This window comes from Choristoneura fumiferana, chromosome 4, assembly GCF_025370935.1.
Source record: "Choristoneura fumiferana chromosome 4, NRCan_CFum_1, whole genome shotgun sequence".
In the NCBI taxonomy this organism is placed as follows: Eukaryota; Metazoa; Arthropoda; class Insecta; order Lepidoptera; family Tortricidae; genus Choristoneura; species Choristoneura fumiferana.
The window spans coordinates 2,621,464-2,674,946 of record NC_133475.1 but is presented as its reverse complement, the minus strand read 5'-3'; the positions used below and the strand labels follow the sequence as shown (position 1 = coordinate 2,674,946).

At 37.2% G+C, this 53,483-nt stretch overlaps 1 protein-coding gene across 1 annotated transcript; it reads left to right on the top strand.

Moving 5' to 3' along the window:
- Window positions 1-32,687: 32,687 nt before the first annotated feature.
- On the top strand, window positions 32,688-51,085 carry LOC141427275 (alkylglycerol monooxygenase-like). Its single transcript, XM_074086563.1, has 9 exons — window positions 32,688-32,946; window positions 34,100-34,227; window positions 35,078-35,229; window positions 36,992-37,095; window positions 43,368-43,530; window positions 44,051-44,202; window positions 44,361-44,492; window positions 46,766-46,885; window positions 50,061-51,085. Exons 1-9 carry the CDS (start codon window positions 32,806-32,808, stop codon window positions 50,313-50,315), a joined length of 1,347 nt encoding a protein of 448 aa, XP_073942664.1. The 5' UTR covers window positions 32,688-32,805; the 3' UTR covers window positions 50,316-51,085.
- Window positions 51,086-53,483: the final 2,398 nt, after the last annotated feature.

The window sequence follows — 53,483 nt, the reverse complement described above, 5'->3', positions numbered from 1 at the left end:
ACGGGACTGAGTGGCACTCCTGTAGCGGTTGCAGGGTCAGGTTAATTTAACCATTAGCTCGAAATTGCGAATTTTACCTACGCTAGTGATAGTGCTACGGTTTTGGGTAAAATACACATAATTTGCCTAGTTTTTCTTTACCTCAACTGGCGGAAAATTATCAGGGACTGAATCTTGCGGATGAACAGTTTTACCTCAGTCGGGAGGTTGACATTTTAATCGGTGCGATCTACTAGGGGATATTTTATTAGGCGGTGGATGTCTTAGATCAATAATCATCTTCCTCGAGCGATGAATACGGTGTTCGGTCATGTTTTAACAGGTCCTGTGACGTTTGCGGTATAAATCCATATCCTCAAGCCACTCATTTCTCCCAGACCTTTTTTTGTAAAACTACCACGGATACGGACAACTTTTTGGAACGATTCTGGGAAGCAGAAAACATACCAGACAAGGTCAAGGACCCCAAAGTAGAATGCGAGTTGGTCTTCCAACGTACTCATCAGCGCGATGAGACTGGAAGATATTCTGTGCGGTTGCCTTTTATCGGATGGGCCACAACTTGGAAATTCGATACCATTGGCTAAGAAGCGGTTCCTGGCAATGGAAAAACGGCTTCAATTAAATGAAAGTTTCGTAAAAAATACGTAGATTTCATGCGGGAATATTTAGATACAGGTCATATGTCTCTATGTGACGGTACACCAGAAGACTATGCCTTTGATAGGGGTTATATTATTCCACATCAGAATATTTAAAAAAGGATTCGATAAACTGAGGGTAGTATTTGATGCAAGTTGTGCTACCAGCAACGGGTTTCTCTAAATGACTGTTTTGCATGCGGGACCTAAACTGCAGCGATATTGCGGAGATCATCTGCAGATTTCGGTTACACGAATATGTTTTCACAACGGATATAAGAATGATGTTTAGACAGATTTTGATTGATGAAGCGGACCGGCGTTATCAGCTTATCTTCTGGAGAGAATCACCGGATTCACCTTTGCTTCTTACCGCTTAACACGGTGACATATGGTATGAATCTAGCCCATACCTGGCAATTCGGGCTTTGAGGCAGCTGGCAGAGGATGAGGAGTCGCGATATCCGACGGCGGCGCGGTTTCTTCGTTCCTCAGTCTACATGGATGACATTTTGGCCGGATCCGATTCCAGAGGAGGCAGGCCAGTTAAAGCAGGAGTTGACGGACTTATTGCGCTCAGGCGGTTTTGAGTTAAGCAAATGGACATCAAATTGCAAGGAACTTTTACATGATGTACCGGAAGAACATTTGGAGAACCTCGGTTTTTTGATTGTGCAGAGGGATTGGATTCTTTAAATTTTGGGCATTCAGTGGGACTCTAATTGCGATAGTTTCTCGTATCATACAAACTTGATGGCACAAATAGCTGTTTCAAAACGTTCAATTTGTCGACATTAGCTAGGATCTTTGACCCATTGGGATGGATTACTCCTGTGATATTTCGAGGCAAGGTTCTCATGCAGAAGTTATGGTTACTAAAATTGTCGTGGGACGATGTTCCGCCTGCTGATGTTAGCGAGGAATGGCTTGGTATAGTGGGAGACTTGTCTACAATGTCACAACTTCAGATAGAACGTTTTATTTTGAAAGATACTAAGGTTTGTTCTCTCCACGGCTTCTCAGATGCATCAGAACTCGGGTATAGTGCAGCGGTTTATCTGAGAACTGTGGGACTTAACGGGGAGGTAAAAGTTAGTTTGGTAATGGCTAAATCTCGGGTGGCTCCGGTCAAATCGAAATTAACCATTCCAAAACTTGAACTTAGCGGTGCGGCTTTACTAGTGCGGCTATTAAAGTATGTTGTGGAAGCTCTCAAAGACGAAGTAGTTGTTGAAGAAATTTTTGGGTGGTCTGACAGTACGATCGTCCTGTCATGGTTGCGGTTATCTCCTCATTTGTTACAGACATTCGAAGGTAACCGTGTGTCACAAATAGTTAATTGCGGATTAAATATAACTTGGCGACACCTGCCTTCGGAGATGAACCCAGCTGATGTTGCGAGTCGGGGTTGTCGCGCATCAGAGTTGCTGGATCATTCTTTGTGGTGGGGACCTACTTGGCTAGCGGGTGATACAGGAACCTGGCCTAAGAATATAATTGATAAAGCGGAAAACGTCTTACCTGGCTTACGGAAAATAAGCGTTAAAGTGTTAACGGGATTAACAGAGACGGACTCTGTATTCACTCGTTTTAGTAATTTAAATATGCTACTTGCGGTTGTGGCATATTGCTTTCGGTTTGTTCGTAATGCTAAAAATCCGAGCACCAAATTTGTAGGCGCACTGACGGTTTCAGAGCGACGCTTTGCTTTAGACCGACTAATAAAAATTATACAAAACGCGGAATTTGCTGAAGACATGAATTGCTTAAACCGGGGTAGACTATGTTCCAAGCGGTTGCGTCGGCTCGGGCCTTTTATAAGTGATGATGGTTTATTGCGCGTTGGAGGTCGCTTGGAGCATTCGAATCTGTCTTTCGGCAAAAGGCATCCTGTTATTTTACCAAAGCGTCACCCTTTAGTTAATTTGATTGTGGATCACTTTCATATACTATATTGCCACGCAGGTGCTACCGTTTTACTGGCTGTATTACAGAAACAATTTTGGATTCTTTCGGCGACACAAGTCATTCGTACACGCATTTTCAAATGCATAAAATGCTTTAGAACCAAAGCTCGACCTACAGAGCCGATGATGGCGGCATTGCCCAGTGATAGGGTAAACGCGACGGGAGTTTTTCATACCGTGCAAACGGATTTTGCCGGTCCTTTCATTATAAAACATTCGCGGGTACGGAACGCTAAAACACTGAAAGCGTATCTTTGTGTTTTCATTTGCTCCTCATCCAAATGCGTTCATTTAGAATGCGTCACGGACCTTTCAACTGAAGGATTTCTTGCGGCTTTGACACGATTCACATCTCGACGCGGTCTTCCGAGTGTGATCCGTTCAGATTGCGGGACCAACTATGTTGGCACGAACAGGCATTTGGACGAGGTGCAAAAATACTTGGCTTCTCGGGAAGCCCAACAGGGGATCACTAGTGGAGCAGCTAAACAAAATATATCGTGGCGTTTCAACGTTCCTGCAGCACCACATTTTGGAGGTTTATTTGAAGCTACGGTTAAATCAGCAAAGACCTTATTACGGCGGGTCATAGGTGATCAGGTGTTAACGCACGATGAATTGGTAACAGTATTCACTAGAATCGAAGCGGTTTTGAATTGTCGTCCATTGTGTCCCTTGTCCCAAGATCCCAATGATTTTGAGGTTCTGACACCTGCGCACTTTCTTATAGGTAGACCATTACTTTCGATTCCCGAGTATAATCTTGAAGATATACCCAATTCGCGGCTAAATCGTTTTAACTTAATTAAAGCTATGTGCCAACGTATTTGGAGAAAATGGAGTGATCAATATTTGCATTCACTTCAAATGCGAAGGAAATGGACATGTCCAACAGATTCACCTAAACTGGGTGATCTGGTTTTGATTAAAGAGGAGAATTTGCCTCCTCTTAAATGGAGATTGGGTAGAATTGAAACTCTACTACCGGGGAGTGATGGGGTTGTTCGAGGTAGTAAAACTTAAAACCTCAACAGGCACGATGATGCGTCCAGTGGTTAAGATTTGTAGGCTTCCTTTTGATGACTAAGTTGCTAAACTGTTTATTCTATTAGTTAAGTTTTGTTATTTTTCGGTTATAAGTGCTGCGTTAAAGCGGTTTATTACCTGCACTAAGCGGTTTCTTATATTATTCGGTTTGATAAAGGCTTTAGCCTTTCTCGGGCGGGGGTATGTTTCATTTTTAATATCAATAGTAGTAATATAGTTGGACGCGGCATTATACATACACACACATAACACAACACATTTGATTATATTTTATATATGTCTTGCTCCTGGGATTGAGTAACGCATCGGACCTCAAAGGAAGACACGTCGCGATAATGACGTACTGGCAACGCGCGCTGTCTATTTGAAAAAAGGAAGAAAAAGAAGAGTTCGGTCTTGAGATTTTTTGACGGTGATGGCGGCCGCCGTGTGATATATATTAATTTGTTTTTAAAATAATAAGAACTATTGGTGAAGAAGTGAGTTTTTGCGGACACTGCGGACTATTTTTGGGGTAAGCTTAGGGAATTATTTTATATATATTGTTTTCGTTTTTACACTTTTTTTTTGTTGGTTTAATTTTCACACGGGAAACTAAAGAAAGCGAAAGGTAAATAGCCTTTGAACCAGTGCACCAAAGGCCATAGATGTTTAACTAACAGCCTTGATGCAGTTCTAAGGTAAAAAAAAAGGACGAGAAAAGTTTGAAACACGAATCTGGTGACGCTATAGCTTTGTTTCCGTAACCTGATAAAGTTAAACCAACTTGGTGTGGAAAGTCACGTACAGCTCCAAACTCTAATATTTACATTGGAAACGACGAGACAGAGAAAACAGAATATCGAATTAGAAATGAAACAGTATTCACGTTTGAGGGCGCTGACAAAGATATTGTATCTGTTATATTAAAAACAAAGGGCATTCTTGAGTCATGCTTGGCGAAACTGAAGCGCAAAATATTAAGAATTTTATAAAAGTGATAGCTATGGAAATGAAACGGAAAAGAAAAGTTGCAGAAGTAATAAACAAGCACTAAGAAATGCTGTCTCGGAGTTGACTTTTATTGTTCATAAAGAGAACGAGGAAGTTCTAGTTGAACATTTAGATGTCAATAAAAAAGGCCTTAAGAGTGCCAAGTAAGAACACTAAATTAACAGTCTTGAAATTCAACAGATTTGGCATAAGGACGCAATTACAACACGTAATGCTAATTTTCGCGTCGATGAACAATTACAACAATCTCTACTAGTACACAGTAATTAATTGAAGTGAATAAAGTATGCCAAATTAAATAAGTATCAAAATTTCAAGAAACCAAAAAAGCTTTGTCTAGCAGTGAAAAAAAAATACGGGAAGAGCTATAAAATAAGTCTAATTACACAAAGTGCAAAGCATTATAAATACATTTATACTGAACTCTTTCTTTTTCGCTTACATTTTTAAGGAAAATTATTAAATAAGGCAGACATTATACCATAAAAAAATTCAAATATTAACAATCAATAACAAGCAAGCCAAAGAATATTTTTCTAGATACTTACGCGTGGAAACTTGACGGTGTAATAACCCGTAACTTTGTTGCCGGCTTAATTAAGGTACGCCGCCGGGAGTCAATTTTGTATTATTAAACTTTAAGTCTGTGTCTGGATAGAATGTCTAAGTCTGTATCTACGTAATAACTTAGGTATACAGCTCGGGCACTAACAACGAATAATAAAGCAAATACATGCGTAGAGACTCATGATTACCTTGTCATCTTTCTCATATTCATAATCATTTCTGCTGGGGCGTATAAACGTCCCACGTGTTTTTATGGAAAGAGAATCATTTAAAATCCCTTTATTCACATTAAAAATGACTCTGAGGCTAAATATAAAAAAAAAAGATTCCATGAAACCGCACCATAAAAAACACTCCGGGAAAGCAGTACACTATGTATTCCCAAGACATTAATGAATAAAGGGCAGGAAAAACAGACATGTCGCAGGGAAAGTAGGTTAAGTAAAAAATTAAAATAGCAAGCTGAAGAATATATTGTGAGAAGACTTTTAGCTAAAAAAGAATTCGTAATAACTTCATTGTTTTAAGTCGGCTACAAAATTAAATTTTAAGTCTCTTAAAAAGTAACTATGCGCTCTGAATTCAAAGTATAATTTCTAAGCGGTCCATGAAATATAGGGTCCACTGGCGATATGTTTAGAACAAACTATTTTCTGCAGTGGTTGCAGAGTGGTGCAGAACTAAATCACGCGCCTACCGCTATATATTGTTTTACGCCCCATCGCACGCGTTTTGTTCGCAAGTTGTTCCTACAAGTACTTCTTGTACTCAATACTCAATATTTTATTGCTTTTCCACAATGTATTTCGATTCCTTGCGTTTAAAATAGGAACACTTTTCTTTTATATAAGTGGATGGCGGGAAATAAGTAGGAGGACATAAATATTGGAGAATGAAAAGACCACAATTAAAACAATAGATTACTGTATTTTTTTTTGCTGTTTCAAGATTCAGATTAAGAGGTTGCTGCCAGACCTTATTTTTAATATTAAAAGTAACAAAGCAGCCTGAAAGTATTCAATGTTTATTTTTTTATTTATTATTTAATGTTTATGCAAATTAACTCTTTAATTCTCTTCAAAGTGGCTGACAACGTCTTTGCTTAGTATGGTTTAGTACAGTATATTTTACAGTATTTACTTATTTTCCATCCGGTTTTGGAATCCCCGTAGTCAATTACAGCTTCTAACTGCGTTAACATGAAAATTATGTTTTGTTCCTAGAACAAAAATTCATAAGAAAAGGTTACAGCGTCTTTCGACTGTCTTCTTTTCTAAGTTTAAGTTTTTCTCCTATAACTAAAAATTGCATTATTTTTAAACTATAAAAAGATAAGGTTTATTTTCCCATAAAACTGACCCGGGATCAAACCCTATTTCACCTGATTAAGAGTGCAGGAGAGGCAAGGGAGTATCTCACTGATTTAGTAACAGCTTATTCACTCTTGTCTTGAAAAACTTTAGGCTTAGGCCTTCTTAAAGTCAAAAATCACGTGAAGTGTACTTGACGTAAACAAATCATTAAATTTTAATGACTTTTACGTTATTTGATCTTCCTATTTTGGAGCACCCTCTCAGCGCGGAACCGTCGGCTGCCATCACATGAATAGTAAATGAGGCTGTGTATTTAGATTAAACTGTCATACCCTCGTTAGATATTAAGCCGGATTACTAAATCATTTTGTGATCTATCAACCGTAAATCAAGAAGCAGCATTATCAATATATTATAATATTATTTTTTTCTTTAACTTGTCTGACCCGGATGAAATTAATATGGAACCTACCTGGACCTAACTTTTCATAAAGAAATAAAACTACGACTATTTGACCCCAATTTCATTGACTAATGAAGAATTTAAACGCAAATTGTTCTAAAGAACACATAAATAAATGCTAAAAATTGTGATGCTGTTGTCAAAATTTACCAACCAACCTATTTTCAGGATAAACAATAATATAAATATGTGAATATGTGAATGTGAATTTCACTACCAGATTATTGTATCATCACAATCATTATCATTCTCACCTTACATAAAGTACCTATGTACGAGAAATGCCAAATACAGAGTTCTCCAGCTTATTATCCAGGGGAAGATTGCCGGAAAGAAGAGCGTGGGCAGGAGAAGACACTCGTGGCTGAAGACGAGACGGGTTCAACGGCCTCCAAAATCAGCATCGCCATAATGTTGTCCAACCTCCGATAGGAGAGGAATGGGAAGAAGAAGAAAGTATGCCACATTTTAGCTCAATTGCATGTTACAAATTAAAATGAAAGCTTGTGATCAAAAATGTACTCTATTTCTAATAGTATAGCACATATTATACCTTTTAAGTGAGCAAGCTTCATTTTAAACCACATCTTTTGCCATCAGGGGTAACTTTAATCAAACGAAAGCCTACTACGTAGGTATAAAAATAAATTTTTGATAAAATATTCATTTTTAATACTTACAAGCTTTTTTCGCTGACTGTTCATCACCCAAACTACATTTGACTACCAAATTTTAAGTTGATGCCATTAACCGTTGAAGAGTTCTGTCCTGCGGAGACGATCCTGGCTGGACTACCAAGATGTCACTACCAGATTATTGTATTGTCACGCTATTTACATACGTATGTATTTGGTGTGCTTACACCAAATTTCAAGTCAATCCAACTACCGGAAGTTGGTCGAATTTAACTTGCAAGATTTGACTACAGACAGACACAGATAGACAGACAGACAGATAGACAAACAGACAGACAACGGGACAGGTGAAACTAAATAAGCTTGTAAAATCCGTGATGTTACACAGTGATTCTAACTATTGCCGCAACTCTTGTTTCTTCACGTACAGTCACCAGCATTAATGTCTGCCACAGCGGAGCGTGCAAAAATATCTGACACGTCCTTCCGGCCCTAGAAATAGAGTCGTATCAGATATTTTTGCACGCTTGTTGTGTCAGATATTGGTGCTGGTGACTGTACACAAGAATATGCCCCGCACATATATCTCAAACTCGTTTGTTCTACAGAGTGGCATTAAAATGTCTGTTGTACACTCGAGGTGCGTGACCCTTTTTCTGATTACGAAACATCCATTTATATTGCATGAAATTTGATGTCGTAAAACTGTACTGTTTTACCTTATGTTTTCTGTTAATGTTCCTAACAGTCAGGGTAAATAATGCAAACTGTTTTGAAAATAATTCGGAATATTTGAGCAGATGTTTGGGTTACTTTTACTGAACACCTTTGTAAGAAGTTTCAAAATATTTTGTCGATCACAGAAAAAGCTTTAAAGGTGTGTTCAGTCCAAACTTATGAAACAACCTGCGGAAATATATCAATATTTCAGAATAATGTAAAAACACCTTCAGCTATTTGAAATAAAAATAGTACACACTTAATATATCCGAAGCCGTTAAAAGAAAATAGAAGAAAAGGTTTTTGCTGCTTATTTATTGCAGGAAAAACTATTACGCGCGAAAACGAAATATGTTTCCATATTTAATTCGTACTTACATTATAACCTTTCGTCTGATGCTACTTAATGAAAGTTCCTTGGGTTATTTTAGCAACCCAATTTTAGCAATGCAAATTTTAGTTGGTTCAACGGACAATATTACGACGGATAATATTCATAAATTTGTGCAGTTTAATAACACTCTAGTAATAAAATGTGAAGGATCTTCTTCAGCTTGTTTTCATGAGGGAATTCATTGCTATTCACAAGCTATGAATAATTAAAAATATCAGACTTCAAACGTGTGCCAACGGAAAGCTCTTATGATCGATATCTTATGTTTTTGGGAACCGAAACGTTATGAAACTTGGAAGTAGAAAGTTCCTTGAGGAATAATACAAACTAGTTCTTATTCGAGAAAAAGGAAATTTCCTGTGAGACTTCATCATCTGCCAGAAGACTACTATTGAACAAAGGCTACCCTTAGAATGCCACAATGAATGAAAATAAGCCACTTACCTCCACCAGTTGCCTGCAACTCTTGCAATATCGTCGGTCCACCACTATAGTTCACCATAATGAGAGGATTGCCAACGCCGCTAGACAGCGATGAACGAATCCTAGTCAGATGAAGTCGCAGGTAACAGCTAGTATGAAAATAAAGTACTATTTGACGTTTAAATAAAGTACTATTCGCGTCATAAAGACTGTTCAAGAGTAAGTAACAAAAGAAAGACGATCAATATTATAAATATTGTAACGCTCGAAAAATGATTTACCTTTTTTAAGATCTGTTATTGCCGTACCTAACCTTGGATCTGTAAACTCTCTTAATAATTTTATAGGTCAATTTAATGCCCTTACTTAACGGTCTTAAAGTCAGCATTTATCGACTCACCCCCATAGATTATTGGATGAATGCCAGTGAAAACTGGCACGAAAATAATTCCAACTTTTCACAACTGAAAACCTCACTCCTTGCCTTCACATACTTATTACATTGATTTTGTTTTAAACTAAACTAACCTTAAAATTTTCATTTTTAATACAAGATTTTTTTGCTGACTGTTCTTTTTATTGACTGTACTTGCATTGTCACCCAAACTACATTTGCATACCAAATTTCAAGTTGATGCTTAACCGTTGAAGAGTTCCGTCTTGCGGAGACGATCCTGGCTGGACTACCAGGATGTCACTACTAGATTATCAAATTGTCACGTGATTTACATAAGTATGCCAGATTTCAAGTCAATCCGACTACAGAAAGTTGGTCGAATTTAACTTGCAAGATTTGACTACTGATACAACGGGACAGGTGAAACTAAATAAAAGCTTGTAAAAAGACACGAATTGCGTACAGAACCTAGTTTAAACACAATATTATTAGGCATAATAATATTAAAGTCTAAGAGCAAAAAAAAACATCCGATTATAACCAACTGAATAAATAACTTAATAAAATTAAATTTTTAAGTCTGACTTAAAAAGTTACCACTTATAACATGTTTTTTTACACCACTTCAGCTTGAATTCATCAACTGTATATTAAAATATTTCTTGAATCTGGCGTCTCTTTGTTGTGCAAAATTTATCTAAATATTCGTAAGTCTCGTAATATTGTTACTTTATTCTCGCCTTCTTACGGTGAATATTGGGAACCTGGTGTGAAATTTATAAAAGAAGTCTTCTTTTACCGGAGTACAAATAAAGGGGAATTTATAAGAATTAGGGGTTGAGATTAACTTTTCGTACGATGCTATTACACTATCATTGTAGATTTTTTTTTTGGTTGGATGTGCTTTAATATTATACCTAATTATATCCTTTCAGCATTGTTTGCTCTTTGACGAATACTCGCAAGTACACCCAGTTTAATGTGCTTAAAAGCAAACTTGTCGTCATTGTGTTCAAAGATACGTCGTAGTCAAAATGTTTACTGAATACTTAGAAAGCTGTTAAGCCAAATTTCTAGTTGAATAAATAGTTGCTAGCATTTAGCATCTTAAAGTGCTGAACTAGAATAGAACATGTCAGTAAATTTTTTATTTTATTTATTCCTCTTAATGGCGGCCATAAGGCTTGGGCCAATGTCAGTTAAATTAAAGTTAAATATATTCATTTTATTCACGTGATTGTAGTTTTTGCAACTTGATAGCAAAATTCCAGAAACCACGCGGAGACAACTTGCGCATTAAAAAATGTCTGACACGAGAGCAATATAGAATTTTGTGATCACTGTTAAGGTTAATCGCCGCATAAAACACTATCAAAATTATACTTCAACTAGCCAAAGAAATACCAAAATGAGATATCGTCTACATCCGCCATGTTCGAATACTACAAATCGAAAGCCGACAGTAAACATGTGACTGAGTGTTTTAGTAGTAATCAAATAAATCCCAGTATAGTATCATTAAATGACCGTGTGCTCTGTTAACAAGATTTTATTGAACACTTTATCTTGGCTATAAAAATAAAACAAATCTTACAAGTGCACCTGATTATTTAAAACTACGGCAACGTTTCTATGATAAAATGATGGCATTAAAAAAAACTTGTATGAAAACGAAAGACAATTTTCCCTGAAGAATTTTAACACAAATGACTATCCATGCGCGACAAAATTATAATAGCCTCATCAGTGTGCGGGAGATCTGACATAATGCCCCAATCATCGTTTAGGCGGAATTCATCCGGAACATGTCTGTGTAGATTGGAGGCTTGTGCGGCACACAAAGAATAAGCCTATATTATTCAGCTTTCGCGTTTGGTGTCAGTGCTTTTTTGCAGTATAGAATATTTTATACAGCGTGGTTTCGTCAACGTGGTCAATGGATTCTGAATTGAGATAACATTCAAGAAATTTGTAATTAAAGCTAAAACGTCATATCGAAAATACAGACTGAGACATGGATGCACAGAAAAACCAGAAAAAGAGACCAGCACTGGGAATCAAACCCAGGTCCTCAGCATTCCGACCATAACCATCATAATTTGATTGCTTAGTAGCAACATCTCTTGTCTGGGTGAGCGGTTGGTTCCGAAAGAGTGTGACGTTTGTCGACGCCATATAGATGTCGCTAGTGCTGCTGCTTAAGTAGCAAAGTAGAAATAAGCAACCTGAGATATGTATGCATAGGAAAAATTCGTGTCTAGATTCCTGTCCAGCAGTGGTGTAGGGGTTATAGCACGCAGCACGGAATGCTGAGGACCTGGGTTCGATTCCCAGTGCTGGTATCTTTTCTGGTTTTTCTGTGCATCCATGTCTCAGTTTGTATTTTTGATATGGTTTCACGGGATACCCGTAAAAGTAACAAATTAATTTGGAGTTGAAATAAAAAATATAAATAGACTCCAAAAAAAACCATCTAAAACGTCATATTATGTTAAAAATTCTAAAGTGATTCGTTATATCTCTAGTTAATTGCATTTCGTAAAAAGCCAGTCAGGACTTTCAATTAGCCTATTAAAAAGTGTTTTTTTGTATTGTGTCATTTTTGTTTTCTACAAGTAGGATAATTTGAACTCACAACACTTTATAGTAGTTTCTACTAGTATTCTAGCTCTGTAACTACTTGTGCAAAGAGTGGCTGTTTTAAAAGACTTCAAGGGGGGTTAAGTCTAAGCAATGTCACTAATTATCGTTTTCCATGGAGGACATGCGAAGGTTAATGCTTATGAAACGACATTACCTGCTTTAATCACACCAGTTTCTTAGTAAAGACTGGCACGAAAACCAAGGACCCACTTCAACTTAGGAACAAATAAAATTAAAAAGCTGTCTAAATACGATTTGACCTGAAAACGAAGACTTCAGTAACACGGTTTAATTGGCATTTCATTAGGATTTTCATTCTGAAAAACTCGTTTTCTTTATGGGTTATATAGTATAGACCACACAATATAAAGAAAATTTTAAGAATTCACTTTATTATTAATGATGAATCTAAATATTAGACAAATATGTTTGTTTCTTTTTCGTGTACAATGAAGGTTTTATACTCGTTTGCGTACATGTATTCAGACCCTATTTTTTTAATAAAACAGCCCTATACTCCACACAGACACCTCACATACAGCGGGGCATAACAAAATTTTGGCACCTTTTTGGCACCAAACTGTAAAAATAGCAAAAAGGATAATTTTACTTCACTTATTTCTGATTTTCTCACTATATTTAATCTATATATAATAATCATTATGAATAACAGTGCAATTTCCCAAGATAAACACTATCATAATAAAATGTCTTTTCGACATTGAATGTACCTATACTCGTATCCAAACTAACTTTCATCGAGATTATACATTAAGCGTGAAAATGTAACAAACAGACAAATATTCTTAATATTATTTATGATATTTATTAACATTTGAAATATTAGTTAGGATACTATTAATATTAAGTATCGATAGTATTAAAATACACTGAGCGGCAAAAAATCTGGCCCTCAAATGTATGCAAAATCAGTAATTTTGTATGAAGGGTGGGCCAAATGTGCCGCTGAGTGTATTAATTATCGACAAACAATAAATGCTTAAATTAAAGAATATTCATGATGACTAATTTTCAATTCAAAACATTAAAGTGGAATACACAAACGAAGACGTTTGACGCGACTATAATACAATACTCCCATAGATCTTATATCAAATACAGCTCTGGTATATAACAATATTTTGGCAGTTTTATATTTGACTTGAACAATCCCGCTCAAAGCACTCCCAGTAGCAAATAGTAACCCAATCCAAATCACGATTGTTTCAGGAAAACAAACAACAGTAGTGTATCCAACCACTCACTATACTATGGGTGTGTTCGAGCTAATGTTTTAAGCGCGGCACGGAAATAAACGTTAGTCGTGCCAGTGCGATTCTTTTTTTAAGTTTGGCGCACTGCTGTTTCGTGATGGAATTTATTTGAACTTACGAAATATGAGAAATATTAAATTGCACTTAAATATTAGCAATTCCATTCATTGTGTACTGACGTCACAAATAAATGTCATAGCAAAATTATTACTGGCTGAAAAAATGCTATAGATGTTTATGAATGGTGCGACCACTTTACATATCTTAATACTTAATTATATAATGAGTATGCTTGTTCTTGTTTGTTCTTGAGTGGAGACCACGGATCGGCAAACGTAGCGTGGGACGTCCTCAGACTCGGTGGAGCGATGATCTTCGCAGGGCGGCTGGCAAGAGCTGGATGAGTGGCCGAGGATCGTGCTCAGTGGCGTGCCATGGGAGAGGCCTATGTCCAGCAGTGGACGAACATAGGCTGATGATGATGATGCTTGTTTGTTTCTTATAATTTCATGCTTGAATCACTCAAATTTGTATGAAGATACTTTGAAACCCCGAGAATAAAATAGGTATTGAGCAGGAAATGAATAGTTCCCGCGGACGCGGGATAAACGAATTCGCAGACAAAGTCACCGGCAATAGCTAGCTTTAAGTTGAAAACTAAGGTTTTAATTTAGTTTGGTTAAAAACTGTTCATTGACTTTTATACCAGCTGTTTGCTAAGAGCGCTTATGTACGTATCACGAAAGTAATGGCTGAAATATAAATCTCAGAGTTGTTAGTCACGTAGCATTAAATTTTCATGACCAAAACAGACGGTCCAATTTGAAATCTTTATTAAAACGTTCCTTGTTTGCACATTTTATTCATAAACATCTGAAGCAAGGACGAAAACATAGATTTTTTCCTTATAATAAAAAAACCGGCCAAGAGCGTGTCGGACATGCCCAAAATAGGGTTCCGTAGCCATTCCGAAAAAATTAAGTAATATTTTTCTAAGGATTTCGTATTTTGTACGGAATCTTTGTCAATCAATGACAAGTGTCCCATGATATATTATTATTAAAATCTTTCAAGTTTAGGTATATTTCATACCTTAGGCCGCTATTTACTCTTAAACTACTAATAATTCTCAAGCAAACTTAGCCGTTATAGTATTCCTTGTAAGTTTGATATACTTACTACCATCTTGAATTTTTTCAAATTTTTCCATCCACCGGTTTAGATTTTAAACGGGGGGTGCGGGACGCTCGATTTTATGAAAATTTGCACTTTAAAGTTGAATATTTCGCAAACAAATCACTGAATCGAACAGTTCATATAATTTATAAAGAAGAAGAATGAAAGCAAAAACTCACCGTCGTTAAAAAGATCCGAACACCAAGAAGGATCCTTTTATGTTGGTACGTCGGCAACTCAATGAGATATCGTACAGGCAAAGAAATTGAATCGCATATCTGGTAGGTATCAGGTACGTTTTGTCTATGAAATTAAATGATGAAATTATGAAACATGATAAGTGCTTGAGCTAAAAAAAATCCACCCTAATACACTTTTTAATTTCTTGAACTGTACGGTCAAAAACACGACCGTGAATTAGAAGCTTTAAAACTACAATGGATTCAAATTCATTTGCTTACTGAGATGCATAAATAGAATGACAAAGGATATTCAATCAACAGACGTTTCCTGGAGTGGTTTGATAACAGCTTATGCACGCCCACGTCATGTTATGTTAAATCATTATTAACGTGCATCACAATCACAGTAGGTACCTACATACTGTGCTAATCAGTACCATTGCACCACTTTTCACCCAAAACCGCAGTACAGGAAACGTAGCACGTTGGAAAAACTAAAAATAAGTACGTAGTTTACAGCAGTTAATAAAAAATAAATTAAAATTCATTTATTTCAAGTACAGACTCATATGCGATACAAAAAAAAACACAAAATAAAATAAAATAATAATAATAACACACACTAACTAACATAAAATCACAGTCGACACAGTATAGTACAGTAATGACATCAAGGTATAAAATTTGTGAACGCAGGACTAAAATTAATGGTAATGATAGTACTTAATAAATTGTTTTTAGTTTTTCCAGACGGATTTAGGTGTACAGACGATCGACAAAACCGTAAAAATAGGTCAGATTTACGCCAGACTGTCTGGATTTGTCTATGCCGCATATTTGTCAAGAATTTCGACTAGTTACAAATACTAAATGTACCTTTCTGTATTACTGCGTCATTTTGTAACTTATTTTTGCCTTTATGTAAAGTACTTACCTACATGCTATTCTTAGAATACGTGGTGTAAAATACAATCGTGCTTGAAGCTCATTCTTTATACCCTAGAGAAACAAAGGAGCAAAAAGAGCGTGTAATGTTTTTAGATTCGTAACTGCGTCGCGCGTCATTTCAAAACTTAGTTTTAAAACTTCGAAGTTGAATTTAAAACCTTAAATACAGTAGAAGCGTGTAGTAACGGAACCATTTAACCATCCAGTAGCAGCAACAAAGCTAATATTAAACTCACCGAATCATTCCGAAGCACAAAGAGGTTCTAAACACCGAACTAACCAGGCTTATGCCACGCGGTATCGAACCTTATGCCCTTTTGCCACATGTGTTAAAATCTCCACAGCTTTGACACTAGATAATTTGCACTTAGCACTTTTTGATTGTGGGTCGCATTTTTTTATAGTTTCTGTTTGGCGGTGGGCACGGGCGCGGCCTGGTAGCTATGCCCGCGGACTAGGGTTGCTGAAAAATAGGGATGGGATTATACGGCACGAGGAGTGTGGAAAACTGTTGTCGATAAAACGTAATAAGAAAGCACGGTCGAACAAACTGATTCATGTACCAGAAGCTTTGACATTTGGAATCACTATCGTTTTCACCACTTCTTTCTGACATACGGTGTATGATGAGAGCAAAAAGAGATGATGCATACAAACGCAAGAGCTAGGGCGTTAGATTACAACTACAGGGTGGAACTTTTCCATAATAATTTTTGCTATGATTTTTGCATTGCCTGAGAAGAAAAATCACTATGATAATACTCTAAAAAAAAGAATTAAGCAAATCGGACTACTCTGTAAAAAGTTATGCGTGGTCATACATTAAAAAAAGCGTCGACTTGAGAACCTCCTCCGTTTTCTTCGTCGGTTAAAAACGTTCTACGTCGAATCAAAATTCAAAGTGTTCGATGCTTTGCTACTAAGTGAAAATATTGTTTGTTTGTGTTTGTTAAAATTGGTTTTTATTTATAAAGCAGTGGTCCAATATATCGATGTTATTTTAGAACAACTACCAATTAAAGTAAATGTCGCAGTCATGAAAACAAAGAGATGGAATAAACGTTGATACCGTTACATAATCAAGTGGTGATTTATATTAAAATAATCAATGCTTAACGTTGTACATTTTAGTAATAATATCTTTCAGTAGGATATAAAAAATATTTTAATAATAATAATGATAAAAATACTAAACACTAACAGAAAATAATTTCTTTAATTTAAACAATTTCAGTTCATTTTTTATTTATCGCCGTTTTCTGTATCGCTTACTATTCATGGTGTACAATAAAAGTAATTATTGTATTGTATTGTATTTTGTATTTAATTCTAAATATACTATTTTGATAATGCCACATAAAATTTAAATAAATGATCAGTCTAACCTACACGCGATTAGTCTTATTTTAAGAATAATCCACTTGATTAAAGAAGCAACTAATATCTCTATAGAGATTTGTTAGTGTTTTTTTGAAAAGTAAATGTTTTATCGATAAAATATCTGTAAGCATGTCACTTCCCTATAACTGTACTGCACATGCGCAGTAGCTGTCAGTTAGAATACACGGCGCTCCCCACGTTTTCTTGTAAATAATACATTTCAAATAAAATGTGGGGTTTTCGTGTCTCGAAATTTGATATATTTCTGTAATTTCCTACTCAATATTTTTAGATCTAAATTCCAAACGTACGAAAGGAACGGTTTCGTGCAAGTTAAATTAAAAAGAGAATTAAAAAGACACGTAAGTGAAAACTCTTTAATACATACTGTCCAAATAGTGGATATATTACGAATCTGAATTCCGATTGCGTGAAGTAGTTTATTTTGACCATAATATTATTAAAATGTAAAAATAACCGGACAAATGCGAGTCGGACTCGCGCACCGAGGGTTCCGTAAACATTTTTTTTATTTGAGTTGAATTAAAGGTAAATTGCGGTTTACGATTTATGACGTATTAAAAAAAACTACTTACTAAATCTCGTTCAAACCAATTTTCGGTGGAAGTTTGCATGGTAATGTAAGTACATATATTTTATAGTTTTATCATTACTATTTAGAAGAAACAGGGAGGGGACACACATTTTACAATTATTTTACATTTTGGTTAGTAACTATCTAAAGTGACGCAGCACTGCGTACATTTTGCAGGGGCTCTGTTCACCCGGGAAAATTCGTAGAAACCTGCAAATTTGTGCAGAACACTCGGCGCGCAGTACAACTCGCACTTGACCAGTATTTTAAGTCACATCTTGATGACAAAAGAGCGGATAAACATAATTATATAAATCATAAGATGCTTTAGTTTGACCGAATATAAATGAAGACCACGACGCAATTCTTGAAATTCCCATAGGAAATTAACTAAAATCTTCGAATCCAGTACAACAAGGTTAGTCTTCAAATAATTTGTAACCCAAATACGCAATAGCATCTTTTTTTTTGTAGCTTATTATGTCCCACTGCTGGGCAAACTCTTCCCTGTCCTGGCATGCATGACGAGCTGAAAAGCACTCAGGTGTCCCGCCATTCCTCTTGGGTCTGCTCTGCTCCTATGCCATCCCTCGGATCCCATTCGGTTGCGATCCGTGCCCATCGGTCCGACATGCGGCAACATGTCGGCCCAGTCCCACTTCACTTGGCGGTCTTGACACCACATACGGTTTTAGAGCGCATGTGTTCTGATTCGATACTTCGAACACCCAGAATAATGAAACCTCAATAACATCTACTCAATAGCAAATCTGCGCAATAGCATCTACAGACGCAAAATACGGTAGATGAACGCGGAAATCATTTGCTCCTGTTTGGGACTTTGTATGAAACAATAATACATTTTCGTCTTAAAGTACGAAATACCGACTGAAATGGCAGGAAAACAATTAACCTAGTGGTAGTCAGGTTTATCAATTTCCCGGTTCAAAAACTTGGCGTTTCAATTCCATTAAGCTGGAGGGAGCTTCCGAAAAAGCTATTACAAAGGGAGATTGAAGGACAGTATGTAATAGAATAGAGGATAAGATGGAAAGGACAATTTTGCACAAAGTTTAATGATATTGATGATAGCAAATAAAATTAAAACTTTTTAAATGATAATAACTTTTAACTGTGCAGTTATCATTTCATTCACCCACTTGCTCGTTTGCCATCCAGTCGAATAAAAAAAACATTTGATTATTAATGCATTTGAAAACGGGATCACTTAATTCAATTATTATTTTATAATAAATAAGTATAATATGTGTACGCCGAAAAGCAAAACATGACGGACTTTATTGTAAGCATTATAAACATTAAGTAAACCTAATCATATTTCACAAATAAAAAAATATCTTTTACCTTATCTCTTAAAAATAAAAACCAAATGTTTTGTTTGGAGATAAAAAATTGTTGTGTCTCAACTTCGACAACACAGCTTTTGTTTTTCGAATTAAATAAATTTCGTAGGAAATTAAGAGTTGAGAAAGAAAACAGTTTGGAAAGTCGCACATTTGGGAATAACATTTCTGCGAAAAGGCAGGATATCCAAGCACAAGTGATTTTTAAAAGCCTCGTTTACTAAGTGCGCCCTTTTCAAAGCATAGTACGGTGTTTATCCAGTACGTGTAGTACCTATGTTTCCCTATATTCGCATCCTATTGTATGCTGTCATCGTTTCCCTTTTCCTTTACTTCCTTTCTCGTCTCTCCCCATTCCCTGGCTGAAAGGAGGGACAAATAATTCTTTGAATACCTTAGAATTTAGCTTTCTTCTGTGTCTGTTCCCAATGTTTGTCGATAATGTACAAAACGTTTGTACAAGAATATTAAGGATTCAAGCTTTTCCACGGCGCGAATACCGGCAACTTAGGTACACAAAACGCTACAAAGTTATATTAGAAAAGTTTGTTGTCGTTAAGTTTTCTTAATTTTTCTAATTTTACTGCGTAACTTTCTTTTTTTTCGTAATAACCTTCTACAAAGTATTAAAAAAAAATTGAAGTTTGTTCTCAAGATAGAGCATAACCAAGCCACCAGTTATAAGTTTAAACAACGGTATAGTACAGTCACCAGCATCAATATAATACAACAAAGCGTGCATAAAAATATCTGACATGACTATTTCTAGGGCGCGTCAAATATTTTTGCACGCTCCGTAGTTATCATCATCATGCCAGCCTATATACGTCCCACTGCTGGGCACAGGCCTCCTCTCAGAACAAGAGGGCTTGGGCCATAGTTCCCACGCGGGCCCAGTGCGGATTGGGAACTTCACACACACCATTGAATTGCTTCGCAGGTTTGTACAGGTTTCCTCACGATGTTTTCCTTCACCGCAAAGCTCGTGGTAAATTTCAAATGTAATTCCGCACATGAATTTCGAAAAACTCAGAGGTGCGAGCCGGGGTTTGAACCCACGACCCTCTGCTTGAGAGGCGATAGGTCAAACCACTAGGCCACCACGGATCCGTAGTGACAGATATTAATGCAGGTGTACTTATTGATATATTATTGCCAGACTTGTGTAAAATAGTCACCGCTAGTTTGTTATTGTATTTAGTTTATAATTAACCTTCTAGAAAGGATTCGCGACCAAAACAGCCTTCAAAGGCCAATGCTTAGACCCAACGCAAAGCTGCGGTATACCATATAAAGGCAGCTTTTGAGGCTTTGGGTGTGGTTATTACGCGAAAATATTGAGGTATGAAAATTATTTTCCCGACCTTTTCGTATGAAGATTTTACCGAGCGGCAAAAATCTGGCCCTCAAATGTACGCAGTAACAGGTAATTTTGTTTGTAGATAAAAATACTTTCGTGGCGTTTCTCGGATGTCCGGCTGTTATGAATCTTATTACAATGTCATTAATGTCTAATTTTGACAAAATCACGCGTCTTCGTAGATGGCACTAGGTATATCCTCTAAAAGTCGCATTTCTCAGCCAATTCTCGTGATATATTCTGATCATTCTGACTTTTTGTATCAGGTTTTAAAAAAAAATCATATTGTAGGCCGTGAGAGCTGAAATTTAAAATAGTTATTTGTGTTACAAGGGAGCAAAACGGTGTATTTACGGCGAGGGCGTACATTGAATCCAGAATGAATTGCAAATTTTTGAATGTAGCAAAGGATTCTAAAGTAGAATCCTGAGCGTAATGAGGGATTCAATTGATAACGCCCAAGATGAAAATAATTTTGCTTCCGAGTGGCTCATACAACTTTTCACACCAATCATTATGAAACTTGAAGAAAAATTCTATATAAATATAATTAAAGAGCAACCAGCATTTAAAAAATGGGTTGTTTTACAATTATCAACTTCCAAAAACTGCATGTGTAATAAAACACTTAGAAAAGCCTAGAACAGAAAAGTTGCACTTTGCTCCTTCTCGTCAGTTAAGTTTATGCAAAATAAAATATGCGTGTTCATCATGCAGCTCCTCCACCTCCACACTGTAAGAACACACACAAATCACAGAAACCCATCTATCACCACCACCACGCTACACTGACGCGTTTCGAACTCAACCAGAACTCATCTTCAGAGCAAAACAACTTTTGGTTCATCGAAAGTAAATTTATTTATAAACAAACAAATAATATATACAATAATTAACAGAAATAAATAAAAAAAGAACTAAAACTAACTTACTCTAATCTTAAAAATCTATATTTACAAATATCACCCAAGTCTGCTATTGGGCAGGGTGCCCATAAGGCTGGCTGCGTTTCCTCGTTCTATGGCAGTGCCAATACGTTGACCGAGGAAAGAGCCAGCCCTATGGTCACCAGAGGAACGGGCAAGCTTCTTTTTTCATAGTAAAAAATAGGTACGAGTATACATCTCACAAAAATACTAGTATAAGTTGAATCACTTACCAGGAATATGATTAAAACGTGATTCATTAGTGAAAAGTCGAGCCTACTGCACACACGTAAACAAAGTAAAACAAGCACAGATCGGTTCTATCAACAGCAAATTTATTCGTAATTGAAAAACTTGAGTCAACTTGAACACGTCAGTAATTTTCACACACCCCGAAGTTGTAATAAAACGAAGAATTCTCCGAACATAATACTGACGACTGAGTTTCAGGGGTTCAAAGTCAAGTCAAAGTTAAAGTATTTATTCAATTTAGTCAATAGGTAGGACTTATGAATGTCGAAAAAAAACTAGCTCTGGTTCAGAAAAACCTCTGTTCAGAAGAACTTGGTAAGAAACTCAACGGGGTATATACTCGTATATTTTTTATTTCGAATGTAATAGCGTGGGTTTGATTGACTATTAGGCCACCATGGCATGGTTTTCCGATTCTAGAACTTTGTATCATGCCATCCCGCTTACGCTAATGATATTTAACAGCAAAGGAAGTCATGGTAGCCTAGCGTGGCTTGACCTATGGCCTCCAAAACAGAAAGTCACGGGTTAACCTTAAACTTGGCAGCGTATCTATAAGATACATTATTTATGATCATCTTTTTGTATTTTTATAAAGTTATTTTTGTTAGCTCTACAATACAAGAAACCAACGAGGCTTGAATTGAGTAAACTTGTCTTGCCTTGCCAAGTTTAGGGTTAAAAGCCGATCCGGGGTCGCATCACTGAGTTTATCGAAATTTTTGAGCGAAATTTTTGAAATTTTCCGTGAACTTTATAGTAAACGATACACACTGGGCCCCGCGGGAGCTACGGCTCAAGAAATCTCATTCTTAGAGGAGACCTGTGATCTACAGTGAGACATACACGGACTTTGAATTTTGAATTTCAAAATAGCCTCTCTATATTGAAAATACAAACTGAAATATAGATGCACAGAAAAACCAGAAAAATAAGACCAACACTGGGAATCGAACCCAGGTCCTCGGTATTCCGTACCGCGTGCTATACCGCTACACCACTGTTGGTCAACGACACAGACACGAATTTCTCCTATGCACCACATATCTCAGCTTGTTTTTATCCTATTTAGCCACTTAAGCAGCAGCTTAAGATTCCAAAAAACCAATCTTAATTTGATTGCTTAATAACGACATCTCTTGTCCGGGTGAGCGGTTAGTTCCAATGAATGCCGAAAGTTTCTCGATGAGGGCAGCGGCATAGATGTCGCTAGGGTCACTGCTTAAGTGGCTAAATAAGAAACAAAAAAACAAGCTGAGATATGTGGTGCATAGGAGAAATTCGTGTCTGTGCCGTTTACCAACAGTGGTGTAGCGGTATAGCACGCGGTACGGAATACCGAGGACCTGGGTTCGATTCCCACTGTTGGTCTTATTTTTCTGGTTTTAATAGCTATGAATAAACGAGATAAGTTAAAATTGTATACGTAGTACCTTTTCTAGTAGTGAGTGCTCCTTGCTACGCACTTTACTGATTTCGGCAAGCGGCCAACTGGCACCTCCTTACTTTAAAATCCTCGAATCCTCGATAGAAAAGGAAGTGATGCTGTAAGTTTAATGCGTATGTGTATTCTCGCAAAAGGTTAGGAAAGCTAGCAAAATCGCAAATATCTTAAACACGCATACACATTTTGTGAATAAATAAATATTTCATTTTATTTGATATTTAATCAAAATTTTCTCAGAACATCTTGAGATATGGACTTCGAAATTGTGCTCGAGTCAGTGTCTATGTTTGTTAATATGAGACTAGCTTTTGCCCGCGGCTTCGTTCGCGCAGATTTAGTATGTAGCTTAAACCTTTTTTGATCCCACAGGAACCATACATTATTTCGGGATAAAAAGTAGCCTATATGTTAATCCAGGGTATATATATTACCTGTATGCCAAATTTCATGCAAACCTGTTCAGTAGTATTATTTCATGTCATGTTTGAGAAAAATATTTCGGACGCGCCGGATGAAATTGGTCGTGATGGCGGTACCGTTACACTTCAATCAACTCGTGACCACGGTTGCTGCAAATGCTGCAAGGCGTGGTCCAAACATTGAGCTAATTTTACCTAACAATAAATTGAGTATCGTGAGTCGTAGAGTAAGTGAGTCCAGAAACATATAGTAATAACGCTTATAAGCTCTCCGGGCCACCTTAAGAAAATGGTTTCTCCACAGCTAAGTACTATCGAACCATTTGATTCCTGACCCACCGTAGAACGCTCTCACAGTAAGTGTCATAATGAATTCACTTATCAAGCAATACGATGTCACTATGACTTTTTCTACGAAAAGGTTCCTCAGTGGATTACGATTCAGTTGGTTCGATAGCACCTAATTACTAAGCCCTAGTGTGTTTTTCATGGGTTTTTCCAACTCAATGCGACATAATGCAAGTGCAGGCGACTGAATTCCGCGAGGAAATCGACGGTAATTTTATAATGAAAGCAATTTTACTGAGTACGATGACCTCTCTACGGTCGATAATAATTTAATACAACTGTATCTTTAGCCAACTGCTATTCATAAAGTTGTTTAAGAAATAAAATAAATGATAAATAAATATCATGGGACACTTGACACCAATTGACATAGTCCCAAAGTAAGCAAAGCTTGTGTTATTATGGTCATGCAAACGGGGAAACACACTTAAATAGATAGATGCTTACTTAAATACATATTAAACAAGGTTCACCCTCACTAGACCGAATATCATAAAAACTAAGTTCACTAGGCATACCAACGTTAGATATAATTTTCATTAGCCCTAATATCATGACAGCTAAACTTGTATGTCCGAATTGATTACTAGACCTAAAGTTTTACATCCTAATGGTTACTTGTACTAAACATTAAATGCTCTAATATTACTAAAACTAATCATGATTATTCTTAATGATTAATAGACCTAAAGTTATGAATCCTAATGTTTACTTATACTAAATATTTAATGCTCTAATATTACTTAAACTAATAATGATTATCCCTAAAGATTAATAGACCTAAAGTTATGAACCCTAATGTTTACTTATACTAAAGATAAAATAAAATGCGTGCGAGCGAGCGAAGCGAGCGAGCAAGACGGTTTGGAGAACAAGCGACTTAGATAGGTTAGGTTCAGAAGGCTAAGGCGGGAGCGAAGCGGAGCGTAGCTCCCGCCTTAGCCTTCGATGTTAGGTTTTTTTTATAGCAGCCAAGATAACTCCCACTAGGAAAGTAGGTTGGATGGATGACATTCAATATGTTGCCAAATTAAGGTGTTCCAATCAATACATTTGACGAAAATAATGTTTTAGCTTTTTGATGTTAGGGCTAGTGAAATTAGGTACAACGTTAATTCGGAATGCTTAAATTAGGGCTAATGAATAGTTAGGAAAATCAAAAATTCGGCTTTTTGATTTTAGGGCCAGTGAAATTAGGTACCACGTAAATTCGGAATGCTAAAATTAGAGCTAATGAATATTTAGGAAAATAAAAAATTCGGCTTTTTGATTTAAGGGCTAGTGAAATTAAATATAACGTAAATTCGGAATGCTAAAATTAGGGCTAATGAATAGTTAGGAAAATTAAAAATTCGGCTTTTTCATTTTAGGGCTAGTGAAATTAGTGGTAGTGAAAATAGGATTAAATTTTTTCGGGCTACCATAGGAGACCCATTAAACAAGCATTCGTACTTTTCAATACGAATATTTGCACCGAATGGGGATCGAACCCGGAACTTCAAGCTTTCAGATTCTTTGACCGCTGCGCTGTCCCGTCGTCTAAACTTTTTGTCTAAGCTTTACGGTGAAAGAGAACATCGTGAGGAAATCTACACAAAATTGCGAAGTAATTCAATGGTGCATGTGCTGTTCCCAATCCGCACTACTACTGCGTGGAACTATATCCTAAGCCCTTTCATTCTGACAGGAGGCTTACCAGTCAGATGAGTATAGGCAGAAGGTTCGATCATCCGTATACGTTTACTTGTATGACATATAAGTAAGTGTGTGAAAACAGATCTTCGTAGGTACGTACATTTTCTATACACCAGTCTGGAAAGCCACTAGTCGCTTGTAACTGAATATTGTTTCTAAACCAATAGTAACATAAGCCAATGGTAAGGAAATACTGCTTTTCACCACAACAGCAACATAGCTCTATAAAGGTTATATAAGGTGAACAGTTGACTAAAAAGATAGTGCATAAGGAGAGAGTGAGTTGGACGCTAGGCAAGTCCGAAAGTGATTGGAAAATAGCAGTGGTTTTGTTCTATCTGCCGAGACTTGGTTAGTGCTATACTGTAATATAATTAGTTTTTATTGAAATTCCAGGATTTAAATAAAATCACGGGGGTATTCCTAAAGATTATATCGTGATCTTCATTTAGGTTGTATAAAGGACAACCTTGAAAATTTTCATATTTTTTAGACTCAGTTAAGATTCGTGTTTTTCTATGAGTAAGCAGTAAGCCTAGTCTGGTAAATAAAATTTTTAGTCTTAAACCTTTAAAACTATATATGTATTGACCCTTTACGTTTGATACAAATACGTCTGCGTCGAGGGTCCAAAACTTTGGTTCAAAATCGAAACAAAAATAATTTTATGTGTTTTGTTCGGGTTATAAATTCAGATGCTATAAATTTTGTCCAACGTCATTGAGCTGTGTTATAAATTCAGATGTTGAAAGTCAAAGTCAAAATATCTTTATTCAACTTAGGCTATAACAAGCTCTTCTAAATGTAAAAAAATCTACCACCAGTTCGGAAAAACCTGTGACTTTGACTTTGATGTTGTGTCTAACTTTGTTGAGCAGTTTTAGCTTGAAAAAATAACAAACATACCCTTGCACATTCACAAATTTTTACATTTGCAACGTTTGATAGAATGAGGATTGGTCAATTGACATCATTGCACCAAAACGTCCTTAAAGCTGTGGTTATGTTATGACAATATGCCATTTAAATTTATCGTGGGTTAACATGGGCTCACATCTGACTTTTGTGTAATTTACGTGAGAAATTACATCCTGAACTTTTTGTGACGGACAAAATTGTGGAAAAATCTTCAGTTTAAGAATTTAGAACTGAACTGAAACTGAAGTTTTTTTCACGATTTTGTCCGTCATAAAAAGTTCAGGATATAATTTCTCACTTTAGAAGCAGTGCAAATTATAACACAAGCTCCCTGTGCCAACTTTGGGACGTTGGGACGTATGTAACGCGAAGACGATTATTTGCCTATACTTTTTATTTATTTTTCAACCCAACCATTCCGTGTCGTCTAACCAGCACCAAGTGACATTAACTACTCTATAAAAGTAACTCTACAACTCTTACGACAAGGTTCCATTTGAAATAATCTAACTCAGAAATATAGTACCTTGTCATAGTGTACTAGTATTCCCCCGGTTATCTCAGCTGAGCAATCACGTGTTCAATGCTGCTCCAGTTAGCCGCTAATTATAATAGTGTTAATACGATGCAGTAATGTAGCTACTTAGTTCAGTCAAGTGAAAACGTCGAGTATGTATCATTACGACTCATTAGCATAACATAGCTAACGCTTATTATGGGTGCAAATTTGAAAGAAAAACAGCTGAAAAAATAAATAAAATTGTAAATCAAAGTGCAAAGGCTTTGAGCTGTTTTCCCCTAAAACAAAAACCCACGCGAAGCCGTGATTTGTTGTTCAAATTCAAATATTTTTATTTGCATAAACAAGGGTATAAATTGGTCTTACATAAAGTCATAGGTTTGTAAAGTATTGTAAAGTATAATAGTACATTATGTTTTAAGGGCGGTAAACAAGGAATTACGAACGAGAGTCTATTAGAAGCCCTTAGTCAATGAGTCGATGTTCGTAATTCTAGTACCGCCCGTGCGACATATAATGTTTTTCATGACATTTGTGAGTAAAATTGTATATTTGTAAAAGAAAAACTATTATTTTTTCAAAAATTGCCGATACCGCTGACTACGCTCTTGACAGCGCCAGCCTCCGCGCCGCCTTCCTCCTCCACAGCATGTGCCCGACATGCGCGCGCCGCGCTCTTGCACGCCATGCAGTATCACAGTATCACAATGACTCATTTACCGACCACGGGTTTCATGACAAGCACATTAAGGTCGAGGGTTTTATTTGAGGGGTTGCAACCAAGGTAGCCTGCATGTTACGACACTGTTTACGAGCAAGTGTGATGAAAAATAAGATAAGGTCACTTTTCGCGGTTTGTATGTAAGTATGTGCGCTTAGATCTTTTAAACTACGCAAATAATTTAATGTCGTTTTCATGTAAACTTAACCCTACTTATACTAAATTTAATTGAATGTGCTTTTACTTCTAATCAAGAATTAAGAAAGTACCTAATTTTCCTCGCATGAAGCATGGTACGAAACTAAAAGCGCCATCTGTGTTAAGACCCTGAAAACATTAAGCGAAGGTACTAAGATTATTATAAATTTAGGTAATGGCATTTGCAACCTCAACGCGTCTAGTTGAGGACAAAGTGCCACGTCTAGAGCATAGATGGCGTTAGTGGTTCTACAGGGGTTGTTTTTATCAAAACAACCCTATCGGAAAATAAACTCCCATAGGAATTCCCAAAAATTAAATCGCCATCGTGATGAAGTACGCTTAATGAAAAACCTCTGTACAAAATTTAATGTTTTTAGGTTTGTAGTTCCTCTAAATTCGAGATTTTTCGGTCGGCATCCTAATCCCGTGGGAATGTCGGAACATAAAGTAGCCTACAGTACTTTCATTGTAGCATGGTGCGGGTGACAGCTGTCAATATCACAAGACTAGAGAGTCAAACTGTCTGTCGAAGTGTTGAGTCGATAAAACTAATAATTTTACAATCCTAATCATAATTAATGGTGTTACAGGGCTCCTCTAAGAACGAGAGGGCTTGGGCCGTAGTTCCCACGCGGGCTTAGTGCGGATTGGGAACTTCACACGCACCATTGAATTCCTTTGCAGGTTTTTGCAGGTATCCTCACGACATTTTACTTCACCGTAAAGCTCGTGGTAAATTTCAAATATAATTCCGCACATGAATTTGGAAAAACTCAGAGGTGCCAGCCGGGGTTTGAACCCACGACCCCTGCTTGAGAGGCGATAGGTCCAACCACTAGGTTACCACGGTTTCAATCAGCGTTGCCAGATTTATTTTTAGGGAGTCGGGATTTGACTAAATGGAATAAAGATATTTTGACCTTGACTTTGACTTTGACTTTGCAACTTTTTGAGTGAAATAAGCGGGATTGTTTCGTCTAAAACGGGACATTCGTACGTAATCGTGCGTTTTGCGATATATACATTTATAAACCGGACGACCAGATGGCCTAGTGGTTAGAGAACCTGACTACGAAGCTTGAAGTCCTTAGTTCGATTCCCGTGTCGGGGCAGATATTTGTATGAAAAATACGAATGTTTGTTCTCGGGTCGTATGTATCTATCTATATAAATATTTATCCGTTGCTTAGTACCCATAACACAAACTTTGCTAAGCTTACTTTGGGACTAGGTCAATGAGGGCTATCGCGTATGAGTTCGCCACTAGAGGCGCTAGTGTAGCGTGAGGTGTCCGAAATGTCAAATCTCATAGTTTTTGGGTGAGCTACGCTGGTTTATTTATAATTAGAATAATTTTGTGAATATTTTGTAATATCTGAAATTAATTATGGCAAATATGCGTTCCGGGGCAATGAATCTCTGTGTTTTGAGACTGTTCTGTCTTTCGGAAACCTTTGTCCTCCCTTTTTTCCGAATAAAACGGGGACTATGCAACACTGTGGCATGCTCGATATTTTTATGGTACGGTTTTAAGGTGTATTAAATATGATTTTAATCTAAACTTTGTTTTCACACCCGTAAAAACAGACTTTGAAAGCCATACTTAAAAACCTCACGCAACAGTGCGCCATCTAGTGAGACAAAAAACGATAGCCCCCATTGGTGTGAATTGTCCCGTGATGTTTATTTATTATTTTATTTTTATAAACAAACGGGAATGAGAAAAGAGTTAGTGCCACCCGGACGCGCTTCAGTAGGTACGCTGCATGCACAGTCAACCGAGTTATCCCGGGGCGAGTCATTAAAACGGGACTGAGTCTGTCCCGCGCGGGACATTTAATTTTCATTTAAAAATCGGGACGTCTGGCAACGCTGGTTTCAATATACGCCTCCATCAGTATATACGTCTTAAAGTTTTCGAGTAAAATGCTTGTGACACACAGACGGGCGGATGGACAGGACGTAATTAGAAGGATTCCACTTTGTCTATTTGACTACGGAACGCTAAAACGATTACAAAGATGAAGCGCCTAAGTTCGCGAATGCGGCCCGTGCGTGACGTCACACCGTGCTAAAAAGTGTCGAAAAGCGTGATTTCATGCGGAATTTTAACTGTTTTTTCTCAAACATGACATGAAATATTGACGTTGTGTTACAAATAATAGGCTGAGAAGTATCGCGCTGCGACACGCGGACACAACAGGGCGACCAGACTAGCGTCCCGCCAGCTTCACTTCTTGTTTTTTTTTTTATTTTATTTCATGTTATGTTTGAGAAAAGCACTATACAGGCCTCGGCCGGAACCCAGGGCAACCCCCTACTTCCCTCTACAGTAATTAAGATTGGTTTTTTTGTAATCCTTTTTTGTATTTTTTAAAGATTCCAAATTTTTACTTTTATGTTCATCCCGTAAAACCTAAATTGAAAATACAAACTGAAATATAGATGCACAGTAAAACCAGAAAATAAGACCAGCACTGGGAATCGAACCCAGGTCCTCGGCATTCCGTGCCGTGGTCCAGCAGTGGTGTAGCGGTATAGCACACGGCACGGAATGCCGAGGACCTGGGTTCGATTCCTAGTGCTGGTCTTATTTTCTGATTTTTCTGTGCATCTATATTTCAGTTTGTATTTTCACTCTACAGTAATGTACTAATAAGTACCTTCATCATTTTAACCCCCGACGCAAAAAGAGGGGTGTTATAAGCTTGACCGCTATGAGTGTCTGTCTGTTTGTGTGTATGTCTGTGGTACCGTAACTCTTAAACGGGTGGACCGATTTGAAGGCGGTTTTTTATTTGAAAGCAGATTTTCTAGCGATGGTTCTTAGACATGTTTTATCGAAATCGGTTTAGCCGTTTTTGAGGTATTGAGCTTGGAAGCGACAAAGTCGGGGGTTTGCCAGCTTTTTGTTGGTTAGGTTATTTTATAGGGTACATTAAAAACCTGTATAACACCTGTTTTTCTTCAGATAGGGTTACTACAATTGATTTTAATTACCTACAAAGAAACATTAATAATAATATTAAAGACCGTCGTCAAATTCAGGCTAACGATTAATTAAACTACACTAACGTCATTTTAATGTCAATTAATAACGACAATTTAAATTGGTTTATAACAATTAGGATAACTTTTATTGTCATTTGCTCCAATTTTAAATGTTATTAGAATAACCGCCCAAGAGCGGTTCGGACACGCCTGAAATAGGGTTCCGTAGCCATTACGAAAATATTAAGTAACATTTTTCCAAGGATTTCGTATTTTGTACGGAATATTCCAAGTTTAGGTTAGGTACAGACAGACATGGTGAAACTATAAGGGTTCCGTTTTTGCCATTTTGGCTACGGAGCCCTAAGAAGGGTTCATCATCATCATCATAATCCCTATTATACGTCCCACTGCCGGGCATAGAAGGGTTGCTAAAACGATTTTTCGATTACCTAAGTGATTTGTTTGCAAAATATTCAAGTTTAAAGTGAAAATTTTCATTAAAATCGAGCGTCCCCCCCACTAAAATCTAAACAGGTGGGTGGAAAAATAACAGCCTAAGGTATAAAATATACCTTAACTTGGAAGATTCTGTATAAAATACGAAATCCTTAGAAAAATATTACTTATTTTTTTCGTAATGGCTACGGAACCCTATTTTGGGCGTGTCCGACACGCTCTTGGCCGGTTTTTTCTAATAACATTAAAAATCGGAGCAAATGACAATAAAGATTTTCCTAATTGTTATTTAAACCAATTTAAAACTGTTATTAATGGCCAGTGAAATGGTGCTAGTACAGTTAACGTCATAAATAACTGATCACTTTTGTACCTTGTCTCTTTAACGTCATGTTTGAAAAGCCATACGAAATTGTGTAACGACTGAAAGCGACAAGGTACAGAAATGATCACTTATTTGTGACGTTGACTGTACCATTTAAATAATTGTTAGTCTGAATTTGATGACGGTCATTAATATTATAATTAATGTTTCTTTGTAGGTAATTAGGCATATTAACCAATTGTAAAAACTCTATTCAAAAAGCAATAAAACAGGTGTTTTTTTATAACATTTAAAAAAAAACATCAAAATCATCCGCTGCTGGGCACAAGCCTACTCCTTAGAATAAAAGTCTTAGGTCTTAGTTCCCACGCGAGCTCAATGCGGATTACAAACTACACACATACCATACCAATTGGCTAGTGTTCGGTGACCACTGCTGGGCATAGGCCTCATTCAGAATTAGAGGGCTTGGGCCGTAGTTCCCACGCAGGCTCAGTGCGGATTGGGAACTACACACACACACACCATTGAATTACTTCGCAGGTTTGTGTAGATTTCCTTTAAGATATTTCCTCTATAAGTTGTTTTCCTTCACAGTAAAGCTCGTGGTAAACTTCGATTATAATTTCGCACAGAAATTTCGAAAAACTCAGAGGTCTAGCCCGGGTTAGAACCCAAGATGCTCTGTTTGTGAAGCCATTAGATCAAACACCACAGCTTTCAAAAAAATACCTCATGTGTTGGTCATTTCATCAACTGTCTGACTCTCCAGACGGTCAGGCTCTCCAAGCAGACTATCTTACAATTAAGATCCAATTTCATGAAAACATTTCAAAAAAATTGCGTAATAAATCAGAATAGTTACACAATACTATTCTTTCTAAAAATGTTAATCGTAATACCAATTATGTGTGAACTCAATTTGAATTTGGATCGTATATAAATCGCTTTATTCACGTCACATTTATCATTTGTCTCCAGAGATCTCCAATAAAGACAACTGAATGGAGTCATTCTTCGTTCTATCGACTGCCAGCTAGAAAAAAAAAGAAAAACACTGGCAATCAATAAATAAGTTGCTAGAAAAAAGTCAGAGTAACTATGGAGGTTGGTTACTATGGAAACGAGACTCTTCTTGCGCCTAAGCAGTTCGTGGAAGGCTTAGGGCGCATGTTCTACATTATCAATCCGAAAAACAGTGCTATAGAAGACGTGGAGGACGTGCCAAATTTTTATGTACAGGTTGGTATTTTTAATTTCATTAATACGCTTATCTACCATAGAAATATTGCAAGACTTTGAAAATGTCGTGAATACATACATACCGTAAACTGCTTTAACTTTGCCCTCTGGCCCCAACATTGCCTGATTCGATTTAGAGTCGATAACTTAGCACCCTTTAGGTTTTAAAACTGATGTCCCCCCGTAAAAATAATTCCCGTGTAGATAAAAGTTTAAAATCTATAAGAGAGCTAAGTTATCGACTCTAAATCAACTCAGGCAATGTTGGGGCCAGAGGGCAAAGTTGAAGCAGTTTACGGTACATACATAAAATCACGCCTCTTTCCCAATGGGGTAGGCAGAGACTTCATCCTTCCACTTGCTACGATCCTGGCATAAAACTCTCGCTTCCTCTATATTCATCAACATTATGTCGTGAATTATTTTTGAAAAAGATGTCAAGTCACTGTCACTAATATAATATCTTACCCTGAGTCCGTATTGTCTAAAGCCCGGGTGGTCGCAATTACATTTACTACCTTTTTAGGGTTCCGGAGCCAAAATGGCAAAAACGGAACCCTTATAGTTCGCCATGTCTGTCTGTCTGTCTGTCTGTCCGTCCGCGGCTTTGCTCAGAGACTATCAATGCTAGAAAGCTATAATTTTGCACGGATATATAAGTAAACTATGCCGACAAAATGGTATAGTTAAAAATTCAAAAAAAAATTTTTTTTAGCGTACCTACCTCCCATAGACGTGGGAGGGTGGAAAAATTTGAAAAAATTCAGGATGGTAGTAAATATATCAAAATTTCAAGGAAAACTATAACGGCTAAGTTTGCTTGAGAATTATTAGTAGTTTATGAGTAAATAGCAGCCTAAGGTATAAAATATACCTAAACTTTGAAGATTTCATATAAAATACGAAATCCTTAGAAAAATATTACTTAATTTTTTCGTAATGTCTACGGAACCCTATTTTGGGCGTGTCCAACACGCTCTTGGCCGGTTTTTCACCCTCAATCCGTGGGCAGAAAAAAATGGTGTAAACTATTGCGATTCCGAATGGGTTATATACTCGTATTAATGCATCTGATCCTTAATCATAGTGTCGCATCCTAAACTAAACAAATGAACACTGAAGTTAAGTTATCAATAATGCTCTTTTTTTACAGTCATGGCCGTATTTCTTCATGTTCATGGTGCTTGAACATATAATTCTAAAGCTGGAAGGAAAGAAAGGGATTCGATTGAACGATGGCATTACAAGCTTATCGAATGGAATGTTCCTCGAAGGTGGCAGGTAATGATATTACATATGATAAAACTCTGTTACAAATGGACAGGTATCAGGCCTTTGTTGTAGTTTAAATTCGAAATATAACAATAAAACTAAATGATAGTTATAATTTTTAATTGCAGCCTGAAATCATATTTTTGTCGTTATACTTTTTGTCATATGTACCAATTCATTTGACCTCCATGTTTATTATCCATTGACTATCTGCTTTAATATTTTTTGATAAAAGACCAAACGCCTAAACGCGTAATATTGTTGCGCAGTGAAAATTCGACCAAATGAAAACGTGCGTACAATCCGTGAGCTCTTAGAAACCTTCGGGTTTCGGAGGAAATCGGAAGGATTCGTGCTGTGGAAAATGACAATTGTCTTTTTCACTTAGTAGTAATCCATCACGCGGAGAGCTCACTCGTTGGGTTCTCACTCTATTTAAATTAACGCTTAAAGAATTCAAAAATGCTGATTTTGTTTTATTTGTATCATGACAAAAAGTCATATTGTATTAAAGTTAGAAAAAGATAAATAAGCGTAATACTATTACAGTAATGTTTATTTTGCACTGACGGTTATTCTTTACATAACTTTTTACGGTAACTTCGAAAAGTTTTGCAAGTTGATAACAGAACAGAACCGCATATCACGATCGCGTGTCATCGTCAATACCCGAAGAATGCTTCTAAAATCCGAAGGTTTTTTTAAGAGCTCACGGAGTGTACACTAATATTATTCCAAAGGTTGATAAAACACTGGCTGATTAAATATTACCGCTCGCTCGGTGTGCCCGCGCTCACATGCTCTAAACTGACTGATGACTCTAAACATGTCATTTACTTACTATACCTTACAATGACAGGTTAATATGGCGCGGTGCTGAAGCGTACCTCTACACCTGGGTGTTTTCCAACTACCGCCTAATGGATCTACCTTGGGACAGCGTGTGGACTTGGCTTATTGCTGCCTTGGGCGTCGACTTTGGATACTATTGGATGCATAGAGCTTGCCACGGTAAGTTATTGAAATGGATCCACAAATATAATACATGCGAGTTCACAAGAACAGAAGTCATCGACATAGCTCGAAGAATATGTAAGTTGATTTGGCAAGGAACGGGCCACATCGCTCAAATAACATATAACCGTTGGGAGAGAAATATATATACGTATATGCATATAAAAACAATATGCATGTAAACAAATTGCCGAATTTCTCAAATCATATTATTCAATTAGCATAATTGTCTTATGCATATTAAAGTACTGTATAATAAGTCATGCCGCATAATTAATCAAAGTTCATAATACACAATTTTTATACAAACATCGAGGATAATGATCGAAAAGTATAAAACACCTGGCATAAATCCAACAGCAAAGATCATTTGTGAAGCAATTTTACCCGGGCTGCTATAAAAAAAAACCTAACATCGAAGGCTAAGCTTAGCCTTCAGAACCTAATCTATCCGAGTCGCTTCTGCTCCGAACCGTCTTGCTCGCTCGCTTCGCTCGCTCGCACAAATCAAATATTTTTTGCATTTGGCACGCATGATGTTATACCGTCTAATCTTTATTCTAAATGTTGTTATAGATTTAAATAATTATATTATGATTAACCAAATATTCAAAATGCAAATTTGTTGTTATGACTAATGAATGTTATATTATTTAAAGCTTATCCTCGTTAATAATATGAAATCCGTTTTTATGCTAAATTAATATTATGATTCTTGAACGTAGTAAAATGAAATTATGCTAAAAGTTTGTATGGCGAATTAGCGTTGATTGTGGCACTCTTAGGAGGCCTTTATTCAACAGTGGACTCATCCGGCTGATTATTATGAAGATTCTCAAAAAATTGTTACACTTAAAAGTTCTTGTTTTTCTCTCTCTTGGTCTTCTTCTTTTTACTTTTTAAAGTGTTTCGATTTCACTATCCTGCCCCATTCAAACTGTTCGTCCTTGATAACTATTCATAACCAAGATTAAGTCTCTGACTTGCGTCAATGTCACTTCAACTCCATAATTTATTCTCAAAAGATTTCAGCTGTAAACAAACTTACATAATTCAGGTAGAAAGCTTAACAATAATATTTTAAGCATCTGGATTAAATCAACGTTGGCTTTTTTTAAATGAAATTGTACCACAAAAGCTGTGAGCTGAAAACTTTCCAGACGCAAACTCCATACTAATTAGATTGCGTTCAGTCCTAATTAGACCTCATTAAGGCAATACGTTCATTTGTTTATTTAGAGCTGATCTAAAAACAAAGCCTGCTCAAAAGTTGGAATTTTTAGGTGCCATTTAACTTCTTTCACTATCTTTTACTTTTCAAGTTCTATACCGTTGAAACAAACGGTAACACCCGCGTAATTTATCTTACTAAGTTCCTGTTTCCCCACTCATTGATGAATATCATATGCCACACATGTTAATTTACACAATGTGTTATGTAAGTACAGGTCAAATAAAGTAATGTAAAGGGATAATCAAGAATTAAGATTAAATGCGCAGTAAAACGATGTCAAAAGTTCTTAATTTATCTTTTTTTTTTCATAGTCTGGTAGGTACTAAAGTGTTTTTAATTCAGTCACGTTTAGCAAGCTGGGTTAAGAAAGTGAGTTTTTTTTAAGTACATTCATGCGTATTTGTCTGCATGAATAATATGTACTTTAATATGAATATTGCAAGTTAAACAAAAGGTTGCACCTAAAAAATACTGATTTCTACTATATTTCATACGTTAATAATAATATTTCTGTTTTGTTTCCAGAGGTCCACGTTCTCTGGGCCCAGCACCAGGTCCACCACACGTCTGAAGACTTCAACATGGGAGTAGGCATCAGGCAGTCTATTCTGCAAGGATGGTGTGGATTTGTGAGTACCCGATTCTATGTAAGGCTCTAACATTGACAATAGACGAGAAGCAAGTAGGCAAAATTACGCAGGTTACTATAAACTATCTTGATAAGTTTGTAGAACCCAGTTGCAGTTAGCATTGCCGCATTTGTCAAAAATACCCATGATAACGTTAGCAAAGGCTCCCTGTGACAGGGTTCTAGTGAGCGTATTAAGTCGTTAATGTGAACAATCAGTGATCAGATCAACTACTAATATGAATGTTGTTTTTGTGACATTGGAAGTGGAAATAATTATATTTTAGAGCAAGAAAATGAGCAATTTTCGAACCGAGACAGAAGTTGTCCATTGCTGAATAAAGTTAAGTAATAACAACACAGAATTAGGTTCCCAACTACAACCCCCCCCCCTTGTGTGTGTTGCTTGCTAGTAATTTATTATTAAAAGGATTTATTATCTGCCTGGATTGATGTCCCGCTGCTGGGCAAAGGCCTCCCTCGCATGTCCTTTCCTGTGGCCACCGTAAACTGCTTCAACTTGTGCTTTGACTAGATTCGTTTAGTCGATAACTTAGCCCTCTTATAGGTTTTAAACTTTTATCTACACGGGATTATTTTTACGGGGGGATAAAAGTTTAAAAACCTAGAAGGGTGCTAGTCATCGACTCTAAATCGAATCGGGCAATGTTGGGGCCAGAGGGCAAAGTTGAAGCAGTGTACGGCACCACTCAGTGGCATTTTTAGCCCATCGCAGTGGTTGCATTCAGCTGACGTGGCCGGCCCAATCCCACTTTAACCTGGCAGTCTTTGTACCGACATCAACAATGCGTGTTTTAGAACGCAGCACCGTGTTCCAGATTTGGTCAATCCTTCCCACTCCGAGCATGCTCTTTGAGTGCGTTAGGAATTATAATAAAATGTTTTTTTACTCAAAGCATTCGTTTGCAATTGAATTATTCTTTGGGAAGTCTTCTTTCTTTCTTTATGGTTGTCGTTATCGAATGAGGACCATTGTAGTAAACCTTCACGACGACTTTTTTAGGTAAATAGTGTGGTTACCCCCTTGTCTTCCAACCCGCAGTGCTGGAGTCCAGAGTTCGTAATTAGCAATAGAGAGCGCTACTCGCCACTCCGACATTAGCTCCCATAGTCACCTTTTACGACACCTATTCGAGGATATGGACCCGTCTCATTCTACAGCCAAGCAAGATACGGACTTATCCTCATCATCATGATCATATCAGTCATAGGACCGACTTTAACCAGGTCACCCGTCTATCTCGTTGGTGGACGTCCTACGCTGCGCTTGCCGATCCGCAGTCTTCACTCAAAAACATTTCGGCCTCAGCGACCATCCGTCTAAATACGAACTAACTAATACGAATGTTTAAATGTGAATATTTAAATTAAGGTAAATTGCAATGTTTACGAAATTTATAATTAAAGGACACAGACTAAGAATATATTTATATTTTCTCTCACAAATGTGCTTGAAAAACCCCGAAATTATTAAAGGAAGGAAGATAATCACGTGGCAGAGTTGCCAAGCCTGTCTGAAAATTAATTACCTGGCAAATATTATTATAAGAAAAGTCAGGGACACTCGTTTCTGTTATAATTAAATCTAACTATGTAGATATGCAGAAAACTGAAAAATTTTAGGGTACTTGATGCAAAACGAAACACGTTACCGGCATAACTGTAAAGGTCTAGTTTGGTGAAAATGATAAGATTATTTTGCAAATGAATCGGAGAAATAAATATGAGGAAAATATATGTTGGTTCCAGTAGAACAGAAAGACTAACTAACAGAAACAATTAAAATTTCAAAAAATACCTTTTAACATGTCTCTTGAATTTAACTCTCTAATAGTATATTATTAAATATCAACTCTCTAACTCCAGTGATTTATTCGTAGTCGTTGACGACCGGATGGCCAAGGGGTTAGAGAACCTGACTACGGAGCTTGAGGTCCCGGGTTCGATTCCCGGCCGTGGCAGATATTTGTATGAATAATACCAATGTTTGTTCTCGGGTCTTGGATGTTTAATATGTATTTAAGTATGTATTTATCTATATAAGTATGTTTATCCGTTGCCTAGTATCCATAGTACAAGCTTTGCTTACACTTCATTTTTTTAGCATTAAAAAGAAGGTAAGCGATCTTGACGTGTTTTTTACTGAAAAGCACTTTTGAAAAATAACCCTCCGGTCTTACGTCAAAGTCGTAAAATGTCCGGTGTCGAAATTGCGTCCACATCGTAAGAGGTCCATGTCTTACAGCGTCTAAGTCGTGCCACGTCCAAGTCTCGGGTGGTCCAAATCGCGAAATGTCAAAGTAGTAAAATGTCAATCTTTACTAATGTCTATGCAAATATGCAACAATTAGCAAGGACATACGATCATTTACATACTTTTGGTGTCATGAGTATTAGTTACTGTTTTTATAAAAACGTTTTTCAATAAAAAGACTCGTCAAGATTGTTTACCTTATTTGTAATCCTAAAAAAAACGAAGTATAGTTTGGGTCTAGGTCAAATGGTGTCAAGTGTTCCATGACATTTATATTTATTATTTTTTGCTGTCAGTCAACGCCAATCATGGAACTATTTTACAATAAAAGTAGGAATGATTACAGCTCCTAATATTGAGATATTATACCTTTTAGAATGAAACCCTAAGTAAACTAATTATTCTTTTCATTTTGAAGTCTGTAAAAACATCAACGGCGTCTAAATTTTCGTAAACACAAAACTTCGTCCAAGGCACAGTTAAATTAAAAAAAAAACTAATTTTTGTTCTTTTACAAGTGCTGTGATAGTAACTTTTGCGGCTTCGTTTACCTCCGCTGGCACGTTTTCTTCCCTAATTGCAAACGTTTTGCTCCTAGTACAAGGTATACGAACCTCGTTATTTATGCTTAAACTCCCGAGGGTGGAAAATCGATTGTTTTGTTCACTATTTTTATCTTTCCTACCTACTTTTGTGCTACTCCAGTTTTATTCAATGTTTATCGGCCGCGTTTTCTTCGATGTCTGTATGTTTAAAAAGAAAGTAACTACTATGTTTGCAAATATGTCGCAAACAAAATATAAATAAACATAACTAATGATTTATACATTTCGTAAAAATGTTTTCCTCCACAGTTTTTCCAGAACAATCCTTTTACAGCCAAACTAGCAATTACCCACAAATTTGACTGTGTTTGTCTGTGTCACTATCGTACCGTTTTCGTCAAACTTAAAACCTAAAATTGTTAAAAGTGGCTCCGAAGCGGTAACGTTTCTTGTGCTCTGCCTACCCCATTTGGGAATACAGGCGTGATGTTTGTGTGTTGTGTGTGTGTGTGTGTTGACTGTAAATAATTCATTTATCGCTATACCGCGGGAGCTATACATTTTCCTGGAACAATTTTTCCGGCCTTCTTCCCAGGATTTCAAGCTATCTCCATATTGAATTGGTTGAGTACTTTAAGCGTGGAATCGTCGTCGTGGAGTAACTATTTTACCTTACTTCCCCGCTTCGAATCGTGCAACACACCAGCTAAATTTGTGCGACACATATATAGTAGCACTTGTCTCACCGCCAGCGAGGAAACGATTGGCTATCGACTATTTTCTCGCTCAAGAAACGAACAAAAGATATAAGATCCTATGTGAGTAAAAGAGACACGTATATTAATAGTTGATCGCTGGCTGTTCACACTTTAGGCGATTTGTCGCAGCGACAAGAGCTATAAAACTCGCTGAGCTATAGATACTCGCTCAGCGATGTCAGCTCGGCGGCCGCCCCGCACGAGCCAGTCGAGTGGAGCGAGTAATCGCCCGTCGCACGCGAACACTCGCTTGCAGCCGAGCGACAAAACTACACTCGCTTGTCGCTGCTCGCCCACTCGTTTCTAGTTACTCGCTCTACTCGCTTCTCGCTCATCGTCGGCGGTGGGACAAGTGCCTTAATACGCACACCTCGCTCTCCTCCTCTTGCACATCAAACATAACGAGAAGCAAAGCGTAATTCATCGTTAAGGACCTTCGCCAAATTATTCGTAACACCTGAATCACTCAAGTATTTATAATAATAACTAGAATTAAGTTTCATCTAGTCTAGACACAGGACTAACAAAGGTAGACAACAAAGTATAACTTTATACTTAATCGTTTGTCTAAAGACAAACGATTATATTGTTAAACAAGTAACAGGGTCTTGGCAAGCGTTAATTAGTTTTAGCTGTAAAAATAAATTTGCCTATTTAAAATTATATTGAAGCGCCTATTGCTTACCTTGTAATTTTCTCTCTATGTACCTGTTTTCTGTATCGCTTATTATTTCTGGTGTACAATAAATAATGTAATATGCTGTTACTTTCAAGGCGACGTGACAATTATATTTTTGATATCTTCTTTATATCCCTTACGATATGAACAAAACGATGCAGAAAATTTACGATAATTATAGTTTAGTTTTCCTCAAAGTTGTGCTCACAATTTATCAAATTTTATTTTTTTAGGGTTCCGTAGCCAACACGGCAAAAACGGAACCCTTGTAGTTTCGCCATGTCTGTCTGTATGTCCGTCCGCGGCTTTGCTCAGGGACTATCAATGCTAGAAAACTGTAATTTTGCACGAATATATAAATATGTAAACTATGCCGACAAAATAGTACAATAAAACGTTAAAAAAAATTTTTTACCTCAGCAGCTCAAACAGGCAGGTTTTGCGATTAAAAATCAGTGAGCAAAGTGCGATTTTTGTGGGTGGGTGGAAAGTTCAGGATGTTAGTAAGTATATCAAACTTACAAGGAAAACTATAACGGTTAAGTTTTCTTGTGAATTATTAGTAGTTTAAGAGTAAATAGCAGCCTAAGGTATAAAATATACCTAAGCTTGGAATATTCCGTACAAAATACGAAATCCTTAGAACAATTTACTTAATTTTTTCATAATGGCTACGGAACCCTATTTCAGGCGTGTCCGACACGCTGTTGGCCGGTTTTTATCAAATAATCGCGCCCAATACTCACTAACTTCAAATGGCGCAAACTTTTTCTCGCGATTGCGAAAGTTTCATCCCATATTCATGAAGTTGTAGTATTGCGGCCATATATTAGGGTGAAGGCTCTATTACCGTAGTTACGGCTCAAATATCTAGTTGATTTATGATTATTAAATTTCCCAGAGCGAAAATGTTGTAGATCGCTGCTATCGTTAACTTTAAACGGGTGTTTACGTTTATGTCTGATATTAAAGAATATTGCCCTCGTTTCGAGATAAGTAACGAAAAAACAGTGTTAAACAACCTTTTTATTAGATGTGACGGCCGAATTAAACTCGAGATTTGTTTTGAAAACTTGAAACGAGATATCGCGTTGAATTATGAATAATCTACAGAAAGGCGTTGGGAAAATTCTTTATTCAAAGCTAGATTTTAAAATACTTCGATTACGTAGCCTGAATGGATTATAAATAAAATATCGGGCAAAAACATTCTCTGCCGGATTTCAAGGTTAATACGATGTTCACTTAGAAATGAAGTAATTATAAATAAAAATTTGTGGTGTCGGGTTAGAATTACACCTCTCCATTTCTTCCGTGGATGTTAAGAGGCGACTGAGATATAAGGTTAAGAATATACCGTAGGCGACAGGCTAGCAACTGTCACTATTGTACCGTTTTTGTCAAGCTTAAAACCTAAAGTTGCTAAAAGTGGCTCCGGAGCGGTAACGTTTCTTGTGCTCTGCTTACCCCAATTGGGAATATAGGCGTGATGTTTGTGTGTATGTAATTTAGCATAATTTTGTTAAAAAGGAGAAAGAAACAAAATTTTGAATTAGCATAATAATCAAAGTAACACAAAGTAGAGTCTCTTGTTACGAAAAACGTGTTTATGACACACTGCTAGGCTTTTTCCATGAATATCAGTTTTTTCTCTGCTTTTGCATTTAAAACGTCGCGAGAATGTCCTTGAACTGAAAAGAAAACAGTCATGTTCTAAATTCACTCATCTTTCTTAGAAGAAGGCAAAGAGAATGAGGAGCAGAAAATGAAAGAACTCATATTAAGAATATGCTGGTAGAACTTATACCAACAAGATCATGGATGGATATATTATGATAACTCTAGAATAGAAAGTCTAACTAAGAAAACCTCTGATATCATTAATCTTTCTTTTCTTTCTATATGGATCTGCACCGACTTTTACTCTGCTCTAGATGATGATGATACTGATGATGGTGAAAATGACAATAACTCTTCAAAGAACTAATTAATAAAAACTCGGTTTCTTCCTACCAGATATTCTACCTCCCTCTGGCACTGGTGATCCCACCGGCGCAGTTCGTGATGCATCACCAGTTCAGCTACCTCTACATGTTCTGGATCCACACCGAGACCATCAAAACCCTTGGTCCCCTCGAGTACTTCCTTAATACACCCAGTCATCACAGGATTCATCATGGTAAGAAAATCTGCTGCAATATTCAAAGAATTAGGAAGAAGGTCATCATTTCAAAATCTCAGCCTTGTTATGTACAGTAGTTTTTTCTCTGTGTATCTGGTTTCTGTATCGCTTACTATTTCTGGTGTACAATAAAGAGTCTTTGTATTGTATTGTAAAGACTTCTTTCCACTTCTGTAGTACATACCTACAGTTCAATGATATTTCATACTTAGACTATCAAAAGGCTACTATGAAAATGCAAAACTGAAAATAAAAGCTAACCTGAACAAGTTCGTACGTGACACTCGATAGAACACTGTCACAGGGAGCCTCAGCTGTCTTTATTAAGATTTTTATAATGAGTGCGGCAAACGTTGACTGCACCAGGGTTCGGTCGTGTCACATACGAAACTGTCAAGGTATAGTGGTCATATTTGTCGTCCCTCACTTAAGCACATCAGCGTCAGATTTTGTCGTATTTTCATCAACTATCTCTTTTCCGGGTAAATGGTTTCATATTCTTTCTTTTTTTACTTAGGCAGCAATCCCTACTGTATCGATGTGAACTACGGAGGCGTTCTCATCATTTGGGACAAAATGTTTGGCACGTTCAGACCAGAAAAACCAACAGACCGCATCGTGTATGGCTTGATCTATCAACAGCCGTCGTTCAACCCACTACATTTGCAGGTAAGCTATACTGAGCTACTTATGCAGAATCGGTAACTTTGTATGAAGAGTGGGACATTGTGCCGCTGAGTATTTTATTATCATTACAACTATTATAGCGAAACTAGCTTAGCTTGCAAGTCTTGCAACGTTTGATTCATTTTATAATTATTTTCCAGACATTCTACACCAAGTATGTGATCCAGAGGTTCAAGGAGTATGACAATTGGGTGCACAAGCTGCGTGCCGTGTTCAGCAGACCCAGCTGGAAGCCAGGACATAGCGTACGCTTCAAGGACATGGAGGAAGATGTAAAGCTTCTTTATTTATTTATTTTTTTTATTAGAGGGAAATGATAACCACCATTAAAATAATAGTTGTGACCAACTTTTTCACCAGCTGTTTTCAACTACGGAAGTATGGGCACTTGATTTTTGCTCAGAATTATTTTTAACCCCCGACTCAAAAAAGGGGTGTTATCAATTTGACGCCAGTGTCCGTCTGTCTGTCTGTCTGTGTCATCGTAGCTCTCAAACAGATAGATAACCTAATTTTTTTGGGTGGAAGCGATTTTGTTTGCGGTGATTTTTAGCTATATTTGATAAAAATCGGTTCAGCAGTTTTGAGATATTGGACTTTGTAATAATAATAAGCTTTATTTCTCTTACAAAATTAACAAACATAGCTAACTTTTAGGCTAGATATATACTAAAAGAAACTAATTCTTATACCTGAACTAGGAAATTACTGTGTTTCAGGAGTAGGAAAGGTATTACAGAACAAAGAAATTAAATATTTAACCACATGCATAATATAATGGAAAGTCTTAGCCACAGATATAGATTACACTAGATTACGAAAATGCATCTACTTCGCGTGTCCGACCCCGACTAAACGTCCGGGTTAGCCCCATACAAAGACTGACCGCTAACTGACTACATGGCTAGTGACTGACTGGAGCCCCACGGCGCGGGCGGGTGGAGCATTTGAATCGATTTTGCGCGGACATCGGGGAATTCACATCGCTAATTCGCTCTTGAGACGTCACAGTAGACAAAAAAGTGACACGGTTGGTTTTCATACAGATTGAAAGAAAGAAAGAAAGAAAGAAAATACATTTATTTAATGCCATAAAAAAACAAACATAGGAACAAACATAGAACAAATAAAGACATACATGACGCTAAACAGGTCCCCACTCAGCATAATGCCACGGCAAGCAGATTGAGGTGTTTGCGTTATCTAGTGTAATCTATATCTGTGGTCTTAGCATAATAATATAATGAGATTATAAATTAACTAATTATCATCATAAACTAATTTAACTTATCTATATTTATTAAGGTAATTTAAGTGCAGTAAATTATCTAATTTACGGAATTAAATGTCTAATCGGACGTTTAATCTATTGTAAAGAAGTGGTGACAGAAATGCGTAATATCTGGATGAGAAAGGGTGTTTTTATCTATATTTGGAGGGAAAACAGTATCTTAACTTCGTTTTTTCGTCTTATCAATGTTATAAGGAAGTGCAGCATGCTGTTTGAGGACTGTGCTTACTATAAGTAGTCTGACTGTTAGTACTTCACAGGATTGACAATGTCGGGCTTTTTTTTAAAGTAAAGTATAGTTATTTTTCATTAAACTTAAAAACTTAAATACAAAAATGACTGTTATTATGTCTACCTGGGATTTGAACTCAAGTTTGCTAGTCCAACTCCTATACAGCCAGGATCCTGTATACTCGTTATTGCGAAACTACGAATAAATAATAAGTCTTATGTTTATTCGTAGGAGAGAAGTTACCGATCTTAGTATCTTATGGATGATCATTTATGAAATTGTTTAGATTTACGAAAAAAAAAACAAATCACGTGATACATCTACATATAGTGAAACGGTATTCGTGCGGAACCTATAATTAACTGAAAGGGATAACCGTGTCTCGGATGAGTTTAATTTTCATTTCTCTGAGTGAATTTTGATGTCAACCCTTAATGAGTTTCGGTTAAACCTACTACGAACCTCATTTTGTTAATGGACGTTATATTTAATGACACTTTGTGGGAATACTAAAGTTCTATTAATTATCCTTTGTCAAAAATATTTAAGTAATTATAAGCATATTACTTGAACGTCGTGTTTCCTAAAAGTTTTTTTTCGGACTTTCTGTTCTGCATCTTCTTTTATTTCAAACATAAGCAGAGAGTCGTGGGTTCAAGCCTGGAGCCATTTGAAATTTAATATGAGCTCAACGATGAAGAAAAACATCGCAACGAAACGTGCACACACCTGAAAAGAAATTAAACGACGCGTGTTCGCTATCCGCACTGGGCTTGCGATCGTGGTTCGAGCCCTTTCATTATGAGTTGCCCTGTAGTGAATAGAAATAGAAAAATTTTATTCGGACCTCGCACATTACATATAAAGCATAATTAATACATTAAAAAAAAACAACAATAATATTAAAATAAAAACAAAGTACTATGCATATGCGAGATCGCGAAGCGGCCCCACCTCAAAAACCATGCCTATTGATTTGTATCATATTGCCTGTTTGTAACTTTTGATAATGCAACTTGCAGCCGGCCCTCCACACTCGCGTAAAGTACGACGTGATCCTGCCCCAGTGGTGCACTGCATATTTGCTGATGCACTATGGCTTCATACTATATGGTTTCCATCAGCTGTTCCTCATGCATTTGGTAAGTTATCGTCTTTCAATAATAAACCTAAAGATTTGCCGCGACATCTAGCGCCATCTAGTTTTCACAACTGCAACTTCTTATGTAGCACTCGAATGCACAAATATATTTTGTGGCGTTATTTCTTTCTGGAGAGAGATCTCTCCATTGTAGCGTTTTGTCTACATCTATTTCTCTTCACTGTATTATATATTTAGGGTTCCGTACCCAAAGGGTAAAAATGGGAAAAACCTCTGATGAGAAGAATCCGGCAAGAAACTCAACGAGGTATATATTTTTTTAAACAGATTTACAATATTATTAAATTATATCTATAGATCACAATTATTTAACACAACTTTATTTTTAACACAGTAGGTTCGCTATTTGAAGGGATCGCTAATGCGGATCGGAATTATTTCCAAAGCTCAGCCAGGGGCTCCCATACAAGAAACGTGGTTTTTTTTTCCGTTTTGTGCTAATGTCTTATGAATGTTGTATAGATGGTATGGAACCCTTTGTGCGCGAGTGCGACTCCTTTGTGCGTGGTTAGAAAAACTGGCTACGAAGCTAAGTGCTGGGTTTCATTTCCATTTGGGGTAGATATTTGTATGAAAATTACGAATATTTGCTCTCGAGTCGTGCTTGGGAGCTTAATATGTATTAAGCTGACTTTGGGACTAGATAATTAGGTGTCAAGTGTCTCCTGTTATTTATTTATTGATTAAGTATATGTTTTATATATATCTGAAGAGTTATTCTGTACATTCATACCTACGTACAATAGACACTGACAGCAGTGTCATCTATTAAGCATTAGCATGTCGGGCACTGACTGGGACATTTATCTTAGGTTCTAGCATAGCTTCAATTAATAATTCCATCAGGAGAGCCGCATGCCGGTTCGCCACTGACGTTGAGATAAGGCTCTCCGTCCGGTCCCAAATTACTCAATCAGACAGTACTTAGAACTTTAAGGGCGCCATTAACTCTTGGACAAAATGAGTACCGTAGACGTTTCGACTGAACTTCACGGACATATAATTTAGTTTAATTAAGTAGTATTACATTTTATCTACTTATACTAATGTACATAATAAAGAGGTAGTGGACGGCCGAGCCTTTCTCGAAGTTGTTTTTTAAATAAGGTTTAAAAGTAAAACGTAAACTAGATTTAATGGCATTCGATTTAGTTAACGTTTTAAACGAGCAATTCTTGTATATACATGTATATATATATTTATGGGATCTCGCAAACGGCTCCAACGATCTTAATGAAATTTGGTATGTAGAGGTTATCGGGGAAAAATCTACCTTGGTCTTATCTCTGGGAAAGCGCTTGTTATCGAGTTTTAGCCCAAGCAAAGCTCGGTCGCCCAGGTACTATATACATAAAAAAAGAATAAACCTACATTTGAACCGCATATCTTCAGTTTGCAAGTCAAACTATACCGCTGAACCACCGCGCTGTTGACAGAATGATCGAAATTACAATCTTATTACCTACGTGAATTGCGTGTCTCGTGCAATGCAAGTGCAATCGGTGCAGGGGTTGTTATTTTTTAAAAACCAATAATTAAGTCATTCGTAAATTTTCTCCTTGTTGCGAACAAAGTTCACCGTTCAGCTACAGTTATAAACGTCCATGGACGTCTCAGAAGATCCATCCAACTGTGCTTGAAGTTATTCCGATTCTGGTAAATGAATTCCTTGTGAAGACAGTTTATGAAAATGCAACAAAGAATAATTTTATTAAGTCTGTACTTTGCAGAGATCCTCATGATGCTGTGTAATGTTTTAAACTTCCTTGATTTTCACTCATAACTATTAAAACACCTGGGACTTATCACGCTTAACGAAACGAGTATTACCTTGACGGAAACGTGGCTGAAAGGCCACATTGCAGTGGCCGTGGTTACGAGAAGACTGCAGTGTAGAGTATCGCGTTTGCTTAACATCACGAGTCTTTCGAACTACCCACACTTGATTAAACCGAAACAACTGGAGGTCTATTGGGAAGGCACATGTCCAAGTAAAAAAAATAGAGTGCCAAATAAAGACAGAGGGTTAAGTATTAACTGCGACATAAAACAATAGAAAAAATGATGGCGCCACTTTCTATGTAATTGGCGAATCCGATCATTTTTGATTTTTATTTTTATTAGTAATTTTATATATATTTGTGTTATTAACCCCTTTTAAAGAAGATTACGTATTACATGGACCCTGGTCTGCAATAAACATTTATTATTATTTAAAATAAGCTTGAAACACAAAATACATACAACTCGAATGCGTTCGCGTTAATATCACATTCACAATTTCAAATGGGCAGATTGACAGCGCCTCTAGCGACAGATATTGGCAACAAACTGTTCCCATAGTACCTATTTGTCAGAACAGTTAGCAAGCGCGTTTTAGACGTTTGTTCCGTCAAGTAAATATACAAAGGACTCAGAATAAGGCCTCTGTGACTCCAAGTACCAACGCCGCGAAGTTTCAACCCAGTGAAAGACGAGAGTTCTATTTAACTCCGCACTTTAAAGTAATACTTAGTTCAGAAAATTCAAGAGTTTAGCCTACATTGTAAGGATTTATTGACCTATCTTTACTTTGTTGATAATAAAGTTGCTTTATTTCTGTCCCTCTGTATACTTGTATTCTCATACGTATGGTATGGTAGGTACGGTCAAGGAAACTGAATCACGTACCAGGATGGACCTTTTCATAATCTATTCGCTATGATTTCTTTGGAAAATGTATCGGATGTCAACATAACATTAGTAGCACAAAGTTTCCACCCTGGTACGCAAGTTCCTTGGCAGGTAGTATAAAAATACTACGCAACGGATTTTAACGCAATTTTCATAAATAGATAGAGCGATTTACGCGATCATCATCATCATTATGATCATAGCCAGCCGTTGGTCTTTCTCTGTTGGATATAGACCTCCAGTTGTTTTAGTGTGAGCAGCCTGCATCCATCTTGAACTTGCGGCTTTAACCAGGTCATCCGTTCATCTCGTTGGTAGATGTCCTACGCGCTTGCTGATCCGCGGTCTCCATTCGAGAACTTTTCGGCCCCAACGGCCATCAGTTCTCGGTGCTGTATATTCTTTCAACCATTGCAACTGACCACAGTCAGAACACAGTATTACTAACTAAAACTACTATACCTTTATTAACTCTTTTTCAGGCTATGCCAACAACAACTGTCTCCATCCTGGTGGTCTACATTCTCCTATCGCTCACTGTCTTCGGGATGATCCTAGACGCTTCCCCGAAGGCCCCGCTTCTGGAGACCATTAGATGCTTCGCGACTGTCATCATCACAAGATGGCTGACAATCTTGAACCCGATGGTCCAAGTTCTGTATATATTATCTGGGTTATTTTGGTTTCTTTTTGTCTACAATACTGTTGAGATAAAGGCCACGAAGTATGTTGATTAAGTTACTTATCCCCTTATTCGTTAAGTTGCTAGGATTGCAGCGTTCCAGTGGGCTGGCCATTAAAACAGGCTTACGTAAAATCATCCAAGTCTAAAAAAAACCTATCATAACTATGGCTACTGAGATGATCTTGCTTACAGAAAAGAAAAAACAAGAGAAAATTGAATATCAACCAGGCACGCTGATAGTTCAAACCTCAATAAACCAAACACTTCTACAAAGCATTATAGTACTGCTTACCCAGAACGATAGATGGCGCTGTTTTCAATAGATGGAGCTCAGAACTTTTCTACTTATATTATTATTTGTATTTAATTTTCCGGGTTCCTCATTCATTAGGACTTATTTAACACAAAGATTCTGTAACTAGAATTGCACAAAATCGTACATAAAGTAGTATAAGTTCAATAGTGAACATAACTGCGTTCATTTTGCTGTAAAGTTTGAATTTATTAATTCGCGCGCTATCCGGTTATTCTGAATGGAAAAGAGAAAACGCACCGAAGTGTCACGATCTCACGATGCACAGTTTGTGAACCTCTGCATCAGTGTACTTACTCGTGCCGGCCGTCAAAGTAAAGACTTCTTCAGGTGCCGCTAATGCACAGTGTGTTCAAATGGCTACAAAACTGTGATAGCTGCACTCCTTATGCGTTATTGGGTTTAATAATGAAGTAAATAAATGAATAAGGGATTAATAATGTATAGATATTGACTAAATTTATGTTAATTGATTGTTATGATATGAAATAAAGATATATTTTTGAAAACACTTTTTTTTTCACTCACGCCAATAGTTTTATACTAGCTGTTGCCCGCCACTCCGTCCGCGTAGAATTCATTTATGCAATTTTCCGGAATAAAACTATTTTATGTCCTTCATAAACTATCAATAAGTACTATCTCGCTCGTGTCTGATGGCCGATGGGGTCAGAAGGCTCTCGAATGGCGTCCGCGGACCGGGAGACGAGCTGTCGGTAGGCCTCTAACAAGATGGAGCGACGACCTGGCTAAGATCGCGGGATCGCGGTGGATGCGGAAAGCATAAGACCGGTCTGAGCGGAGAGCCTTGGGGGAGGCCTATGTCCAGCAGTGGACGTCTTTCGGCTGACATGATAAAGTAGGTACTCGTATTTTGAACATGAAACTACCGTGAGACTCACTCATATTAAATATATTGACCCGGATAACTCACGTCTTAAATCGAGTTTAGCCCGACATTTTTCGGGCTAATCCGTGGCCCTTTGTCTCCGTGCGCGTGTTGCAACAGCCGCCGAGTTGCGTTGCTCCGAAGACGAAGGGCTACGGATTAGCCCGAAACATGTCGGGCTAAACTCGATTTAAGGCGTGAGATATTTAATATAGGTACTCGTATGCCGAATTTCATCTAAATCAGTTCAGCGGTTTAAATTTGATGTGATGAAGGAACAAACAAACAAACTGACATACTTAATTACAAGCGGTCGCATTTAAAAAAATAGTGCTAGTGTTGGATCGCGACTAAACTGACTGATATTTTAATTAACTGTCAAAACCCGTTTACTCCTTCACTCATATTTATTCGCTTTATTAAATTCAATAACGAATTCGGAACTAAAACAACTTTTTTAATGTTACTATAGTTATCAAAACAAAAACAATAAACTTGAATAGGATTAGGATGATGCAACAAACTGGATCGTTGCATCCCTACCTGTCGGCATTAATATGGTAATGTCCAACAAATTGTGTTTTTATAATGATTTTTACCCTTTTTAGGGTTTCGTACCCAAAGGATGCCAACGGGACCCTATTACTGAGACTCCGCTGTCTGTCTGTCTGTCCGTCCGTCTGTCACAGGGCTCTAGCTCTTAAGCCGTAAAAGTTAGACACTTGAAATTTTCACAGATTATGTATTACTGTGGCCGCTATAACAACAAATACTAAAAATAAAATAAATCCAAATAAAAACGGGGTCGTCATACAAGAAACGTGTTTTTTCAGCATTTTTTGGTTGCTAGGCGTTATTATTATTTATTTTTTATTTGGCTGGAAAACAGGGGTATTGCAGATGCGTTGCCAACCTAGAGGCCTAAGATGGGATACCTCAAGTGCCAGTAATTTCACCGGCTGTCTTACTCTCCACGTCGAAACACAACAGTGCAAGCACTGCTGCTTCACGGCAGGATTAGCGAGCAAGATGGTGGTAGCAATCCGGGTGAACAATGCACAAGGTCCTACCACCTGCAATGGCTACGGAACCCTATTTTGGGCGTGTCCGACGTGCTCTTGGCCGGTTTTTTTTTATTTTAACACATTAGGTATTTAAAAAACTTTTGTGTAATGTGCATTCATAGCTCAGCTCAGCGGTTAGAATACAAAACAAAGTTTTATTCAATCCGTTGGGAACGGCAATTTTTTTCGGGATAAAAAATATCCTATTATTTATTCTGGACTTCTAATATGACGTATGCCAAACTTCATAGGAATCGGTACAGTAGTTACGGCGTGAAAGCGTTACAAACAAACAAACAAACTCACTTTCCCCTTTATAATAGTACGGATTAAAGTGTAGATTATCAAAATGTACACCAATGTAAATAAGTTATTATAAGACAAACCAGTTGGAATCTTATTATGAAAGTGGTACCTCATATTGCATCATAATCTAGTTGATTATCAATACCCATAAGGATGTTGAACCGATTATAAATATAGATGTCGGCGGTCGATCGCTAAATCCGCCAGATCACAAAATTCCTAGGCATATCGTGAAATGGTGCCATTTCTGATATGCCTAAAAGTTGGCCAGGCATATCACGATGTGCCTGAGAAACAATGCATTCGTCGATATTCCTAGCTCTTAGACTGGGCACAACGTGATATGCCGAAAAAAAGAAAAATTTATATACGACAAGCGAAGCGAGGATAGTATGAATTGTGACCACAACGCACGAGCCGAGCGAGCGAAGCGAGCGTGCCGCGGCGACCTCCGGCGAAGTGCCAGAACCGATATGGCGGCGTTTCATGATCTGCCTAAACTGGCCAAATATGCCTAGGAATTTCATGATTTGCCTAAACGTCACTAGGCAAATCGTTAAACGGTGAGTTTTGAACGATATGCCGGGCCGGATGTCCCTTAGCCAATTCATAAAATGGTGCCATTTAACGATATGCCTAGGAATTTCG

Coding starts and splice junctions, on each gene's coding strand:
- LOC141427275 (XM_074086563.1), top strand. CDS start 32,806: ATGGAGGTTGGTTACTATGGAAACGAGACTCTTCTTGCGCCTAAGCAG. Junction 34,228..35,077: donor ATGTTCCTCGAAGGTGGCAG/GTAATGATATTA, acceptor TTACAATGACAG/GTTAATATGGCGCGGTGCTG. Junction 43,531..44,050: donor TCATCACAGGATTCATCATG/GTAAGAAAATCT, acceptor TTTTTTACTTAG/GCAGCAATCCCTACTGTATC.